Here is a 71316-nt window from a genome sequence, read left to right as displayed (position 1 = left end):
ATTACTTTTCTTTGCAGTTTCATCTTTGTGATAAATAATTGAAAAATGACCAACAATTCTCCTAAGGATAATGGATAATAACATGTTAACCGGACCCAACCTAAAAGATTGGCTAAGAAATCTTAGAATTGTTCTAGATTTTGAAAGAATTGCCTATGTCCTGGAAACACCTCTTCCACTTGATATTGGACTGGATGCTCCACAAGTTAGCTTTATCTCTTGAAAAGTGGAGAGAGGATAGCAAGAGGGCTAAAAATTACATGCTAGCCTCCATGAATAAGAAACTTCAAACTAAGCATGAAGAGGTTTCAAATGCTTATGATATCCTCATAGCTCTACAAGAGTTGTACAACGAAAATCCAAGAGTGGTTGAGTATGAATTGTGCATCCCTCTTTAGCATGAAGATGAGGGAAGGGGTACCTCGCATGATCATACTCTTAAAATGATCAATGGATTAGATGACTGGATGGATATGGGGTGGTCATGCCAGACTGCCTCAAAGTGAATTTGATTCTACAATCCCTGCCTCCAAGTTATAAACCATTTATAACTAACTACAATCTCAATAGGATTGAGAGAAACCTCTCTGAACTGCTAAATGAGCTTAAAGAATTTCACAGACAGATGTGAAAGGGAAAGGACATGAGGATGTCTTTGCCGCCTCCACTAGCAGGGCCAAAAAAAGCCCAAAATGCTACCAAAGAGAGGTCCAAAAGTTGGACCCAGGAATAAGAGCTTCAAGAAGCTTGCGACGAAGGCAGAGAAGGCCAATGTAAAGGGAAAATGTTTCCACGTGGAGAAGATGGACACTGGAAGAGGAACTATCCTCAATACCTGAACAGTTTGAAGAAGGCAAGGAAAAGCAGGTACGAACTAATGTCTTATGATTGAATATGAATTAAGTGTTAATTCAGATAGTCATTCCTGGAAATTAGATTCAGCAGCAACATCTCATGTTTGTATGTCTTTGCAGGTACTTCAGAATAGTTCTGAGGTGACAAAGGGCGAGATCATTTGAGGATGGCAAATGGGGCACGAGTTGCAGCCGAGGCCATGGGACTTGCCCACTAAGACTACCTCAGGACATGTTTTGAATTTGTTTAAAGTATTGTACTTTGAAAAAGCCATTAGAAACATCATTTCTATTTCTGCTTTGTGTAAAGCATGTTATTATGTACCGTTTAATGGAAATGAATGTTCAATACTTTTGGAAATGTTTTAGTTGGTAAGCTATGAATACAAATGGTTTGTATGTCTTAGAATGAATGACTATGCTTCAATCAATACCATTTCTAATAAAAGAACTCGATCTGAATCAAATCCTAAAATTATGGCATCATAGATTGGGTCATATAGGAGAGAGAAGATTAGTACAGCTTGGAGAAAGTGGGATCTTGAACTCATTGGTTCTGAACCCTATCCAACCTTGAATCATGTCTCCAAGGAAAGATGACCAAGTCTCCCTTTAAGAGTAAAGGAGAGCGAGCTAAAGAACTATTAGAACTCATACATACATATGTATGTGGACCATTCAGTACTTTAGCCAGAGGAGGATTTGAATACTTCATTACTTTTACAGATGATATGTCACGATATGGGTATTTGTATTTATGAAATACAAATCTAAATCCTTTAAAAAATTCAGAGAATTCAAGAATGAAGTAGAAATCAAACTGGAAAGAGTATTAAAATACTACCATCAAATCATGGGGGTAATACTTGAGTATAGAGTTTCAAGAGTTCTTAAAAGAAAATGGAATCACTCACAATTGATCCTCCTTATACCACCCTAGCTTATGGAGTGTCTAAAAGGAGAAATCGTACCTTATTGGATATGGTACGATCGATGGTGAGTTTTACAGACTTACCAATGTCTCTGTGGGGGTACGCTCTCCAGACCGCTGTGCACATCCTTAATAGGGTCCCGTCTAAAACTGTCCAGAAAACACCGTATGAGATATGGTATGGAAAACGTCCAAGTCTGAATTATATGAAGATTTGGGGCTGCCCAGCTTATGTTAAATTGGTTAAATCTGATAAGCTGGATGTTAAATCCGAGAAGGGTCGGTTCATTGGATATCCTAAAGATAGTTTAGGATATTGCTTTTACTTCCCAAGTGATCAAAGAGTTTGGATCAGTAGAAATGCGCGCTTCCTCGAGAACGAGTTCTTGGAGGAAGGCGGCGTTGGAAGAAATATTGAACTCAAGGAAGAGTTCGAAGAGCCAAGAACCGAGATTGCTGAAGATGGAACGTCCACTCAGCGAACCTCAGTATCAGATACTATGGTTCCAGTACGAAAGTCTTCTAGAATGTCGAAACCTCCAGAGAGATATGGGTTCCTACATGAGCAAGATTTTGAATCTTACTTAGTGGGAGTAGATGATCATGGTGATGATCCTAGAAGCTACGAAGAAGCAATACTGGATAGAGATTCAGGAAAATGGCTGGAAGCGATGGATTCTGAGATAGAATCAATGCATGCCAATCAAGTATGGTCGCTTGTGGATCCACCTGAGGGAATAGTTCCTATAGGTTGTAAATGGGTCTACAAGAGAAAAGTTGGCAAGGATGGGGAGGTAGAGACCTTCAAAGCTCGACTGGTGGCGAAAGGTTATACTCAGAAACAAGGATTGGATTATGAGGAAACCTTCTCGCCTGTAGCTATGATTAAATCCATCCGTATAATGCTAGCCATCGCAGCATACCATGATTATGAAATTTGGCAGATGGATGTCAAAACAGCTTTCCTCAATGGGTTTATTGAGGAAAACATCTATATGGAACAACCGATAGGTTTTGTATCCTCTGCTGAAAGACATAAGGTATGCAAATTGCATCGATCCATTTATGGATTGAAGCAAGCTTCAAGAAGCTGGAACATTCGATTTGACGACATAATCAAATCGTTTGGTTTTGTCAAGAATCCGGATGAGCCCTGTGTATACAAATGGGTTAAAGATCATGCCATCACGTTTCTCATATTATATGTAGATGACATACTTTTGATGGGAAATGATATAGGCATGATGACAGAGGTTAAGGTTTGGTTGTCCAAAACCTTCTCGATGAAAGACTTAGGAGAAGCGACATATGTCCTTGGCATTCGTGTCTATAGAGATAGAACGAAAAGGGTAATTGGATTATCCCAGAAATTGTACATAGAGAAAATGCTAAAAAGATTTAGCATGGAGAACTCTAAGAGAGGTCTCTTGCCCTTCACTCACGGTCTTTATCTTTCTAAGGAGATGGGTCCAAAGATCGATGAAGAGCAGCAGCGGATGCGTAATGTGCCTTATGCGTCTGCCGTAGGCAGCTTAATGTATGCAATGCTATGTACAAGACCTGATATAGCTTATGCTGTAAATGTTACAAGCAGATATCAGTCAAACCTCAGGGAGAAACATTGGTCGGTTGTAAAATCGATCCTTAAGTACTTGAGAAGAACTAAGGATCTAGTTCTGAGTTATGGATGTTCCAAGTTAAACATTCAAGGATACTCAGATTCTTATTTCTAATCAAATATTGATGATAGAAAGTCTACATCAGGGTACATTTTTATATGTAATGGAGGTGCTGTTAGTTGAAAAGTTCCAAACAGACAACCACAGCTGACTCCACTACAGAAGCTGAATACATTGCTGCTTCGGAAGCAGCGAAGGAGGCTGTTTGGATGCGAAAGTTCGTAATTGAACTTGGTATGGTTCCGAACATGGCTTACCCGATAAGCATGTTTTGTGACAATACTGAAGCTATTGCACAGGCAAAGGAACCAATGGCACACCAAAAATCCAAACACATTCAGCGTAAGTATCACATTTTGAGAGAATTCATTGGAGCTGGAGAGATTATGATTCTGAAGACTCATTCAGTAGAAAATGTAGCTGATCCACTGACTAAGGCGATGACGCTGAAGCAATTGGACCATCATCTTGAGAAGATGAGTATGAGATACAACATCGAATGGCTTTAGTGCAAGTGAAAGTTTGTTAGTGTATATTAGTGTATGCCCTAGAAACCATTCGTGTTGTCGGTTTCAGAGCATTTTGTCTTGTATCTATATATATCATAAATAATAGAAGAAAGAGTTCTTCAATTCATATATATAAATCGCTTCCTTTATTCAGTCATGCATTTAAAATAAAGTATGTATATGAATTGTCCAGATGATTCATTTAATCGGTAAATGAATTATCGAAAAGGGTTCCCTACGGAAGCAATATAATTTGGGCAACTATATTGCACAGTAGGCATATCGGATGCTTCCGAAAGATATCATGAGTTGATATAAGTACGGATGACAATGATAGTCATGTCACTGGGGCATTGGCATGGATTAACGGTTGGTGAACTGTTTTGCGAACGTGACCGAATAACGACAAATCACTTGGAAAAGCATGTAGTCAATAATTTATCGTTTGGTTATATCAGTGCACGATGTAGTCCTTTGACCTGAGACATTGTAGTCGGATCCGATATGGATGCGTATGGTTCATACGGTGTATAAGTACGAGACTAATCATGTTTCGTATAATAAAGCCTATTTGGTCATGCGTTGTTCATATGCGAAAACGAACGATGGTCAAGAGGGGATCCATTGACTCGGAAATATAGGATCGGGAGTACCGCTGACTCCATCCGGATTTGAGTTCCTAGATGAACGTCGATAAATGTCAGAAATCAGAATCTCTAGCCAGAGTCTATTGTTAGTCATACAAAAGCAAATTTGTAATGACAAGTTCCGGACATATTGATCGACGATTCGGTAGAAGATCGAGTTTAGGATTTTGACATTCCATGAATCCGTGCTCGATCAGGATATCTCAATGGAGGGACTTTACCTGCATGGTACGTATGATCTGAAATGAGTTCGATGAAATATTTCTTCATCGTAGTTTAGGGACTATGACATATTGCTAGATGTTTACCATAGTCGTTAGGCCTCCGAACAGGTTTTCGGATTCATCCAAAACCGGCTCACGGTTAATCCACGGTGGACCTACATGGTCACACCAATAGCCTTGAGAAGTTAGAGAAGGATGAAAGAGAGAAATGATTATCCGAATAGGGCTAGCACCTTCCGAGGGTAATAACAGGATTTCTATAGTAATAATTACATAGAAAATTATTTGTGACATTTTAAGGGTTAAAATGGTCAAGCAATAATTAATTATATTTAATTATTATATCTTAAAGTGTTAAGATTAATGAGATGAACAAAAATAACCTTTTGATAGTTAAAGGGTAAAAAGGGTAAATTTATGGGTTGTTAATGTAAACTAGTTTAGTTTACATGAGCCATTGAATAATATTGATTATTCAAAGGGTAGCATAATAAATTCGTGGGGTCCCTTTTTAAAATAAGATTTTATTGGGCTTGGAAGTGAAAAATAAATAATTACAAAATTGCCCAAGTATATATATAAATGCAAAAGGTTGCATTTTAGTTCATTCTTCACTTGTTCACTCAAAAACAAACTAAAACTCTCTCTCAAACCCATGACCACTCTCTAATCTCTCAAGGTGGTGTTAAGGTGTGGAGGTTTCATCCTTTTGAGGCTAATCTTCATCAATCCAAAGCAAATGAGTAGTATAATCTCTTTTCAAGCTTTGCATGAAAAGAGTTTTTTTTTTTAATCCATCCTTTTCATGCTTTCTTCTCCATTTCCACCACTCTTCATGCATGCATACTGGTCTTTCACCACCTTTGGGAACCCGTTGATAAAGTCAAGAAGGCTAACACCCAAGGCCTCTTCGGAATGGGCAGGGGTTGTAACAACCCTACTACCTTTCTTCTTTCTGTCTTGTCTAATTGACATACTAGGTAAGTCTTCACATAGGATTTGATATTGGCTTCCATTTTAGGCCAATAATAATCCCTTGTCAACAAAGCCAAAGTTCTCTCTCTACCAGGATGGCCTGCCCAAGGTGAATTGTTAACTTCTTTCAACGACAATTGTCTCAATCCACCCTTGTTTAGGACATACAACCTATCCCCTTTGGCATGCAACAACCCATCCTCTAACCAATAGCGCCATATAGTTTTATCATGAACTTGTGTCACCAATCCCTATACTCGACATTTTGTTTGGCAGCCACTTGCAACCTATCCAACATGTCAGATTCCACCCGGGTTATTGCATATAGAGCATCAATCACCTCTTTCTTGCTCAAAGCATCGACAACTTGATTATGCCTTCCCAGCTTGTGTTGCCATGCAAAATATACTTAGCCAAAAGTTCTTACCACTGGACCTGTTTTGGGGACAACTTCTTTTGTGTCTTGAAGAAAGTATTAGCCACATTGTCTGTTAGCACTACAAACTTCATGCCCAGCAAGTACACTCTCCATACCTACAAACAATGCACAACATCCATCATTTCTTTCTCATGTGTAGAATATTGCTGCTCTGCCCTATTTAACTTTTGACTCTCAAAATGTACGGGATGTCCCTCATGTACCAACACCCCACCAATGGCTTTCTCCGAAGCATCCGTATGCACCTCGAAAGGTAACTCAAAATTTGGCAGTCTCAACACTAGTTTTGAGGTAATGGCTTCCTTCAACCTTTCGAAAGCCTTAGCACATGATTCTGTCCATTCCCACCGTTGCCTTTTTTCCAGCAAGTTTGTCAACAGTGCTACCTTTTTTGAGTACCCCGTAATGAACTTGCGATAATAGTTTGTCAAACCCAAGAAAGATCTTAACTCGGGAACTTTTGTAGGAGTTGACCATTCAATAATTGCCTACACCTTCTTTGGATCCATCTTCACTTGACCCTTACTCACCAAGTGCCCCAAGAACATGATTCCTGTTTAGCAAACTCACATTTTTCCATCTTTACATACAATTGATGTTCTCTCAATCGCATTAGTGCCCTTCTCAAATGAACTAAATGTTCATCCAAACTTCGACTATAGACCACAATGTCATCCAAGTATACAACCACAAATTCATCCAAGAACTCATATAGTACATCATTCATCAAATTGCAAAATGTAGTTGGTGCATTCGTCAAGCCAAACGGCATGACTAAAAATTCATAAGAACCATACCTGGTCACACAAGTGATCTTAGGCTCATCTCCCACAACAATTCTGACTTGCTAATATCTCGACCGCAAGCCTAACTTAGTGAAAACCGAGGCCCCACTCAATCTGTCTGAGAGATCTTGAACAAGGGGAATATGATACTTGTTCTGAATTGTAACCTTGTTCAACACCCTATAATCCACACACATCTGAAGCGAACTATCTTGCTTTTTCTGAAGTAATACAAGAGCACCATAAGGAGCCTTTGAAAGTTTCACTGCACCTGTATCAAGTAATTCATCAAGTTGTTTTCGGAGTTCTTTCAACTCCATGGGAGACATACTATATAGTGGATGAGAATGTGAAAACGCCTCTGGTTCCAACTCGATCTTATGATCAATTGCTTGTCTTGGAGGAAGTTATTTGGGTAACTCCCGTGGCATTACGTTAGCAAAGTCTCGCAATAACTCTGCCACAACATCTAGGACCTCAACTCTCTTATCAGGCTTTACCTCTATCATTGTTGCCAGATAAGTTTCATGCCCTTTCTTTAAATCATGCTTCACTGTCGTGACTGAGATAGCGGTAAGCCTAGACTATCCCAGTTTGCTACTCACACCCGATGAATAGCAAGATACAAAACAAGGACCCGATTAATGATTTATTACCATGTTATTCAAGTAGGGTAACACTAACACCTTTGCTGCCTTAAAGAACTCTACCCCCAAAATAATATCAAAATCATCCAAAGGAATAATAGTCAAGTTGATCTTACTCGTCTAACAACCCACACATACATGCACATTGTAAGCTATTCCAGTCACCCTGCGTGCACTAGAGTTCACAACCTTTACCATTGTAGAACATTGTACAGGAGTATATTTCCATCATTCCGACGAGGACGAAGGGTTCTTCTGGGAGGGGTGGTTTGTGAGACCCTTAAAGATGCCAAGGGCATGGGCACGCGTGTGGCTTTCATCCTCAACCACAACCTTGCCAAGACAATACATGGGTGTATGCTAAACAAGGATGGGTGAAATCAGACATGGGGTGCTTGAGCGTTGGGATGCCAAGCACTCAACGATGAGATGGCTAGCGGGTGTGAACACTTGCAAGCTTGAACATGTGTGCGCAAGCATGTATTAACATGGGCGTGGGGCACCCATGGGCAAGTCAAGTAACACATGAGCTAGGACGTGTGCAAACAGGCAAGGTGAGCAACAGGTTGCTAAGTACACGCATAAGGCAGATAGCAATGTGCGTGGGGTGCATGTGGACATGAGTTAGTTTGATGGGATGCTCAAACAAGGCTGCATGGTTGCTGGATAAAGGCTGTGGGACGATTTTATTTGTCTAGATAGACTTGTATGTAAGCAAACTGCTTGGTAACTGCTAGATAAGGTTTTAACTGTTGTTGTAACCACTATGTAACTGTTATGCCAACATGTACATAAGGCAAGTAGGTTGTATAATTTGAGAGAGAGAAAGAGAGCAAGGGATCTGTGACTGTGAGTGTATTCCTTTGTCGTAACTTGGGTGTTTAATCTGTGATTGTGATCAGATTGTAATCAGTGGGAAACACTGTGAGAGTGCTTAAGTTCCTCGTATTCGGAATCTATAATATAATGTTGGGTTTTCCCGTATATTCTATGTATTACAATTTCATTAGTCTCTCTTGTGTATTGTGTTTGTAATCTGTAGCAGGGATACGCACACTTGAGGAAGGCTGACAAGTGCTTGGCGTGCTTGTGCTGAACAGGGCCTAAAAGGGAGTTTAGGCCCTGTGACATTGGTATCAAAGTCAGGTTGGACCAAGTTTGTTCTTAAATTTTCCTTATTGTTTTTTCATGTTAAAAAAGGCTGAGATGGACGTCTTTAAGGAAATAGTGACCCAGTTAGAGGAGATGCTGGGTGAAATTCAAGATGGCCAGGCTATGACCATCAATGAGAAACTTGATCAGACTGATCAGAGTTTCGAAATTCTCCATAAACAATTTATGAAAATGTTGGACATGACCAACAAGAGGCTTGAGACCCTAGAGAATGACATTGCCTTGCTAAAGCATGCTTTTCCTCGTAGTCTTGCTAGGGGAAGTATAGCCAAGGTTACAGTACCTAAACCTAAGGCTTTTTAGGGTGCTAGAAATGCCAAAGAGTTGAAAAATTTCTTGTGGGATATGGAGAAGTATTTTGAGGCTGCAAAAGTCATTGATGTCGAAAAGGTCTCAATAATTAGTATGTATTTGGCTAGTGATGCTAAATTGTAGTGGTGCACAAGATTGACAGATGATGTGAGTGCTGGTAGACCCAAGGTTGATACTTGGGAAAAACTCAAGAAGGAATTAAAGGATCAATTCTTGTTGGGAAATACATCATGGAATGCTAGGGACCGGATGAAAAAGCTCCAGCAAAAGGGTACTGCGAGGGAGTATGTAAAGGAGTTTAGTTCCTTGTTGTTAGACATTCAAAATATGTCTGAGGAGGACAAGTTGTTTAACTTTATGTCAGGTTTACAAGGCTGGGTGCAAATTGAATTGAAGGCAAAAAGTGCAGGATTTGCCTAGTGCTATTGCTGTGGCGGATGGGTTGGTAGACTTCAAAAGTAGCAAGGAGAGAGAGCCTGTTGTTGCAGCAAAAGCAATGAAGAAGGAACACCGGGAAATTAAAGGAAGCAAGAAGAAAGACTTCCGATTTTAGAAGAGAAATTCTACCAGCGAAAAGGGGAAGGCAATTGCTAGCAGCAATTTCTCTAAAGAGAACAAAGAGGGCAAAACGATGTCCAACTGTTTCATTTGTGGAGGACCACATAGGGCAAGGGATTGCCCAAAGAGAGAAAAGCTTAACGCTTTGATGGGTGAAGAGGAAGAGTCTTGTGGTGAGCAGATCACTATGAATCAGATGCAATTACTGAATGTTATGAAGGCAGAAACGAATCCAAAGAAGGAAAAAGGGTTATACTTACCTAGGAGTTGTGAGCAAGGGTGCCGTTTGAAATGCTCTACTGTTTGTTGATTTGAAAGTGAGGGATGGTGAAGTTAAAGCCTTGTTGGATAGAGGAGCAACTCATAATTTTGTGGCAAATAGGGTTGTTTCAAAGTTGGGGTTAGCTCTTTCCAAGAGTCCTACAATAATAAAGGCTGTGAACTTTAGTGCATGCGAGGTGACTAGAATAGCTTACAATATGCATATATGTGTGGGCTGTTGGACGGGTAAGATCAACTTGACTATTGTTCCCTTGGATGATTTTGATATTATTTTGGGGGTAGAATTCTTCAAGGAAGCAAAGGTGTCAGTGATACCTTACTTGAATGGCATGATGATAAATCATGAATCAGGTCCTTGTTTTGTATCTTGCTATTCATCGAGTGTGAGTAGCAAACCGGGACAGTTTAGGCTTACCACTATCTCAGCCACTGCAGTGAAGCGTGGGCAAAAAAAATGGCAGGAAACTTATCTAGAGCAATGATAGAGGTAAAGCCTGATAAGAAGGTTGAGGTGTTGGATGCTATGGCAGAGTTATTGTGAGACTTTGCCGATGTAATGCCACGGGAGTTGCTGAAAGAACTTTCTCCAAGATGGGCAATTTATCATAAGATCGAGTTAGAACCAGGGGCGTTTCCACCTGCTTGTCCACCATATAGGATGTCTCCCATGGAGTTGAAAGATCTCCAAAAACATCCTGAAGAATTACTTGATGCAGGTGCGGTGAGACCTTCAAAGGCTCCTTATGTGCTCCTGTATTGTTTCAGAAAAAGCAAGATGGTTCCCTTCGGATGTATGTGGACTATAGGGCGTTGAACAAGGTTACAATTTGAAACAAGTGTCCTGTTCCCTTTGTTCAAGATCTCTTGGACATATTGAGTGGGGCTTCGATTTTCAGCAAAAGGAAATTTCCCTTTGTTTGATGTCTAGCCTGTCCCTAGTCACCTTGTCAGCAGTAGGAAATTTCCCCTTTGTTGGCTGTGTAGCAATCTCTATTGGGGTCAAGGGTTATTGCCCCAACACCAACTCAAAAATTCATACCTGGTCACACAAGTGGTTAAGCCAAATGGCATGACTAAAAATTCATAAGAACCATACCTGGTCACACAAATGGTTTTAGGCTTATCTCCCGCAGCAATTCTGACTTGCCAATTGTAACGCCCACATGGAGGTACGTAATTTAATTTATGCTCTTATACTTATATATATTTTTCATGAGTTTTACTGATTATTTTACGAGTATTCTAGCTAGAAAGAAAGTATTACACCAATATCCCGACTGCAAGTCCAACTGAGTGAAAACCGAAGCCTCACTCAATCTGCCCAAGAGATCTTGAACAAGGGGAACAAGATACTTGTTTCGAATTGTAACCTTGTTCAACGCCTTATAGTCCACTCACATCCATCTTGCTTTTTCTGAAACAATATAGGAGCACCATAAGGAGCCTTTGAAGGTCTCACTGCACTTGCATGAAGTAATTTATCAAGCTGTTTTCGGAGTTCTTTGAACTCCATGGGAGACATCCTAAATGGTGGACAAGCAGGTGGAAACGCCCCTGGTTCCAACTCGATCTTATGATCAATTGCTCATCCTGGAGGAAGTTCTTTGGGCAACTCCCGTGACATTACATCAGCAAAGTCTCACAATAACTCTGCCACAGCATCCAGCACCTCAACCTTCTTATCAGGCTTTACCTCTATCATTACTCCAAATAAGTTTCTTGCCCTTTCTTTAGCCCACGCTTCATTGTCATGGCTGAGATAGTGGTAAGCCTAGACTGTCCCGGTTTGCTACTCACACCCGATGAACAACAAGATACAAAACAAGGACCTGCTTCATGATTTATCATCATGCCATTCAAGTAGGGTATCACTAACACTTTTGCTGCCTTGAAGAACTTTACCCCCAAAATAATATCAAAATCATCCAAGGGAACAATAGTCAAGCTGATCTTACCTGTCCAACAGCCCACACATACATGCACATTGTAAGCTATTCCAATCACCCCGCGTGCATTAGAGTTCACAGCCTTTACCATTGTAGGACTCTGTGAACTCTTGGAAAGTGCTAGCCCCAACTTTGAAACAATACTATCTGCTACAAAATTATGAGTTGCTCTCGTATCCAACAGGCTTTAATTTGACTATCCCTCACTTTCAAATCAACAAACAGTTGAGCATTTTGAGCGGCACCCTTGCTCACAACTCCTAGGTAAGTATCACCATTTTCCTTCTTTGAATCTGTTTCTGCCTTCATAGCATTCAGTAATTGCATCTTATTCATAGTGATCTGCTCACCACAAGACTCCCCCTCTTCACCCATCAAAGCGTTAAGCTTTTCTCTCTTTGGGCAATCCCTTGCCCTATTGTGTCCTTCACAAATGAAATAGTTAGACATCGTTTTGCCCTCTTTGTTCTCCTTAGAGAAATTGTTGCCATCAATTGCCTGCCCCTTTTCGCTGGTAGAATTTTGCTTCTGAAATTGGAAGTCTTTCTTCTTGCTTCCTTTAATTTCCCAGTGTTCCTTCTTCTTTGCTTTTGCTGCAACAACAGGCTCTCTCTCCTTGCTACTTTTGAAGTCTACCAACCCATCCGCTGCAGCAATAACCTTAGGCAAATCCTAGTGTTGTATATATATATATATATATAGAAAGAGAGAGAGAGTAAGGTTTAATTTTAACCATTTAATCCTATATTAATTTTAATAATTGAAAATCAATCAATGAAGCCATAAATTCTAACAGAACAAATTATAATTGTGTGAATATTTTATGAAACCATATACAAATAGGTGATAAATAAAACTATATTAAATATAATAAATCATTATAAATATTTGTAATTCATAATAAATATGTTATGTATGTATAATGTATCATTTTATATACATAGTATATATTATTTATGTATAATGTATCATTTGATATTTTGATTGATTATAATAAATCAATAAATCATTATAATTTTTTTTTTGTCCCTCATTGAATCATTATTTCAATTGCATTACCTAATTGCCCTTGTTATATTATGGTAGTTATTTATTTAGAATGTATTATAATATATTATATATTATACATTATATATAATATGCTATAAAACAAAAATTATATATTATACATAATATGCTATTATCCGTAATATAATATATTCATATATTAATACTTGTTACTCAATACAATAATACATAATATTATACCATTAATATATAATATACTTACATATATGTATAATGTATCATAATTATAATTATAATTTTGATTCATTATATTTTTTTTTAATCATTAAAAATTAAAAAAAAAAATTATAATTCAAAACCCCAAACGGGGATTTCGGGGACTCCTTGAATTCCTCGTTTGGGGATCGCGCCTAATTCGGGGATTCCCCGAATTCCCCATTCAGGCTACGGGCTAGGACCTAAGAATCCCCTTGGGCTTTCGGGCTGGGGCTGTAGAGAGGAGTCCCCAGCTCTGCTTCGGCCCATGCCCATCCCTACTAGGTACCCGATTTTTGAATCGAATTTCATTTCTTTTTTTTTTTTAAATAATGCTAGCCTTACTCCCATTTTTTACTCATTTCTCTTACTCCCTTATGTGGCAACCGACAAGATAGATGCCTAAACGGAAATAATGTACTAACAAAATATTTCCTACTTGAATGAATTTATAAGGAGCAAAACCCTGAACAAATATGCCTGAAACAACAATCAAATTCACAAGAGACACAAGCAATTTTACGTGGAAAAACCTCTTTAATGTGAAGAGATTAAAAAACCATAGGATTTAATGATCTACTTAAATCCACTATAATAAAAAAAGATGTTTATAACAGCCACAAATTACCAATAATATTCCACACAAAATTTAAAGCTTTATCACAACTCTAATAAAGTGAAATACACAAAAGAGTTACGAAGAAATAAGAGTAAAATCACCAGCAAAGCGCCTAAAATGTAGGCTATATAACTCCAAACTCAGCCATTAAAATCGAAAACCAACTGTCCAGATTGAAGAGCCAAACGTCCTCTATATTTTGACCAAAAATCAGGTTGATCAGACTAGAGATGATCTTCTGATCGTCAGGCTGAAGAAGGACAAACAGACTAAAAATTCTGCAACTCAACTATTTGATTTGGTTGTCTTTCTAGAGGCAAAACTCCAAAAAAAAGATGGCTATCACGAAACTGACCGTTGGGTGTAAAGATCTTGCCGTCAACAACACTCTAAAATTTAAGCAAAAATGGAGCAAAATTCACTGTTGGATCGTCGCCAGAATAACCTGGTGTGACTACCTCTCTCTCACTTCTGCAAATTATTAATTTGTGAACTTACCCACGTTTTTTTCACTATTCACCCACTCAAAAATCAACTAAAACAAGCTGCACTTTTTTTTTTTTTTTTTTTGCCTTTAAGATTTTGGGCCATCCTCCACATGAGGGAAACCCAAGCCCAACAAATCTCCCCATTTCCCGACTATGTGGGGAAATGGACTATACTCGCAATAGCTCAACAAACTTCAAGCTTCTCCCTTGCCAAAGACTTTGTCAACATATCTGAGCCATTGTCATCTATATGGATCTTCTCAAGTTCAAATAGGTCATCATGAAGAATATCCTTATCCAATGATACCTTATATCAATATGTTTAGATCTTGAATGAAATATAGAATTCTTCATAAGATGAATAGCACTTTGATTCACAAAACAAAACATACCGTTGTTGTTTTAAACCAAACTCTCTCATGAACTTCTTTATCCATAGCAACTCCTTGCAAACTTCTGCTATAGTAATAAATTTTACTTATGTTGTAGAAAGTGTAAAACACTTTTACAATTATGATTGCCAAAAAAAAGCTCCACAAGATGAATAGCACTTTGGTTATCACATCAGATTTTACCCTGCCATTTACCATCGAGACGGATGCCTTAGGTTTCGGTATAAGCGACGGTACTTACTAGAAAGGTCACCGATCGCTTATTTTAGCAAGAAGCTCTCATCTCGCATGCTAGCTCTTCCAACATATCACCGGGAGATGTTCACTATTACCTCAACCATTCAAAAATGGTGACAGTATGTCCTTGGCCAGAAATTCATCATTAATACGGATCAAGAAAGCCTTCGGAACCAAACTTCTCAGACTATTCACACTCCTGAACAGCAGCAATGGCTAGCCAAGCTAATTGGCTTTGACTTTGGTATCGTGTACCACCCTGGCAAAGAAAAAAAAGTCGCTGACACGCTGTCTTGGATGCCTGCACAATGTTTTTTGGCTTTCTCTAACCTTTCATTTGATTTTTTGTCAACTTTACAACAGGAGATTACTATTAATCCAAGCTTACAGGCCATTCAACAGCTAATTGCTTACTGCTCCAACCTCTATACCTGATTATACAGGGCGTGATGTGTTACTATTTTGGCGCAACCGATTGGTAATTCCTGAGGATTCCCTTCTCCGCTTTTAGTTGCTTACCGAGTTCCATGATAGTCCAGTGGGTGGTCATGCTAGGGCTTTATGAACCTTCAAGCGAATGGCCACTATTTTTTATTGGAAGAACATGCGCAAAGGCATCCAAAGTTATGTCTAAAGCTACCATGTTTGCTACCAAATGAAGTGCCCCAATGCTTCCCCAACGGGGTTATTACAGCCACTACCATGTTTGCATCTGAATTCTGAAATCAAAATTACAAAAGACAACTTTCTTCCTCTCTTTTCTTCTTCCTTTTTCTTTCTTTCTCTTCGTCTCTTTCCTCTCTCAATCGCACCAGGCCGCTTTCTCTCTTCTCTTTTCCCATCTACCATATCCACCCGTTAACACAACAAATGTCAACTCTTTCTAGATCTAAGACGAGGCACCCCACACCATCGTCATCGTCAACCACCCAAAACGGCGGTGGAGAGAAGCATAAGGAAGAGTGATGGATTAAATGATTATGCTAGTTGCTTCTCTGTAGTGAAGCACCATACACAGTTTTCAATATGTTGTTTTTTGAATTATCTAAACTTTGCCAGATTTTAATAAACTTAATAGAAGTTTCTTTGTAGAAACAATGATTGCATTGTGTTTTTCTTTTTCCTCTTAATCATAATGATTTCTTCATCGATCTCGTAAATTAATTTCTCAGCAACCATATTGTATAAATAAGCTGGGTGGATAGAATTTTTAGTGTAATTTGGTAGGGATTCCTTCCTCTAGGTGGTGATGATTACTGTAGAGATGACATTTAAGCCTTAGAAGGACAAATTTACTGTGAAGAAGAGATAATCTATTGAATTGCATTTACTTGGAAATCATTGAGAATCCTTGCAACTCGGATATTTACAATTCATATATTAAATATTTGGATTCTGTTGTCGTGGCTAAGAAAGGGGAGAGACAATGAGAAGCAAAACCATTGATGGGGTGGCTTTGGCGCTGCTGGTGGTGTAATTCCTCCTTTTTGCCGGCAATGGAAGAGGCTGAAGGGAAGAAAATGAGATAAAAGTATTTTTGTCTTTACAATGAAATATCATAAAATTTGGGTAGTTTCGGTGGCAAAGTGGTATTTTAAAAGTTCATGGGTGGGGAAGTATCATTAGACCATCATTTAGGTGGGAAAAAGTCATTTACTCTAAAAAAATACTAGTTAGTGACAAGTCTTCCTGATGGTGGAATGAAATTGGGTAGATTGGCCATAATGGTTAACTTGAATTTGAGTTCATTTAGGTTTAAATTGAGAATTTATAATAATTGCTTGAATTCGAATTACAAATTATTTGTTAAAGAAAAATTATCAAAGAATTGGGTATGTAAGTTGAAAATAAAGGTGGAAAATTAACCGACCTGGGTTAAGACAAATTGCGGGCCAGGCCTAACCTGACCCGCCTCTTTAGCCAGAAGTGTTAGCCCAACTCGACCCGCCAACTCTAACCCGATAGATTTTTGTGCAGGTTGGGTCCTCTTCGGCCTATTAAGTACACTATAGAAGTCGAAATCTTCATTTGTGTCTTCTATGCTATTTTCTCGAGTATTTCGCCTCTTCGCTGGTTCCCATACCTGTTTTCATATTACAAATATACATTTGCAAGACACTGTCTTATCCCTCCTAGTTGATTGACATATGCTTCATCTCGTAAATTTTCAGTTAACGTGTCTAAACCATTTTCTAAACCTGCTAATTTAATTCTAGGATCAAATATGGTAGCTAAACAAAAAAGAAAAGGAATGAGTTTTTAATATTTTTTAAATTTTAATTCCATTGCCTTTATTGATCCGCTAAAATTTCATTATTTTTGTTTTTTTTTTTAAATAAATCTGAAATTTTTATAATTGTATGTATTACCAATGGATTAGTAGGATAATACACACCATAGATGGATAATTTTTTTTTAAAAAAGAAATGAATTTTTTGAGCTATATGCCAATCACTGTCTACCAAATAATGAGGACCCCTATTATTTGCTACAAAATAACTAATTAAATTTGCATAAGGTAAACATGAATCAAACATTAAATAAGTACTATTCCATCTAATAGGCGTCTAATGTAAAAGTTCTAGGAGACATATTTGATTTTATATAAGCATCTTGAAATTCATTATTTTTTCTATTACTACTAGTAATCTAAGCTAGAGAATCTCTAATTCTATCAATATTATTTCTAATTTTTTTCATACCACTTTTCACAATTAAATTAATAATGTGACATTCACAACATTAGTGAAAAAACTTCAAATTGTCATAAAAAGGAAAATTTGTTTAAAAAAAATTATAGCTCTACTGTTAACACTTGCATTATCTAAAGTTAAACTTATCACTTTGTGAATAATATCATAATCTTCTAAAACTTCAACAATTTTATTATAAATTTGTTGACCACTATGATCTACATCCATTAATCTAAATCCCAATAAAGATTTATTTAATTTACATTCGTTATCAAAATAATGACTAGTCACACAAATATAATCGTGTCTAGCTCTACCACTCCAAATATCGGTGGTTAGAGTCACACTAACATGACAACTATGTATTTTATTTCTTAATTCTAATTTTATTTTCCCAAACAATTTTATTAAATCATTTCTAGTTGCAGTTTTAGAATAGCTTTTAAATCCTGGAAAAAATGAATTTTTAATAGATCTTTCAAAATAGTTATCTTCAGCCATATTAATAGGTTGATCAGTTGTAGCAATATATAAAGCTAATTGTTCCCTATATACTTCAGAATTATAACGCCAAATAGTACTCATATTAGTTATTTGAGTTTGATTGGTTTCTCTATTTCCAAGTTAATTCATATGTTTAGTAACATGCATTTTTAAAGTACTAGTATCATTACCTGCATCAGCTTTATAAATATTTCCACAGTACTTGCATCTTGCTTTCTTCACTTGAACTCCATTTTTTGTCTCGTAAAACTTTTCGAAATGCACCCAAACATCTAATGTGTGTGTATCATCGGTTTTGACTGCAGTTGAGGAACCCGCTTCTGCTTGAGATGGAGTTAGACGAGGACGACGATTACGAAGACGACTTTTAGAACCACCGGGAGCTGTAGTAGTATTAGGGGGGGGGGGGAGGCGCAATATTATGAGGTCGATCGAATTTTAAGAATGGGAAAACGAGACTGTTTGAATCTACTGTATTCACGTTAGTAAATTTAGGGGGACTAGGATAATTGACAACAAAGAGATTGAGAGATTTCAATAGAGAAAATGAGAGAATTTGGGATGTGAGGAAATATGAGAGTTTAGGCCTTATTTATAGAAAAAAATGGAAAAAAAATGACCAAAAAGACCCCTCCAACTACTATATTTGAAGGATGAGTTTTTGTAAAAAAAAATATTTAATTTTTTTTTTTTGTCCAACCCACCAGGTTGGCGGTTGCCAACCCGTGAGTCAACCTGCCGGGTTGGATGGGTTTGAAAAAAAAGAGAAAACAACCCACCAGGTCGTCGGGTTGGCCTATGAAGGCCCAACCTACTCAACGAGGTATACTTAGGCCGAGTTAGGGTTGACCCGCCTAACTCGGCCCATTTGTTCCACCTCTAGTTGAAAATTTTGAATTCAACTAAATTAATAATTGATAAACAAGAAGTATTTAATTTGGAATCAAATGGGTATTTATTATATTTAATAAACAAGGAAATATTAAATCCAAATTGTAGAGCTTAAAATTGAAAATTGGGTGGAAATTAATCTTGATGGTTGATGTGAAAATGATTATATAAACTACTTCTAGGTGGCCGAGTGATTTGATAGGGACTTTTAGATGTATTACTCACGAGGTATCAAGTTTGAGTCTCTTCTCGGTACTAATAGGGATAATCATTAAAGCTCTTACTTAGCCGATAATTCAAAAGTCTCATGGATTAGTTGAGGTGCGTGTAAGCTGACCTAAACATTCTTTGTCATTAAAAAGAAAATGATGATATAAGTCCAGAGTTGTTGGTTTGAACGTATTTGTAGAAATTTCTTGACTTTAATACTTGGGATGTAGATATATATAGTTTTCATTATCTATAATCTAATATTTCAATAATATAGAGATGTTAGAATTCATCTAAATTAATCAATCATTTATTTGATGGTACTTATACTATTTTATTTTTACTTTCATTTTAATTAATTTAAATAATATAAAGGTATTAAAATGATATAAATCACAAAACCATCCAAATATATAGCCCAATTCTATAGTTCAATATCAATATCAACAAAAATGATATAATAATGAAATTTATAATAATATAAAGCTCCATTTATTGTAAAATTCAACGATAGGATTTCTAAAGTTATTAATAGAAAATCGATTACGAAATATCAAAGAATTAAAAATGAATGCACGAAAAGAATTTAATTGCGAGAATAACTAAATATTATTATTATATAAATTTAAAATCCTTATGAACACTCTAATATTCTTACAGAATTTATAGTGACACACTTAAAGAATAAAGTTTTTATTTTTTATTTTTTTCATATCAACAAAAAAAAGCTATTGAAGGGATTTAAATACAAATTACAAGACGTATCAACGAAAAAGAAATTGCAAGTGTTATCTTCAAACCCTTAGAGCTAAAATTAATCTATCCAATTTTTTTTTTTTTATATATCTATATCAATTTATGTGTATCTTAACTAGTCTCCTATAACCTTGAAGTTAACGGTCCGGTGAATCTCCAGATTTCACTAATTTTAGTTACTAAAAATTCATAAAAATAAAAGTAAATAAAAAAAGTTGGGCCCATGGACCACCTGTAGGCCCATTAGATGCCGAAAATCTCTTCTTCATAATTCCTCAAATTATCTAAAACCCTTCAACCAAAAACCCTGTCCATCTCATCTCATCCAGTAACAATGGCTTCGCTTTCAATGGAAATAGCCACCACCTTCTTCTCCTTCACTTCTCGCCAACAAACCTCCACGCTTTCCAAACTTCCGACCACACTCCTTCCCGTTGTCTTTAAACCCCAAGCCCGGAACTTATCTTTCAAAACGACGCCGTCTTCTTTTCACTCCAAACTCATCGCCGTTAACTTCGCCAAACCCAGCCGTAGGTTCTCAGTCGCTGCGACGGCTACGACGGCAAGCGATGAATCTGATGTGGCGACGAAAATCCCGCCAGATAATAGAATTCCCGCCACGATTATTACCGGTTTTTTAGGTTCTGGAAAGGTAATAGTTATTATTTTTTTGGGAATAAATTTGAATAAAGCGTGAAAAAGGGTTAGAAAATGTGAATTATTGTGGAATTTTTTGGGAGCTGTTGAGAGTTTTAGTAAAATTAGCTTTAGTGTAAAGAAAGAACTAGAACAAATGTCGCTTGTGTGTTTTTGTCATTAGAAAATTTTATTGATGGGGCTAATAAATAGTTTACACATTCATTCACGTTATTAAATTTCTAGAAATGATTCATTCTTGTCAACTTTGAGCACAGTTTTTGGGTTTCAATGTATTTTTTATTCAATTAATGAGTAAAATTTTATCTATTGACCTTGTGAAATTATCTGTAAGTAAAAAATCTAGTTTTATAACGAGTTAGCTTAGAAAATGGGTATTGATAGTAGATGTGTGAGTGTGTGTTTTTTTTTTTTTTTGGGTGCAAATAGCTTCATTCAAATGATTACAGGCAAACGCTAAACCTCTTCCTAACGCTTTGAAAAGGAAATTAACTCTATCTCCACTTTTTGTTTATCATTTTACTTCCGAAAAATGCTTTTAAGAACCTTTGGAGAAAATGCGTGTTGATGGTAGGTGTTTTTTAGTATTCAAATTATTATTGCTATTATTCTTTGAAAAGCAGAAGTTTTGCTTTTGAAAGCACTAGTAGATTTTATAGGCTAATGAGATGGTGGTTGTGTTGGTTAATAACAGACGACACTGCTTAATCATATCTTGACGGCAGATCATGGGAAGCGCATAGCTGTTATTGAGAATGAGGTATGAAGTTGAGTTTTAGTTGGTGCATTTGTTATGCAATTAGAGTAGTTGAATTTGTTTGTAGGAACACATTTAAATGGGTTTTGGATTGATGAATAATTTCGTGTTGTTGTATTGAAATTGCAGTTTGGTGAAGTGGACATTGATGGTTCACTAGTTGCAGCCAAAACTACTGGGGCTGAGGATATAGTTATGCTTAACAATGGCTGTTTGTGTTGTACAGTAAGAGGTGATCTTGTGAGGATGATTGCAGAATTAGTCAGTAAAAAGAAAGGGAAATTTGACCATATTGTGATTGAAACTACAGGTATGAAAGTTCTTTACAACATAAGTGTGTGATTTAATTATATGTGTTAAGACTAATTATTCTTTTCATTAGTTTTAGCAGTTTGTCATATCCCAAATATGTAATTGATCAACTGGATTTGTTGAAAATTTTGATTTTTTATGTTATGTGTTTTTTAAATTTTGCTTTTCAGGATTAGCAAACCCAGCACCAATCATTCAGACATTTTATGCTGAGGATTCTATTTTTAACGAAGTAAAGTTGGATGGTGTTGTCACATTGGTTGATGCTAAACATGCGGGTTTTCATCTGGATGAGGTTAAGCCAAAAGGAGTTGTCAATGAGGCAATAGAGCAAATTGCTTATGCTGATCGTATCATAGTGAATAAGGTATTTACAATGATTATGTCCGTGTTTCGCACTTGTTGATTTTGGTGTGTTCAAAATGGAATATTAAAATTCTTGAATGACTGAACCTGTGAGTTTATCTATTTTTTTGTACTTAACTTTGCTATTTTTTCATGGGAATGTCCTACTTTGGCTGCAAGATGCCATGCTGTCATAGTTATATAAATTCCCCATGCTTCCGAGATCACTAATAAGTTTTCTTCTGGTGGGAGTCAATTTAACATCACAGCTATTTACACTCAGGCTTCAATAATTTTCAGAAGAGCTTCCTTTTTTGTCTTTGATGCACTTGCTTCATGCGGTCTCATTTCTGTATCTTCTGAAATATAGAATGGACCATAAAATTCTTTATCAGATGCCAAATTTGTTTCTCTAACACCCATAGTCATTTCTGTATCTTCTGGAAATAGAATGTAACATAAAATTCTATATCAGATACCGAATTTGTTTCTCTGACACCCAACTAATATATTTATTTATGGTGTTATCAGACTGATCTTGTTAGTGAGCCACAAATTGCTTCGTTGGTGGACCGGATAAAGGTTGGTATACTAGTGGCTTTTGTAACATGCTTTGTAATTTTTTTATTGTACTAATTCAGTTTGACAAGATAAACTTGACATTGTTCATGTGAATGCAGCACATAAATAGGATGGCTTATTTGAAACGAACTGAGTTTGGAAAAGTTGACTTGGAATATGTTCTTGGAATTGGAGGTTTTGATTTGGAGAGGTCAGATTTTCTCTGGATTCTGATTATGTTGTTTTTGGGTTCATATTGTTCCATTTCGTTGGGTACAAAAATCTCACATTTCTTATTTATACTTTAGGACATGACATTTTCATTTATTAATTTTTCTCCATTTTCTTATCCTTTGTAAGCTAAACTTTTATGTTATTATGCTTTAATTTTGTCTGTGTTATAAATGCTGTTACCACAGATGGTTGCAAAGAAAATTATTTTTGTTTAGTTAGAAACTTTTGCAACATACATTTAAGTAATTCAGAAAAGATATTTGACAAAGATTTTTATCTGTTATATCACTTGCAAGACCATGCATGTCGGTAGTTATTTCGAGGGCTGTATTCACTGCAAGGCTTGTCTTCCTTTGTATAAATAGAAAATCAGTCATTCTCATAGGGAGCCTTCTGTATAGATACTAACTACAGTCTTCACTTCTAGAAGAAAATTCTGATCTGCCAACATATATGGATTTTTGGATGAATCCTTTTATGCGTTTACTGATTTTTCATGTGTAGTAGGACTTGCTAGACTGGTTTGGAATAGTTATTGCCAGTCAAAATGGATGAGTGCATTTTTGTGTTTAATATGTGAGTGGCATTTACCAATTAAATTCTTGTAGAAGCATGCCACTTTCAAACTGTCTTTAATTGGATGGTCAAGGTTTCTACCTTTCTCTTAAAGATTCCGTGCTTCTTTTCGTTTTTATATGAAGTGTAATTATATTTAGGCAACATACAAGGAGGAGGAAGTGATAGAAATAAGACAACAATAAAAATGGTAAAGTATTGAATAAAAGTGGAAAGCACGATGCATAATGCAACCTGCTGAACTTAAGCTTACTTCTTTATATATTTATGCTTGTTAATCTAGGCAATGTGGCAGTCATTAAATAGACTTATTCTTAACCTGATGCTCTCCACTATTTTGTTTCGCCTGAAATGGATTTTTTTTAAAGGATTATTATTTATTTTTTTGTGAAGTGGATGCTTCCCTATTGCAACCTTTTTCCTGCAGTCTACCTTCTGCTAAATATTTAGTTATCTGAGGTTGTGGACTGACACTTGCTAATCCTTGCAGAATTGATAGTGCTGTAGATGCAAAGGAAGATCATGCTGGTCATGACCACCATGACCATGATCATCATGAACATGACCATGACCATCATGACCATGATGATGATCATCATCATCACGAGCATGGTAACTTCTTTCAATCTCAATTACAGAAGACAATCTAGCATTTTAAAGCTGTTTTCTATATATATGCAATGTGTTTCAGCGACAGTAGATTTCTTGTTTTTTTTTCCCTCCAGTGGTATGTGCAAGGTGTCTTAGTGATTTCTCATCATTTGGAAGATTTAATCTTTATAGTCCTAAACTAGTTTTTCCAATTTTTCAATTGCCCATCTCTTGGGATGTAATATTGTTCTTTGCTGCGTGAGTTATCTCCTTCTCAGATAAGTGATAGATTGCCATTCTGCAAAATATTTGTGTACACATACAAGAACATAGTGCCTGTCCTAGTAAAGATATTCTCAGCGTTCAGTTTATCGCACTGCCATACTGAAACAACCACTTCTTCTCCCTCTCAGCTGCACTTTATATTGTTGGGTCCTTTCATTTCCTGATAGCTAACCCTACTGCCTTTCATGGCTTCCCTCTTTTTTTTTTCAATAGTTTCACTGCCTTAGACTTTATAGAGGATGTAGGTGGAGAAAGTGTTTTATATCTCAATTTTGAGATGTCTTTGCCTGTTTTGTTTGGCATCTTGGTCTTTGGCTGGAATCATAATAGACTCTTGTGCCTGTAGTAAAATTAATATTTAATATTATGAACTTAATTGATTTTGTTGAGGCCTCATATGCAGAACATCATGATGGTCACCATTCACATGATCACACTCACGATCCCGGCGTCTCTTCTGTCAGCATAGTTTGTGAAGGGATCCTAGATCTTGAGAAGGTTGGTTACAACTATGGCGAATACATTAGTATTTAGCATATAGCTTTGAGTAGTTGGTTGCTTTGATAATATCATAAACTGACAGTACCATGATGCCATCTAATCATTTATTTTTTCAGGCGAACACGTGGCTGGGTACATTGTTGTTAGAACGTAGTGATGACATATATCGAATGAAAGGTCTCCTATCCGTCCAAGGAATGGATGAAAGATTTGTTTTTCAGGTAAACTACGCATTTTACAAATCATATTTCCTCCACTTAGTTACATATTCCTTGTAGTTAGTACGTTGAGTTTTTGTCATGAGCCTTTTTATTTGGTGATGAAAATTAACTTTGGTATATATTGTAACAGGGTGTTCATGACATATTCCAAGGTTCACCGGATCGGCCTTGGGGTCCAGATGAACCAAGAATAAATAAGATTGTGTTCATTGGGAAGAATTTGGATGCACAGGAAATTGAAAAGGGGTTTAAAGCCTGTTTACTATGATCTTTGAAACTAAAACTTACATTGTTCTGACTCTTTGACTGTGAAAGTGGATTTTTCAGGAACCTTTAATTGTTGTCAATATCTTAAAATATAAAGAAAATACATGAAAATTAATATTCAACAATTAGGAATTGGATTACAATAAACTTTTCTCCAAATAGTATGGAAGAAATTCATGTCATTACTCAAAACATTTTTCTTTTGGGGAAAGCTTAAACTCATTTATGTACCAGTTAGACAAATAATCTGACGCTATGGCAATTTAGGCCTGGATTATTATTGTTGAGATAACTGGGTTCCTTTCTGTAAAAGATTTCTTTGAGAAAAATATTAATAAATTATTATTATTATGAACGAAAGAATTTCAAACTTCTTCTCAAACTTGAAATATCCAATTATCCATTGAAAGCTGAATAAGGATCCAGGTTTAAAAAATCAAAAATAGAGAGAGAAAACAGCTAACAAGTGCGTAGATATTAGATTTTACTGCTGTCAAGGTTGAAGCACAAAGCTATATCAAGTACCATATAAACCGGTCTTTTAATAAACCACCTGGGGTTAAGCCCAGCAAAAACCGGTTTGAAGCCGGTCAAACAACTGGGTGTCAAAAATTTTAAATTTAGCAAATACTCTCTTAATATTCACGTTAAGTCCATATAAGTTTGAAATTTAGCAAACACACCTCAAATATAAATCAGCGATCGACTGGTTGGCGGCGATGACACACCAAATGTAATATCAATCATCCCTTGAGCCCATTCCCCAAAAAATCTATCCAAGATCTGGGCCAAATCTTACCGACGTCGACATCAATATGTCAGGCTAGATCTCACCATCGTCGGTGTCGACAATCTCCCATTTACCACGAAAATACTCTTCTTAGCCTCCTGACCAACACTCATCTCACCCCACCCTCGTTTGCCTCGCCAATCACCAGCAAAAGCCGCCTGTTGTCACAGTCAGATTTTTTCGATTTTCTGTTGATTCACTCACCAGATATCACCTTCATCACTACCATTGCACTCACTGACGCTTTCTCTTCAATAGCCCCAATACCATGATCTTCAATTGTTCGCTGATCATCATCTCAATTTCTAGGTTTTTCGATGAATAGGGAAATGACTAACCCAGCCTGGTGAAAGCCCTAGGTCCCAGTTGAACAACCAGTTCAACCAGTCAGACCAAGCCAAGTTTTAAAACACTAATATAAACAACTAATTCTATGTGGCCGAGTGGTTTGATCAAGATTCTTGATAGTATTACTTAAGAGGTTTTGAGTACAAGTCTCTCCTTGGTTATTAATAGGAGTAGCTATTGAAACTCTTACTCAGCGAGTAATTTTAGGGTCCTAGGCTAGCTCGGACACCTCCAATCATTAAAAAAAAAAGTACTATATAAACCTAAAAAATAATAATGCTATTAGAACTCTTACTCAGCTGATAATTTTAGGGTCCTGGGCTGGCTCGGATACCTCCAATCATAAAGAAAAAAAAAGTAATATATAAACCTAAAAAATAATAACGATTTTATTATTATTATTATTATTATTGATGTCTCTTTCAAGCAACCTCTTGCAATAGTTATTATTATTATTTTAGATTTATAGCGCTACAGCGTGCTCCAATATATTTTTTTCTTTGATTATTTTGTTTAATTTTACTTCTAAGGTTTGGATGAAATCATGAAAATATAGACAAGTCAGAAAGCTAGTATTTCTGTTTGGAAAAATATTACGGACACAGATGCTTTGCACTGAATTTTTACACCGAACGACGTGTTTACTGAATCAGACGAGTCACGTATCATATTAATAAATATTCTGCGAATGAACGACTATCTATCAAATATAGACGACCGTCCATTGTTATTGGACGACCGTTCATTTAAAATGAACTCCCGTCCATATTATATAGATGGTCATCCATCTAGAATGGATGTCCGTTCATAGTTTAAACTAAAAAAAATTGGCCTAAATTATTTATGGACGCTCGTCCTCTTATATGAGGATGGGCGTCCATCTTTTAATATTGAAAAATTTTAAATTTTAAATTTATTTAATGCATTAATTTATTTAATGAATCCTAATTGAGTTAGTGCATTATTCTTATGACACTTGTTCAATTACTTTGAATCTAGACAAAAATTTAATATCTTATTCTCATGACACCTGTACAATTGCTTTGAATATGGATAAAAATTAATGAAGATAGCGACCTTTACTTCTTAGATTGAGACTCAAATTTTGTAAAATTTTTTTAAATCAAATAATGGACAGGCGTCTAGCCATTGAATTAAATTTTTTTAAATCAAAATGGACGTCTGTCTATTGAATTAGAATTTTTTTATTTTAAATAATAGACGGGTGTCTATTTTAGGTGAATACTTATCCATAGTAAATGGACTCTCGTCCATATTATATGAACAAAAGTTTATTGTTTTTTTCTCATGGACGGACGTCCATTATAAGTGAACGGTTGTCCAATAATCAAAGACGCCAATTATTTTGGTTTTAAAATTTTTTGGCCTGTTCATAGTAAATAGACACCCGACAATATAAGATAGACGGACGTCCATTATTTTTCTTTTAAAATTTTTTGGACAGGCATCTATTTTATATGGACACTCGTCCATAGTAAATAGACATCCATCCATATAATATGAACGGGAGCCCATTAAATATATGTGGACGTCCATAAATGTTGACACAGTCGTTTATTCACAAAAGACTATAATGTGGTCGCGTCTAACTGATTATCATGTCCTTTGATACAAAATTTCGGTGTCTATAACATTACTTTTTCTGTTTGTGTATTTCATCAGGGTTTGTGTAACTCTTCATTCCATCAAGTGTACTCTTGAGCTGGATGCCACGTGTGAGTTGAGTGAAGCTGACTCGGATGACACCTCACCTGGTAGTTAAAGTCTGTTACTTTGTTAATCTTATTACAATTTCTTTTTCAACCTTATAAACTGTTTTCAGTTACGTTTAACATGTACATAGGCTGAAGATAATTGAACTGTAATCTAAATATCTAAATATTGCACTTATTTTAGTATTTCCCTTTTTCACAATTATATTATTACTTACTAAACACATATTCATCTCATAAATTCCATGTACCATTTAAATGAAAAATAATATTAATTATTTAAAAATTTTAATTAATTAATTATTTTCAGGTGAGCATTGAGTTTTTTTTTTTTAATTAATGATTGAAAGTATCCGATCAATTTACACGTACCTCAACCAATTCTCTGAAACCTTAAACTTATCAATCGGATACAAACTCTAATGTTAATGGCGACTCTTATTAGCAACAGTAAGGATTTAAACTTGAAAAATTATATTAAATCTTTCTTATATTCTTAATCTTTAAAAAAACTCGAACTTGAAACACCATATTAGATTCTTAAAAGTTCATGTTACATCTTGTTCTTTTAACTCCAATTTACGAAACCGTGTTAAATCTTCTTTTTCCAACAGTGGTTTAGCACTGAGCATTGAAGCCAATGCATAGGGTAAAGTACAAGGCCAATGCAGACAAAGAAGTCAAAGCCCTAAGTAAACTTCCTCTTCAATCTCCCTCTTATTACTCACTCACTAAACCCTCCAGTTATTACCCCAGCACAACTCTTTCTCTCTTTGTTTCTTTCACTTGTCTTCTTCAATCTTCTGCACCCACTTATGGAGATGGAGACTTTTCTGCTGCATAGTATTAGTAATAGTGTTGATCTGGAGAAGATTTTGTATTCTCTGGTGGTGGAGACCAATCTGCAGGCTCAAAAGTTTCTTCTTTGCCTTCTCTTGCTGGTACATTGTCGTTTCCATAAATGTAGTATCTTAAATTTGCGTCATTCAATTTTTTTTTTTCTCTTTTTTTTTCTGTTTATTTCCTATGTTGCAAATTTGACTTATGTTTGGTGCTTAGATTGGATTTTGAATATGTATATGTCGACGGGTAGGTTCTTGTAGACAAGGTTTTGTGTTTTATGGATGGTTTTGTTGAGGGCGTGATTCTCTTTGACCAAATATACCAGTAGATTGCCTTTGTGACCTGGCTGCGCGAAAAGAGATGACTTGGGTTCTTGATTATGGGGGGTGGTTTTCCAAGTGGGGACTCTTAAAAGACACGAGCTTTTGTGAGTTGAGATTGTTGCATTGAAGGTTAGTTATTTGTAATCAAGCTTGGTATGCTTGACAGAGCACAGAGAAAATTAGCAATGCTGCTCGGTGAAGAATACTTATGGTGATTGTTAGGCTGTTTACTTTTAAGAGTTTTCAGTTTAGCAGAGAGTGACTGCCAAGTTTTTATTTTCTCAAATCAAATCTGTATAAAACCCGACTTTTAGATTTCTATGATGTTTGAATTTTTCTTAATTTTCTTGCTAACCGAGATACAATTTACAGGGTTCTCATATTGAAGTAATTAGTGAGTTTCATGTACAATTCATGGATTTTTACTTTGGACATACACAGGGTTCAATCTATACTCAAGATTTTGAGTGCTAAAAGTTTGATTTTATTTTGATAATAAGATTGCGGCGACAAGAACAGTACTCTATAGATTTCAGTTCCATAATGATTATAAAATCTGCTGCTTTAGAGACACATCCACTGTTTCCCCAGGTTCCCCCTGTATTCTTAATCCAGATTCCTGACCCGAATTTTGTATATCTCATTTTCAGATCATCTACTTGTTATGATAGTTTTGTTATATTGCAATATCCAAGAAGCTTCTTTGTTTTTCGACTGTTATAAATTGGCAAAATTTGTCTTCGGAAAATTTAGGAATTGTTATTTGTCGCCTGATAATATGCTTATTTTAACATGTTGTGCAATTAACAGATTGGATCTCAGTGTGACGGTACAAATGAGTTTTCAAGCTTCCCAGGAATTGATCATAGGTACAAAAGAATATTTTTTATTTCTTTTACTTGAAATCTTCCTTATGTAATGATAATCTGAGGTGATAAATTGCATTGCAGATTTCCATTTGCCAAACTGACTAAAGTGCAAAAGCCTGAGTCAGAAGCCGAAGATGCCGGTGAAGCTGATGAAACTGAAAGTGATGACAATGACGATGGTGAGGAGGAGGAAGATGACTCTGGAGAAGAAGAAAGTGATGATGACGAGGATTCAGATGATGATGCTGAGGCAAATGATGATAGTGAAAGTGATGACGACGACGATGATGACGACGACGATGACGAAGAAGATGATGACAAGAACAATGAAGAGGATGACGACGATGAAGAGGAGGATGAAGAGCAAAAGGAGCCACCATCTAAAAAGAAGAAATGAGAAAAAAAATTTATGTTAATTTCTTTGAAGCCTAGTCTTCTGAAGCTTGCAGTCAGGTGGCATTTTATTTATTTTTGAATATTGTCATGCGGTGCAATTATTTAAGCTGGTTTATTCTATAGAGCTAGGAAAAGTTTAATTTCTTTTATTTATTGTTGAACCATCTTCATGTATAACTAGGTAGATTAAAATCTGATAACATTGGCTCTTATGTCCGTATATGAATGGACCATCCTTTTGGTTACAAATTTATAATGAGGATTTTGTTTTGCCAGGTCTCACAGTATGAGTTTCAACATGGTGTTATTGTAGAATGTTGATTCTTTGGAATGTGTGCTTGAATAGAGTGAATTACAGTACTAATGATAAGCAAATCACAAGTTGCATTAATGAACAAAATGGTTGGGTCTCGGGTTGACTGGTTTAATCGGTTTGACCGACGGGTCAAACCAGTGTCCAAAGGTTTGAAATCTAACAAAAATACCTCCGAAAATTCTATAAGTCCTTATAGGTTTGAAATCTTGCAAAAGTCGGCAAATAGGACATGTTTCTGGCAACGACAACATTCCCCATCACCACAAAAACACTCCCTCGGCCTATTGACTAAAACCCATCTCACCCCTCTCTCGTTCGCCTCCCTAATCACTAGCGACAACAGGCTTTTTTTAGCGATATTTTTTTGCAATTTTCGATCGATTCACCCACGGAAATCGACACCGTTGTCACCATTACACTCACCGGCCATTCCTCTTCGAAAATCTTAACATTCCAACCTTCAATTGTTCATGGATTGATATCCTAATTTTTAGGGTTTTCAATGAATAGGAAAACTTGTAACCCAATAGTGAAGGCTCCAGGTCCCAATTCAACTGGCCGGGCAGGCCGGGTTTTAAAACACTGTTACTGACCTTAATTAGAATCCCACATCCCCAAGGCTGCTTTGGAATTGTTGTAGACTATAGCTTTGAACTTCAGTTGGAGTGTGTTTGATAACTAATGCTTTTAAAACAGTTGTGATTTCTAGTATCTATAATTGTATGTATCGTAAATTAGACTTTTAAATTTGTATTTAATAAAACTTTCTTCAGCTTTGGACCTAGAGATATCTTAATATAGATGATTTGATGAATGGCTGGCCTATTCTTCCATTTGGAAGACTGGAGCTTCATCTTGACTGGTATTTTTCGGAGAAAGCTCAAATTTTTTTATTTTATTCATTTATTGATGCAATGATTTATGATTTTTCTTATATATGGAAATCTATGAATGTTCAGAAAAAATCCATAAACCCTTTCTCACTTCTTTTTTTCAGTCTCTAAAACGTACTTTCTTCTGTATACTTCTGATGGAGAAACTTATCCTTTGATACCTCTACGCATCGCAATTTCGATCAAACTGAGTAAATCCACAATAATAACAGTTGACAATGCAATAGCATGTTTTGATCTTCAATGTTTTCTCGCTACAAACAAAGGTTTCAAACATCTTCCATAAATTTTGACCAGGGTCGTAAATATATCCGTATACTTTGTCTACAATCCTAGACAACATGGTCGAACATTGTTAATGCCCAAGTCAAAGAAAGAATGAAGTTCATCTCGAAAATCTGGCTCAAACTTAAACCACTGTCAGCATCTCACCTAGAAAAATCTTCCCCTGACAATTTTGCGAGCACAATGATACGAAGTTTCCACAGGTCAACACGTCATTGATTCCAATTTTAAAATGCAAATATTCTTGACCGCCAAGTAATTAGTGAGTTTCATGTACAATTCATGGATTTTTACTTTGGACATACACAGGGTTCGATCTATACTCAAGATTTTGAGTGCTAAAAGTTTGATTTTATTTTGATAATAAGATTGCGGCGACAAGAACAGTACTCTATAGATTTCAGTTCCAGAATGATTATAAAATCTGCTGCTTTAGAGACACATCCACTGTTTCCTCAGGTTCCCCCTGTATTCTTAATCCAGATTCCTGACCCAAATTTTGTATATCTCATTTTCAGATCATCTACTTGTTATGATAGTTTTATTATATTGCAATATCCTAGAAGCTTCTTTGTTTTTCGACTGCTATAAATTGGCAAAATTTGTCTTCGGAAAATTTAGGAATTGGTATTTGTCGCCTGATAATATGCTTATTTTAACATGTTCTGCAATTAACAGATTGGATCTCAGTGTGATGGTACAAATGAGTTTTCAAGCTTCCCAGGAGTTGATCATAGGTACAAAAGAATATTTTTTATTTCTTTTACTTGAAATCTTCCTTTTGTAATGATAATCTGAGGTGATAAAGTAATTGTCTAACGGGTGTGTGATTGCATTGCAGATTTCCATTTGCCGAACTGACTAAAGTGCAAAAGCCTGAGTCAGAAGCTGAAGATGCCGGTGAAGCTGATGAAACTGAAAGTGATGACAATGATGATGGTGAGGAGGAGGAAGATGACTCTGGAGAAGAAGAAAGTGATGAGGAGGAGGATTCAGATGATGATGCTGAGGCAAATGATGATAGTGAAAGTGATGAAGACGATGATGATGACGACAACGACGACGAAGAAGATGATGACAAAAACAATGAAGAGGATGACAACGATGAAGAGGAGGATGAAGAGCAAAAGGAGCCACCATCTAAAAAGAAGAAATGAGAAAAAAAATTTATGTTAATTTCTTTGAAGCCTAGTCTTCTGAAGCCTGCAGTCAGGTGGCATTTTATTCATTTTTGAATATTGTCATGCGGTGCAATTATTTGAGCTGGTTTATTCTATAGAGCTAGGAAAAGTTTAATTTCTTTTATTTATTGTTGAACCATCTTCATGTATAACTAGGTAGATTAAAATCTGATAACATTGGCTCTTATGTCCGTATATGAATGGACCATCCTTTTGGTTACAAATTTATAATGAGGATTTTGTTTTGCCAGGTCTCACAGTATGAGTTTCAACGTGGTGTTATTGTAGAATGTTGATTCTTTGGAATGTGTGCTTGAATAGAGTGAATTACAGTACTAATGATAAGCAAATCACAAGTTGCATTAATGAACAAAATGGTTGGGTCTCGGGTTGACTGGTTTAATCGGTTTGACCGACGGGTCAAACCAGTGTCCAAAGGTTTGAAATCTAACAAAAATACCTCCGAAAATTCTATAAGTCCTTATAGGTTTGAAATCTTGCAAAAGTCGGCAAATAGGACATGTTTCTGGCAACGACAACATTCCCCATCACCACAAAAACACTCCCTCGGCCTATTGACTAAAACCCATCTCACCCCTCTCTCGTTCGCCTCCCTAATCACTAGCGACAACAGGCTTTTTTTAGCGATATTTTTTTGCAATTTTCGATCGATTCACCCACGGAAATCGACACCGTTGTCACCATTACACTCACCGGCCATTCCTCTTCGAAAATCTTAACATTCCAACCTTCAATTGTTCATGGATTGATATCCTAATTTTTAGGGTTTTCAATGAATAGGAAAACTTGTAACCCAATAGTGAAGGCTCCAGGTCCCAATTCAACTGGCCGGGCAGGCCGGGTTTTAAAACACTGTTACTGACCTTAATTAGAATCCCACATCCCCAAGGCTGCTTTGGAATTGTTGTAGACTATAGCTTTGAACTTCAGTTGGAGTGTGTTTGATAACTAATGCTTTTAAAACAGTTGTGATTTCTAGTATCTATAATTGTATGTATCGTAAATTAGACTTTTAAATTTGTATTTAATAAAACTTTCTTCAGCTTTGGACCTAGAGATATCTTAATATAGATGATTTGATGAATGGCTGGCCTATTCTTCCATTTGGAAGACTGGAGCTTCATCTTGACTGGTATTTTTCGGAGAAAGCTCAAATTTTTTTATTTTATTCATTTATTGATGCAATGATTTATGATTTTTCTTATATATGGAAATCTATGAATGTTCAGAAAAAATCCATAAACCCTTTCTCACTTCTTTTTTTCAGTCTCTAAAACGTACTTTCTTCTGTATACTTCTGATGGAGAAACTTATCCTTTGATACCTCTACGCATCGCAATTTCGATCAAACTGAGTAAATCCACAATAATAACAGTTGACAATGCAATAGCATGTTTTGATCTTCAATGTTTTCTCGCTACAAACAAAGGTTTCAAACATCTTCCATAAATTTTGACCAGGGTCGTAAATATATCCGTATACTTTGTCTACAATCCTAGACAACATGGTCGAACATTGTTAATGCCCAAGTCAAAGAAAGAATGAAGTTCATCTCGAAAATCTGGCTCAAACTTAAACCACTGTCAGCATCTCACCTAGAAAAATCTTCCCCTGACAATTTTGCGAGCACAATGATACGAAGTTTCCACAGGTCAACACGTCATTGATTCCAATTTTAAAATGCAAATATTCTTGACCGCCGATTTTACTCTAATAAAAGCCTCTGCATTAGAAAATACAACACAATGTACCAAAAAGATTAGGACCCCTAAATAATCTGCAACAGTATTGAGAAAAACAAGCATTTACAATGAGAATTCCAATGTATGTATATTTAACAAACAAGAGCATACAATATCTTTGAGTAGTGCTAGTGTTCTTAACCACTCAAGATTAGAATTCGTTTCCGGCAACTGCAGAAGAAGAAAGAAAAAACTAAGCTTCTTCATAATTGCATCTTATATCATGCTAGCATATGAGAAATTCTTATACCACAAACAGAGGAAGTTTCTGAGTTTACAGTATTTTATGCATCACTTCCTAAGGCCGTGCTTTCAACCTAACTAAGATGTTTTTGTAGGGCCTAACCAGGATCTAGATGGCTCAGGTCCTTCTGTCTTTTGGTCAAATAAGTAAAGCAGTAAACGGTTGTTAGTTTGTCCTCAAGGTTATAGAAACTAATCTTCAGCCACATAACAAAATAGCAAAATGTCAATTTAAGATAAAAAGGAGCAGAAAATCTTAACAACTTAGATATTACACACAAAAGCACAGCTTAATTAGACATTTTGAACTTACTTAGACATCAGTACAATGGTAAAAAAAGTAACAAAATGATCCTGCAAAAACTGGATGAAAAAATAGAAATTGAATCACAATTGTCAGCTCAATATTCTGGATTTTTCTCTAAAATAACTGAATTAACATTTTCTGGTGCAAAGTCTAGTCTAGTTAATGGAAACAATCATTTTCTTTTAAAGAAAAAAAATCACAATGAGGCTACTATGCTCAGCTGTCTACAAAAGGCGCATATTATGCAGTGCTATTACCATAATTATCAGCTGTAGAGTCACCACGCAGTTATTCAACATTCACTACCAGTGCTCAAAACATAATTCTAGATAACAGTGCTCACTTTAACAAAACAATAAAACATTATTCCACCCCTTTAAACAAAACCACAGAGTTACTACTGTTATTCACTCGCTTGGGCACCTTTTGGCCAGAGATTATGAGCCTTCAAACTCCAGATTATGAATAATTTCTCCACAACTAGATAACAATGCACACTTTAACAAAAAGCCTTAATTTTCTTTGAAAATTTCACTTCTCAATTTTGAAACAACTCCTAACAATTATTCTGACACACAATCGTTAAGAGGTGACCAAAGTGCACATAATTTGCAATCAAAATTCACTAACATTAACACAAACAACCAAGGTTCTCATTATATGTCATAACTTAAAGTAATTAACATTACAGTCAATACAAGAATTCAACAATAAAAACATAAACAACTTACAATTCTCAACTCAATCAGGCAACTTCCCAGATCGGAAAACCGCGAACTTTGACACCTGAGAGTACTCATACTCAATCCCATTCTCCTCCAAAAACCCCTCAATCAATTTCTTATCTCTCTCAGGATCCAAACTCTCACACTCGATCTCATAACATGTTCCAAACCCATAAATAGTTTCATCCAGTTCCAACTTCAACCCTTTCCATTCATACACACCCCTCACATTTTTAAACCTACCTAAACAAACAAACTCACTATTTTCACCAACCCCATATTCATTTTTAACCAAAGCCATGATCTTTGAATCAATTTTGGATAAAAGACTTGGTTTTGATACACATTCAGTGGCTGTGGCCACAGGCAGGGGCTCTTCAAGCTCCTGGATGCGGCTGATGCCATTTGAAATGCTGGGTTTGGCTTTGAGGGAGAGTACACAGTGGGAATTTAAGTTGTAGAAACGGAGACGAAGAACGGCTAAGTTTGAAGAGAGTTTTGAGTGTTTGTCATCAAAGAAAATGTTTTCCTGGAAAAGGGTTTTCTTGTGAAAAGGTGAGAGAAGGTTTGAGACCTGTTGGTGGGCTGTGGAGTTCTTCAATCGGAGCTTTACTTCCACTTCCATGGCTACAAAATTTTTGAGTTTATCAAGAAAAGGAATATGGGAAAAAAGCCTCATAATATCAATAGATTGGATAAGGAAAATTATTTTCCTTTAATTCTAAATAGATTTTGTTAGTATTTTCTTTTAGGGATTTTTTTTTTTTTTAATAAAGAGTGTTCGGATAGTTTACGTATCCTTCAACTAATCTCTAAGACTCGAAAGTTGATAGCCAGTTAAATCCAGACAATGGCTGCTCCTCTATTAATAATTCAAGTGAATCGATCTCAAATTTTTTTAATAATAAATCTAAAAGTTTTAGTCAATTGTTACACTATTAAAGGTGGTTATTTATGTTCTAAATTAATATTTGCAATATCTATAAATAAATAAAATCTGGTTGTCAAAAATATTCTCTTTTATTTGCCAAATTAATATTTGCAATATCTATAAATCAAAATAAATATTCATCTAATTATTTTTTTATTATTTATTTTAATATTAAATTGTTATTAACCAAATTACAATAAATTAAACTGAATATTAGAAATTAATTTACATAAAAATTAAAAATTAAATTTAAATATATTGAAAATCAAACCTCCGGAGTTAAAAAGCTATAAAGTTCATAAACCGACTCTGGACAAGAATGAAATAACACCGTCGCCCGCACATTTGAGGCCTAGGTTTCCGCCCATTTAGCGTTTCTTCTGATTTTTCCGGCTGACTCGTCAACTGTGGGTAATTTTATTCACATATCTTTCAATATCAACTAAGAATCAAGTAGTTCAATTTAATTTGAGTTTTATAAACCCTAACTTCTTCCGCAGTTTCATCTATTTGCTGGTTATTCATACTTGCAATTGTATTCTTGTTCTGGGTACTTAATTCTTTTGATTAAGCTTGGTTACTTAATTGTTTTGTGAGTTTGGCGTCAGTGATTGCTGACAAATTTTTATGGTTGTGGCAGGAAATAAAATGGAGGAAGAGGATGATTATGTTGAATATGTCCCAGTGGCGAAGCGTAGAGCGATGGAAGCTCAAAAAATACTTCAGCGTAAGGGGAAATCCTCGGAATTGGAGGAAGAGCTTGAGAAATCTAAACTTGCTGAAGTCAAGCCTAGCCTGCTTGTTAAAGCATCCCAGCTTAAGCGTGATCAACCCGAAATCAGTCCCACGGAGCAGGCTGTGCAACAAGAGAAGGAGATGATTGAGCACTTGTCTGATAGGAAAACGCTGATGTCAGTTCGGGAATTGGCCAAGGGAATAACATACACAGACCCTTTATTGACAGGATGGAAGCCGCCTTTGTTTATTCGAAGAATGTCAAAGAAGGCATGTGATTTAATTCGAAAACAGTGGCATATTATTGTTGATGGCGAACATATTCCTCCACCGATAAAGAATTTCAAGGACATGAGGTTTCCTGAGCCAATTTTGAAGAAGTTGAAAGCAAAGGGGATTGTGCAACCGACTCCAATTCAGGTGCAGGGTCTTCCAGTTGTCTTGTCTGGTAGGGACATGATTGGGATTGCTTTTACAGGTTCAGGCAAGACATTGGTATTTGTATTGCCAATGATCATGGTAGCACTGCAGGAGGAGATGATGATGCCAATTGTTCCAGGAGAAGGGCCGTTTTGTCTAATTGTATGCCCATCCAGAGAGCTCGCAAGGCAGACATATGAGGTGGTAGAACAGTTTTTGATGCCAATGCAGGAGGCCGGCTATCCAGAGTTGAGGGCATTGCTTTGTATTGGAGGAGTGGATATGCGGTCACAGCTGGAGATTGTTAAGAGGGGTGTACACATCGTTGTTGCAACTCCTGGGAGGTTGAAGGACATGTTGGCAAAGAAGAAAATGAATCTGGATAACTGTAGGTGAGCACACTTAATTCCGCAGTTCTAATTGCATCAAACATTAGAATAAGCTGCTAATTTATGAAGTCTTGAGTGGGCAGTTTCACTTTTGCACCCTCATGCACAAAACCTATTTCCTCTTTCATAATGGAACTTGTGTAGACAGTCTTTGTTGTCCGGCAGAATGTTTTATATATTATCCTATGTTATCTACTTAAAAGATTGTAAGAAAAATTCATGTCCTTTCTCAATTCCATCTTCGTCATCCTTTGAACTGTAAGTTTGGAATTGGCTGGTCAGCTGTTAGACATGTTGAGACATAACTATTTACTTCTATTAGTATTCATTTTCAGATGTTTCCATTTTGCATCTGCCTTGTTATCTGATTACTTATGTGTTTTTGTTCCTAGGATATATTTGGTTTGTTTTGATAATATGTTATGATATTTACACTGCTGCCTTTATTATGCAGATATTTAACATTGGACGAGGCAGATAGGCTGGTGGATCTGGGGTTTGAAGATGATATAAGGGAAGTGTTTGACCACTTTAAAGCTCAAAGGCAAACCCTTTTATTCTCCGCCACTATGCCTACAAAAATTCAGAACTTTGCCAAAAGTGCTCTGGTGAAGCCGGTTACTGTCAATGTGGGAAGAGCTGGAGCAGCAAATCTTGATGTGATTCAGGAAGTTGAGTATGTGAAACAAGAGGCAAAGATTGTATACCTACTTGAATGCCTACAGAAAACTCCACCTCCTGTTTTAATATTTTGTGAGAACAAGGCTGATGTGGACGACATTCATGAATATCTCCTGGTGAAGGGAGTTGAGGCAGTGGCCGTTCATGGAGGGAAAGATCAGGAAGACAGAGAGTATGCAATTACAGCTTTTAAATCAGGCAAGAAAGATGTCTTGGTTGCAACTGATGTTGCCTCAAAAGGGTTAGATTTTCCTGATATTCAACATGTCATTAATTATGACATGCCTGGAGAAATAGAGAACTACGTTCACAGAATTGGGCGAACTGGTAGATGTGGTAAGACCGGAATTGCAACAACATTTATAAACAAGAATCAAAGTGAGACAACACTTCTTGATCTTAAGCACCTATTGCAAGAAGCAAAACAGAGGATTCCTCCTGTATTAGCTGAGCTAAATGATCCGATGGAGGATGTAGAAGCAATTACAAATGCAAGTGGCGTTAAGGGCTGTGCATATTGCGGTGGGCTTGGTCATCGTATCCGCGATTGCCCCAAGTTAGAGCATCAGAAAAGCATGGCAATTGCCAGCTCTCGAAGAGATTATTTTGGTTCTGGAGGTTATCGAGGAGAAATCTGATATACACTTTCCCTTTTATCCATGTCTTTCTACTTTGTAGCAAATCTGTTATTTGAGTCTTCTTGTACGTTCTGGTTTAAGTAGTTGATAAAGAAGGAAGTTTTTTTTCATTTTCATGTTTGTTCATGGATTGTGAAATGTTTGGTTCATCATCCATTTTGTCAAATATAGGACAGTGTAATGTGTTATCATACCAAATTAATTAATTAGAAATATTTTCAGTGTACTTTGCCAAAATATTGAGTTGTAGAGGAAAAGGTATTGATTTTCAGTAAAATATCAATGCTAGTTGGTTACAGTCCTAGTAATCTCACAAGAAAAACAAAAGTCCCGTCTGGGAATGGATGCTGCTGCTGCTAGCTGAAATGCATATTTGTTTTGTAGTCTCTGGTGACAATACATGGATTTGAGTCTTCTTGTAGAATTTGTGACAGACCAATCCCCATTATAGCCTTCTGTATAAACATTAAACAAAGTAGTCTTAGATTTCATTTATATGAAAACAGTAATTGCAATATTTGCTACAATACCCAGGAAAAAGAAATGAAAAAGAAACGAATTAAACTAAAATTATCTCCTTGCTGAAGGCCATAATGAGAATTAGATTTCATGATTTTTGCAAGACAAAATCGACTAAAGATGAAATCTTAATCTAGACTATGAGAACTAGAATTTACCATACGAACAAATAGAACCATAATATATTGGAGGCAAAATTCATTACCTTGTCAAAAGGATTGACAATCAAAGATCCATCCCAAGATTTCAATCCTGTCACTTGGTTTCCAAGGCACCGGCAACAGTGTATTGTCAGAAACTCCTGATGTATTTCACTCACCAACCTTGTCCTCTCTTCCATGGTGTCAATGAATGTTTGCTTCATAGCTTCAGTTTCTTCTTCAAGAATCTTCAAACGCTCCATCAGTTGTTCAACATCACTTGCTTGTGAATATCCTTTGCCCTTGAGAGAAATATTGGAAACTTTACCTCTGGAGCATTTCAACACAAATTTCTCCCTGGCCTCATTTGATCTTGAAGCTCTTGAATCTTGCATAAATTTATTAGATAACTGTTTGTTCTGTTTACTCACTAATCTAGAACCATCATAAGGTGTACATTTACTGAATCTCGATTGCTTATTCCTTGAGGAATTAACTTCTAGTTCTTGTGAAGTGCTTTCCATTTCCTTCCTAAAGCAAATCTTTTCAGGAATCTGAAAGATAATAAGAATGTTCAGTGCCAAAGTCTTTTGAATGATAGATCTCCCATTTGATCTATCAGTTGTATAAATAGGCAAACATATTATTCCGAATCGATATTGGGAAGCAACCAAGAATACCAAAAGACTGGTACAATTAATAATAGGAATATGAAAATACAGGTTATTGGAACTCTGTTCTGATAATTTGATGAATCACAAGCATATTCTGCTCCAAGAAATCAATGGTATTAAAGGACGTTCAAACTTCGAACAAGACATGCTTGCAAAACAAAAGAAAAAATGACATGAAAAAGTTGGTTGGTGAAGATGATGGTGATAGGGAATGATGATTGCTTACCAGACAGAGTTGCAGTCTCCATAGAGGACATTATTCAAGAGATTTCCTCTTCTTTGCTAATCTTCTAAGAGATGGAGAAGAAATTTTGTAGTGTTAAGAGGAAGATAAATTTTCCTTCAGATTTTCTTTCTCTCAATTTTTTGGCTTGTTTTTATTGTCATGAGAAATTACTAAGCACTTGCAAAGAGAATGTCTTCACTCTAAATTCAGTCTCCATTGTTATTGGCAGACCATTTCGGCTTAATTTAACTTTTAGTTATATTAGAGTTGGTTTTGAGAAATTTGGCTCTTTATGATTTATGACATACAGGAGGCAAAATTTTGGCTCTATTAAAGAGTCCTAATAGATTCTTGGCTCCTGCATCATGACAAAATAGAAGGGATATGAAACCTTTCATACAAAAACTTTATCTCCATCAAATTGGAGCATCAATTCATCATTTCTTCATTGAATAATTATGTATGTCTCACAGAAGTGGTTTCCACAGATGCATGCATGGAGTAAAACTGATTAGCTCCATGGACTTGGATGCGACTTTGCAAAATATGGTTGATTTAAATACAGGGAACCTGAAAGCTTAGTGTATTTCTATTATTATTCATCCAGGTCAAGGAACAGAAAAGGATAATACAGGAGGGTGTGTTTCTATTTGATTTCAACTGTTCTACATAGGTATGGTTTGGTTTCTCTTTTGCATGTTGGTCTAACTGAAGTCCGGAAAGAGACAGATTGTGAATTAAGATCAAGAGAGTGCAGGATTTACTTTAGTCAACTGGAACTTCAACGTCCATATTAAGGCCAGAACTTCCGAAAACCTGAAACAGATAGAAAGCAATGAAAATTGTAATATTTTATACAATTTGAACTAACAATAAAGCAAATTAAGATGAGGTACACAATGATACGAATAAAAGTAGTTCTTCAAACAGGGATGACCCAGCTTGCTAACTGGTAAAAGTTATATATAAGTGCTTTCATTTTGTGAATAAAAACAGCCAAATTGTTTGCTTATAGCATACCCAAACTTCTAATAAATTCGATCCCCTTGACCTTACAAAACTTTGCAACCTAGAGCAGTAGAATTTCTCATCCAAAGAATATTCTGAAAAGAATAAAGGCGCCTGTAACATAGCTTTGCAATCCTTGGCAGATAAAGAGAGAAATATCCGGTAAAGCCGTTTCGTTTACTTCATCATCCCAAATTATCTTGTCCTTTGTGTCACTATCGGCTAAAAGAAAAGTGAAATAAAAACTGTACATTTCAAGTGTACTCCTCTACGAAAGTTCGTTACTGTTGTTTTTTCCAGACCAATGGAAATAAATATCATTTAGCTCATTATAACAGCAAGGATGTATAAAGTAAATGAGATGTAACAACATATAAAGCACCTTAATGAAGTCAGCCAACGTTAAATAAGAGTCCCTTGTGTAACCTGCTTCCTTGAACACTTGAGTCAAGACTTGCTGCAAAACAGAGAAGGTGCAGGAATTTGTCATGACACACTCCTGAAAAGAAACTCATCTTTTCTTTGTTTTCGAAGTAAAAGAAGCCAAAAAATTATTAATCCAAACTATACTTCAAACAGTAATTGTGCTGATGCATATTAAACAAGGTGCAAAGATGGGAAAAATGTTGAACATGCCACTAATTTTAGAAACTAAATACCTTACAAGCAGAATTTTTTTTATCTTATTCACATCATCACGAGCCAAGATTTTCAATAGAAAAAATGAAATAAAATGAGAACTGACTTGTTTAATGAATCCATAATTGATCATGTAATATAAGCAACAAGAAAAATCAAAGGGTGTATCAGAAATTGGAAGACATCACAACCACAAAAATTTTTCCAGGAAAATTATTGGTCACTAAATTAGTGTAGAACACAATTATTGAGTTCAAATTATCAATGAGCTATAAAGTTATCAATCACTACTAACATGAATCAACTGACATATGAAAACCAATGATAATTTTCTGTATTAGCAAGGAAATTTTCTTTGAAAGTCAAGCATATTTAACTAAACAGTACAATACTTCTCCAGTCTCCAGAATTATTAGTTTCTCAAGTGATATAGTTCAGAAAAACATCATAATTAAATGCTTTTGATAAGAGTCTATAAAACTACACCACTTTATTACTTGCTGATAAGTTTCTCCAACTATGTGGTATTTTTCGCAAAATGGACCATGACTTCACTTCTAAATAACAAGGATTCTCTGTAAAGGACAAACATATTTCTTTTTTTAAGTCTCATTCAACATTAAATCTTGTTTTGGATGATAGGATGAAATAAAGATGGTGAGACTGCGGATCCTCAGTAATACCTCTCTTTGCTCATTGGACATAAACGAACCAGACAAATCCCGCAGAACTTCCATTATGTCATTGAAAGACACCTTTCCATTACAGTCTGAGTCATACACTTTAAAAATAACTGAGACAGAGAAACAATAAGCAATGTTGATATCACATCAGGGAGATCAAAGCATTTAGTTTCCTCAAACATATAGTAGATGAGTAACAGCCTAGGTAGTCGAGATAGTACTTCTGTGGTCACGCTGAGCATGATAACCAAAAAATTAAGACTATGAATGAAACATAAAATATCTACTAAGCTTGTATGATGACTAAAACTTACCAGTCAAAGCCTTGTTTATTGATTGCTTATTCTTCTTTACATAGATGATTAGATGGTTATTTTACATATATAACCTGATTCTTATATTTATCTAATACTATCCACTAAATGAGTTTTTGCACAAAGAAATGAAACTTACTTCAAAATTGGGGCCTGTTATTATTCATTATACATTACCACATATTTCACTTAGGATTCTGCATCAGAACCCAGACTATTCATTTGTGCCACAATACAACTTCCAAAACTATGTAATTTAACCCCACATGTGCATTAAAGTCATTAAATGCTGAACAAAGCAAGGTTATTAACACTCACGCTCAATTTTCTGCTGCATACTGGCTTTAGAACTAAATGCAGACAAGAAGGCCACAAAATCCTTAAAATTCAACCCATCCACCATCTTAAGCAACCTCTGCAAAAACCCCCCAAAAAGCCAAAAGGTCTCAAATTAATAAACTAAAAACAATCACTGAAACTCCATCAACTAAACAGCAACTTTCAAAAGGGTACCTGAGAAAGTGGGTTCATGGCAAATTCAGGCACAGATAAGAACTCATCAGCTGAGATAAACCCTTTAGCGTTTCTATCCAGCTGGCAGAATCTATGATACAATGAAACTATTTCTTGCTGGGAAACTGTGTGAGTTTCACACCAAAAACACATTAAAAATTTCAGCAAAAATATATAATAAAAAATAAAAGAAACACAAAACATAAACAAGTATAAAACAAACATACATAGATTATGGCAGTGCTGTTGAACCTCTTCAATATCATATTGAGTTAGCATAGATGAGGCACTCCCCATCGATTCTCACTTCAAAACTACAGACTGTGGACAATACAAAACATACCCATCAATTTTTTACCCACAATAAGCAAAACCATCAGCCAAAAAATTAAAAAAAAGAAAAAGATGCAAATTTCCCATTTTGGTAACTTAAAAAAACTTCAAACTTTAACAAAAAAAATAAGCCCTTCTCTTTCTTTAATGAGTCTCCCATCAACCAAACAAAGAATATTTTGAGATTTTGAAACTGGATTCGAACTGTGTAACTGTCATAAGTAGAGTATATTTAAACACATACATTCGTTTTGCCTTTATTTTCTGACCTGGATTCTCTCGAAAGTCGGAACCAAGCAGAGCAATAATGTTTGGAGAGAGAGGTAATGGTTTAGAAGCGAGGATAGGAATGAAGAAATAGAGATAAATAGAGTGACTTTGTCATCATCGAACCACCGGAACAATCCAAAACGACGTTTTTTATTTTGATGTTTGAAAGGTGACGACGAATTTCACGTTGTATTACTGATAGTTGATTTTCCTATGCATGTTTACCAACCACTCTCATCCTATCGTATATCAATCACCTAAAAGACTGATAAATTATTTTCACGTTTGAGAAAACCAAAATTTAAAAGTTATTTTTACTTTCTATGGAAATTGCATAAACTTGATAATCTAATTTCTAAATATACTTGATTATTAGTGTTTCATAAATTTAGATATATTTAGTTTTAAATTTATTTTGGGTTTTGTAAAAATAATGAAGAAAAATAACCCTAATTCATCTTCAAATTCCGAAAAACGGAAACCCTAACAATAATTCAACTAAGCAATAATTAATAAAAAGTTTATGTTAAGAGTAATGAATATATATATATATATATTTCTGAAAACTATTGTATATATCTCACTTAGCTTAAAAAGTTTCAATTCATTTGTAATGTATTTTCCTATTAAAGAAAGTATTAATATAATATATTTGTATAGGGTAGAATCCATCAATTTTAGATCTAAGATAAATTGAGTACAAATTGAACTTTAATAATGTGGGTGTACTTGGGACTTGGGAGCATATTTAATAATGCATTTAACTCCACACTTTTCTTCGTAAAATGATTTGATGTCAACATTCTACCCACCAAAGCCCTATATGTACTTTAACTAGGCCAGGGCCAGCCATGCTTCCATGAATCCTTTAGAACCTACTCGACTATGAGTGATGTTACACATTTTTTAATCCAATTTAATCTTTAAAGAAAGATTACTTTTATATCAATATCATGTTAATCATGTTCTATTTATTAAATTATTCTCTAATTTTATAGACTTATTTTAGTGATATTTTTATTATGAGTTATATGGACTTGAACTCGAATTCAATAGGTCATATAAATTTATATCATTTTTTACTCTTTTATCATCAAGCTATCTAATAGTAATTTACTATTTAAATACTCTTGTTGACTATTATTTAACTCACATTATTAACATGTAAATGTATATGAGTAGCTATTTGATGAACCAAAACATATAGTTTGGAGGGCATGAAGATTATCAACAAACTAAAATTAGTCATTAACTGATAGGAAAATGTTACACTCACAACCTCTTCTCAGATACTTCCTATAGTCATAATTCAACGTCGGGGTTGTGAGATTGTGGGTATAGTATTACTCTGACTAATATTCCCTTTTTACTTGTATGAACCTCAAGTTTGGGTTTAGGTGTAGATGGTAATTATATAAAATAATTACTTAAAACTACATCACAACAAGTAACAATAATTCACTAATAATCAATTTATATTTTATTATTTTACAAGTTTATAATGTTATGAAGAAGTAAAAGAAGAATTTTCCACGTATTTTAAATCCTATTTATAGAACCTTATTAAAAAAATAATAATAATAAATAACCACCTTTAGGTGGTCGAGTGGTTGGATAAAGACTTTTAGGTGTATTACTCAAAAGGTCCTAAATTCAAGTCATCTCGATTCGTAATAGAAATTACTACTGGAGAGTATACCTAATCGTTAACTTCAATACTTGAAATGATTAATCAGAGTGCATTTAAGCTGACTCAAATACTCTTGATTATAAAAAAATATTAACGTGATATTAAGTTATATAACCTCTAATATCACGTGATATGTCATATAAGTTTGTTCAAATAGCTTTACCCAATATTAAAAATGTGTCACCAGCGTTATCTAAACATTTGTTATTTGGCATTTAGTCCAAGTAAGGCACTCCTTGCTGACTAACACATAGAGGAACCCAAGAAGCTAATAATAGAATGCTGACTGACCAAACTGAAAATGAAGGAAGGCAAGGAATTAAATCTCTTTCACATTCACTTCATTTTCCTTTGATTCACACCAATTTTAACCTCTTTTAAATTCGAATCTTAGGTGGGACCTTATACACGTGATCTACTGTACATAATAACACGTGTATAACAAAACACGTAACTGCTCAAATTTTAAATGTTATAAGCTCAATAAAATATATATATATAATATATATATATATATATATATATATATATAATATGATTATATAGATCCTGAGACATACACTATATAATTTCCATTTTGAGGAGGTAGAATTCCTTCATTTTGCCATGTAGGCAAATTGTCTGACACTTGGTGCATTTTATTAGTGTTGATTTAGATTCTTGACATTTGGCTAGATATTATTGGTCATGATGTGACTCAGATTAATGAGTTGAATTTGATAGTATACGTGGCTTCATATAATTGGTATTTGATATTGTTTGTTGTTAATGACAAATATTAATAACCTTATTGATTATTGTTTGTTATATATATTGTCATTTATATAGAGATAAGTTTATGTGAATCTAAGGGGTCTTATATGTTGTATGTCATTTAAAATACATTTATGTGAATTTGAAGGGTTTGTGTTTGTGAATACGAATGGTTTTATAAGTTTTTATTTTGTTACATTGCATGTGTTTTGTGTTGTTGTTTAATATAAACGGCTAAAGATATTTATGAGAATGTAATTGGGATATTCAAAAGGTCTAATTATATAATCCTGACTATATAATGGTTATTTTGAAGCTGTAGAATTCCTTCGTTTTGACAGGTAGGAAGATTGTTCGATATGTGGCTGCATTTGATTGGTGATGATGTAACTTTTTTACATTTGGGTGGATGTTATTGGTTATGATGAGGAATACTTGGGTGATTAGGATTTTTTGTTATACATGGCTTAATATAATTAGTGTTTGATATGTTTTAGTATTTATGAAACATATTAATAAATTAGCATTTACACTTTTTGGATCTTGCAAACATTTGGTTGGAATTTCTTTTATTAGTTTTCTGGGTGATTTTGTTGTTCATCAGTTTTGTAACAAAGATTTTTGGAAATTGAATTTCTTGGAAATCAGTTAGGGGAAGTGAACCAGAAGAATGCATTAGGAGATGGAAGGAGCAGGAGGGTTCTTCAAGATATTGGAAATTTAGTAACCGAACGAGCCCCACAAGGAAAGGTAAAGTCTCTCTGTATTTGGTCTGGAACCTCCAATTTGATAGCTATACCAGGTGCTTTGATTTTGGATGCATACATGGGCAGGTTCGGCACCCTCCTCTTTTCGTTTGGCTTTATCTAGATTGTTACATTGTTCGAACAAACATGGTATCAAAGTCACTTTCATTAATAACCTGCGTAACTTGATATAACCAATTTCATAAGCAGCCCGCACAACGCAATAATAGCTTAGCATAGACAATCAACATTAACCTTAGCAATTCAATTCAATATTGATATAAAAGAATACCAAATAATGGAGATTAGTATTTTTGAATTGGGATATTTCTCTTAATATACCGAGTTATAATCCAGTTCAAGCTTTCAAGGGCAAGGCAACCAAGGCAATTGCCTTAGGCGTCCCCTTAAGTTAAGGCCTGTAAAATTTAATTCAATCTTCTTCTTGAGTTAAGGCAAATATATCCATATTGTATCTTTAAAATTAGACAAAATTAATATTACTCACTAAATATCAACGATCTTGATAGGCTATTTAACTTAATGTGTTGTACGAGGATCAATATTTGTTCCCAAATTTTTGTGCACAATGTTTATGTTGCTGAAACATACTGACTAATGTAATAAGAAGAAATGTTCATGATAAATCACACAAGACAAACATTATAGTCGTATTTGAACGAATCTGCAACAATACCAAAAGACAAAATAAACGAGAATAAAAACTAGTATAGGAATTTCAAATAAATGATAAAAGGGAAATGAAGAAAACCATAAATAAATAGTAACCCAATTTTCAAGCAAAGGGGCTGAAAAAAAAAATTAATTACAATTTAATATTAGTTATTTTGATTAAATGGGTATATATTGACATGTAATATTTATATGAATATTAAATGGGTATACAATTTAATATTAGTTATTTTCAACCATAAATAACTGTTGAGACGGTGAGAACTGAGAAGGAAGGAAGAAGATTTTTTTTTTGGGGGGGGGGCGGGGGGGGTGGTGGTGGAAGATAAAAAGAAGGAGAAAGGGGGAAAAGAGATACGAAAAAAAGTAGGGGAAAGAGGAGAAAATATCTGTAGGGTTTCTTAAAACATTTAAAATATCAAACTATCCTCCCTATAAAGTGAAAATATCAAGTTTACATAGCCAACAGTTAACTTTAACGGAAAAAGCAACTACCTATATAATAACTAAACTAATGGATGTTCAAAGATTAAGCCAAAACTATGGGGGTTTACTAAGATAAGCCTAAAATTTTTGTTATTTTATGGTACTTGAAGTGAATTAATGTCATTACCTAATCCGCGTTTGGTTGGGGATAATATGGGATTACTATGGTTATGTCATCTTATATTACTTGATTATTACGTTTGGTTATCAAGTAATATAAAATTATGGTAATATTTAAATACCAATAGTAAATATAAGAGTATCATAGTAATTTTTTTTATTATAATTCTATCCCTTATTAATAAAATTTTAGGACAATAATACCTTTATTTTTAAATTAATTTACATGAATATGACTTTTACTGTTTCACCCCAATTAATTAACCTTTTAGACAAAATTACCCTTGAATTCAAAAGAAATTGCAATTCACCCAAGCCAACACCCCCGCCCACCTGCCACCGTCGCCGCCAAAACGATGCACAGAAGGCCGAAAATGACCGCCATGCGCTGATATGGCCATTTCTAGTAAAAGATCTGGCCGAAAATGGCCAGATCTATCACGATTTGGCCATATGGTGCATGAAGGCCATTTCCTGCCTTCCGTGCGTCGTTAGGTTGCTGGCAGTGGATAGGTTAGTGGGGGTGCATTGTTGATTTTCTAAACTTTTATTATGGGGTTGTTTTTGCTAAGTTTTTAAATGTAGGGGGGTTATAAGTAATCAAAATAATAATATTTAATTAGAGGACAATTCAGTAATTTAAATAACATACCCACCAATTTATTAATCTCAATCAAACATATTAATAAAATATACCCATCAATTTATTCCAACAAATTAAACACATTTTCCCAAATATTATTAGCAATCTTCAAGGTAATTTAATTTTTCAGTAATCCAACATTCTCATTAATCTAACATTCTTTAAACCAAATGCATCCTAAATATAAATACAAAGCTAAGAAAGGTGGTAATGGTTACTGTAGTTACATTTGTGAGTGAACTTTTTTTTTTTTTTTTTTTAAAATCATCAGAGGTATTCAGATTAGCTTGCATATATCTCAACAAATTTTTAGAGACCATAAAACTATTGATCAAATAAGAGCCTTAATTGTCACTCTTATTATTGTTTGAGAGATTGGAATTGAGAAACTCATAGGACATATTTTGCACTTGTGGTCGAGGGAACTTTTGTTGGTTTGTCTTTGGTATAAAAGTGGATGATAATGCCCTTGTCAATATCACTTATCTTCTATCAATCAATTAATCAACTCCAAGGTGGCAGCAAACTAGATATATATCATCCCAATTATTGATAATATTATAGGGTACGTCTGGTTTATTATTTTGGATATGATTTTGAGGATAGTATTGGATAATTGAATATGGGAGTATTACGAGGTAAAATTTAAAAATTTATAAAAAAACCCCTTAAGTTTGCTAATTTAATAAATACCCCAATAATAAAATGACAAAAATACCTCCACCACCTACAATGCCAGATTCCGGCAACCACCGCCGGAATCTGGTCGGAAAATTGCGTTATGACACAGACCAGTCGGATCTGTGTCGTAACGCATCGTTATGGCCTTTTTCGACCGGATCCACCACGAATCTGACCGGAAAAGGCCAGATCTAATGCCTGCCGTGGCCGTTGACGGCCGAAAAAGGCCAAAACGATGGCCATCTTTGGCCGTCGTTTTCGATCAACGATGGCCAAGATTTAGCCATCGTTCATGGCCAGATCCGTGGTAGATCTGGCCGAAAAAGGCCAGATCGATGAACTTCCGGCCATTTATGATCGTCAAGTAGGCTGTTGTACAGATTTCGGCTACCATCGACGGTAGTTGCCAGAATCTAGCAAGTATGGGTCTGGGGGTGTTTTTGATAATTTTTAAACTTTTTTCAGGGTGTATTTGATAAAATTAATAACCTTATGGGGTCTAAAAGTAATTAAAAAATAGGGTAATATTTCTGGAATAATGTGCCAAACATTATTTGGAGAATAAGATTGGGAATAGGGATAAAAATAATAAGCCAAACATGGCCATAAAGACTTGTGTGGTTTATATTATATGGCACACCCTCTTAATATATGACAATTTTATAAGAATTTGTCTATGTTTGCTATCTTGAAATGCACGATAATACATTTAAAATTATACCATATGTTTTTTTTTTTTTTTTTTTTTTTCTGGGATATTCTATTAATAATAATTTTAAAAAATAACAATAATAAAAAAGAGATTTAACTTATCCATCAAACGAAATAATTATAAGCCAATGAGTTAAGCAAGTTTATGCTTGATGAGCAATTAAGATTACATAAAACCAAAAATTTCCTAAATTAGAAGTCAATTTGAAAATGTCTCCATCCCTAATGATTTTCTGGTGTTAAAATTTATGAAATTGGACTGTTTGAATGGATCGAAAGTTAAGACGAAAAGAGAATTCTCCTCAAGATGAACTCTTTAATTTATAATTTCTTCTACTTTCGAGAGAAAAAAAGAAAAATACTAACTCATTCACACCAAAAATGCATTAAATAAATAATTTTTATCTTATTTCGATATGTATTAAATAAATAATTTTTATCTTATTTCTAAGTTTACTCGACCAAACATTAATTTAACCCAAACCCATCAAATTCAAACCAAGAGTGTTTGGGCCAATTTATGCACATCTTAATTAATATTTTGGGACTTTAGAACTATCGATCGGGTAAAAACTTCAGTGGTTAGCCTTATTAGCACTCAAAGAGAGACTCAAACTTAGGATTTGTTGAGTAATACATTCAAGAATCTCTATCAAACCACTCGTCTACCCAAAAGTAGTTAAGCCTAAATCTATTAAGCCCAAACTCATGTTCCTATACTATTGTTTTTTTTCTTTTTTTTTTTCTTTTAATAATCTTACTATTCTTCAAAGCAAAGTAACCTCCCGACAGAAATCCTGATTCCGTAGCTAGATTCTAGAGATCATCATTCTGGTGTAGAATTAATTAATTTACTCAGCCTGGCTAAGTTGAGCTGCAATTGGACTTCTGTTTAGGCTTTGGGCTGCATACATTGATGGGTGCAAAACTCAGACACAATCCAACAGTGTAACGACAACATCAACCTCCAAAACCCATTAATAATGTGAGTGCTGAAATGTCAGCATCGGAAAGGTGACATTAATAGACCACACAAATATCTATAATTGCAATAATGCAGCCATCTTTTTCCTTGTACTAGTCATCTGATAGTGTTATCAAATTTCATCACCACGTTCTCAGAACTCAAAACTCTTGTGATTCTGCTAACATCATGGCTGAAGCTTCAATTCTCCCCGCTGAGGTTTTGCTATCTAAGCGTGTCAGGAAATGGTCTTGAAAGGCGAAGAACCACCGCCAAAATATGATGGTGATGCAGTTCATGAGGTTGCTGCTCCGTTTTTCTATGATTCCCATAATTGACCTTAGTCTTTGCGCATCATCGACGCCTGGTATGGGACAACAGGAAGAACTGCAGAAGCTGAAATCAGCACTTTGTTCATGGGGTTGCTTTCAGGTTCAAACTTCTTAACTTAATGAAGAAGTAAACTAGTTTTTCCTGGGTTTTAAGGCTAAGTCTAATTACATATTATGCTTGTCCTATAATACAATAATCTATAAGTTCTTGTAATTTTTTTATGCATTTTCAGGCAGTAGGTCATGGGATTTCTAGTACATTTCTAGATAAATTTCGCGAAGTTTCAAGGGAATACTTCAAACAGCCCATGGAAGAGAAGAAGAAGCAAGCGAAAGGAGTTGAAGATTTCGAAGGCTATGGAGCTGACCCTGTACCTTGAAGGTCAATTCTTGGATTGGTCTGATAGGCTCTTCCTCGAAGTATACCCAGAAGATAAAAGAAATCCTAAATTATGGCCAGAAAAACCAGAATCTTTCAGGTGCTTTCATGCTTCCCATGTCCCAGGTTGCTAAATACAAATATCAAGATGACATTAGAAAATTTCTGAAATTTTTGCTCATCCAAATTCTTGATTGTTTTGCTATTTTTGTCATGTATGAACCATTACAAATTACAAATGCGCAGAGGTATATTAGAAGAATACTCTACAAAGATGAAAAAGGTAACACAGCTTACTTCCAAAGCCATGGCTAAGTCATTAAACATAGAAGAAAATTGCTTTTTGACACAGTTTGGCGAACTAGCACAGTACCAAGCAAGGTTTAACTACTACTCGCGTTGCCAAAGACCTGATCTTGTTCTAGGCTTAAAACCACATTCAGATGGATCTGGCTACACCATTATACTGATGGATGCAGAAGGTCTTCAAGTACTCAAAGATGAGTAGTGGTTTACAGTACCTAAAATCTCTGAAGCTCTCCTAGTCCTTATGGGCGATCAAATGGAGGTATATATTTCTGTTAACTTGTTTCATAATCTAAAGTTGCAGTTTCATAAATTACCAAGCCAATGACTTGCAGATAATGACTAACGGGATATTCAAGAGCCCAGTGCATAGGGTGGTGACTAGCAAAGAAAAGGAGAGGATTTCCGTCACTGTTTTCTATTCACCTGAAGTAAACAAAGAGATTGGACCAGAAGACGGATTAATCAACGAAGAAACACCAAGATTATTCAAGAAGGTGAAAGGGTACCCTGATATACACTGGGGATACTACCAGAAAGGACAGAGAGCACTTCATGTTGCCAAAGTGTGATATTATGCTGTACTGTTCTGCGTGTTTTGTGCAAATTGATAGCTGCATAGTGAAAGAAATACAGCGTATTTGATATCAAAGAAAACAAACAATCACACACAAATAACCAACAGTAAAGAGAACGAACACGCGTAATTTATCCTAGTTTATCCAAAACTGGACTACGTCCAACAGAGTTGATATTTACAATGAATGTATCCTAAACCTCTCTCGTTACAATGAATGTATTTGCTAATAAATTGTTCTCGCACACTCATACAAGAGAATAACGTCTTTATATACTAGGTTTATTAAAAGAAACTTAATACTACCAGGATTCTTATTCCTAAATCAAACCCTATATGAGTTTTATTCCTTAGAAAAATCCTACGGCAGCTATTCATGGTATAAACCCAAACCGTTTATGGGTCGGAGGCACTGCCCCCTGCCAACTCACAGGGGAGCAGAGCCCCTGCCCGCAGCGGGACCTGTATGCGTCTGCATCGTCCCTTATTGTTGAAGTGGTCGCCAACTCCAACACATAGGAAGATGCTTAATTTAGATGTCACAACACTTATCTTAGTGAAATTTCTCCTTTGCATCCTTTTAAAGGATGATCCTTCACTGGTATAATTATGTATTGCTCTAAAAATTAACACTCAAACTTTCTCTCAAAAGATCAAACTTTGTTATACGTTTTCTAAGTGCATCTAGTACACTGCAATAAATTCTATGATTCTGTATTAACTATGAAGGCCAAATTAAAGGCACAGTCTTGTTCCTCGTCTCTGCAACTTATTTTAACCAAAACGCCCATTGTTCGCTAATCTCAATTAGCTCATTGCCTAACCACAACTTCCAACAAATGATTAACAGTATCCTTTGTTTTTCTTCCCACACATCCTCCTCAGTAACCTCCATTTTTCATATCACTCATTTTTCAGCATGCAAGACAATTTGCACAAAGGTAGTGATTTCCTTGCCCCTTGTTCTACATCACTAACTTTACACCAAAGTCCTGAAATTGGAAATGCAATAAAACAAGAATCTTATCATAGCAGCCATCATACTCAAGTATTCCCCAATCGCCCCAATAGATCTGCCACTCAGCAAAAATAAACTGGGTTTCTCAGAGGATAGCAATGTAAAATTAGCCTATCAGTATTAGTTTTTAACTGATAGATGCTCCACTTTCCTCGAGCATGATACAAATAAAGGCTCCCTAAACCTCAAATAAAGATCACTCCACACCACAGACATGTCCTCTATCCTCGGAAGTTCGACAATTGCTTAGATGACTTTGACAACAAATTCATGAGAATTGTGTAAGCTGAATCCTAGAGGAAAAAAATAAAATCCAAGAAAAGGATTTACCTTTCATTCTTTCAAGATGAAGTTTATCATTCTATGACAATACTTAACATACTTGGCTATTCTTGAAAATTAAGCTACAAGCCATTACGAGGAACATTCTCAAAAGACTTCCAGGATAGCTAAAGTGAGGGAAACTGATTTGAAGGTAAAATTGCGGCAAAGCAAAGCAATGAATTCTTGCTGATCTGAAAAGAAAGCATTGAATGGCTTCTGATATTAGTATGTGTAGAATAGGCAAACCAACAGGAAGATGATTCTAGTTCCTTTCCCTTTACATTAAATTCTATCAGCCAAGAAGACATTGACAATGAACGACTTTGACATAGGTGAGAGAGTTAATTAATTCTAGACATCATCATTCTGGTGTAGAATTAATTAATTTACTCAGCCTGGCAAAGTTGAGCCGCAATTGGACTTCTGTTTAGGCTTTGGCCTGCATATATTGATGGGTACAAAACTCAGACACAATCCAACAGTGTAACAACAACATCAACCACCAAAACCCATTACTGAATAATGTGAGTGCTGCAATGTCAGCTTCTGAAAGGTGACATGAATAGACCACACAAATATCTATAATTGGATGTGAAAGATTCCTTACGCTGTCGGCTCAGTTTTGTCCTAATGTAAAGAGTGCAATAATGCAGCCATCTTTTTCCTTGTACTAGTCATCTGATAGTGTTATCAAATTTCGTCACCAAGTTCTCAGAACTCAAAACTCTTGTGATTCTGCTAACATCATGGCTGAAGCTTCAATTCTCCCCGCTGAGGTTTTGCTATCTAAGCGTGTCCAGGAAATGGTCTTGAAAGGCGAAGAACCACCGCCAAAATATGTTTGTAGAGATGGTGATGCAGTCATGATAATTTACATAAGCATTTCAAATGTTTTCTTTTAAAATACAACTCACCAACTGTACATAAAATTGCATAAGTCACAAGAACCAATCAATTATGGAAACATCTTCTTGCAAGTGTAATACAAGAGTGACTGTAAAAAACCTTTAAGTGTTTTCTCATCCGATACCTTTAGAAGGTGAGCAACTTTGCAGAATCCTGCATGATATCTACACAGACATTCTTCATTTATTATTGGTTTCATCCCACTCCTACAACGTTTTGGCCTTGTAAGAGTCCATTGCCCATATGTCCAACGAATGCATGAAATTTAGCTCTCGAAAACAATCAATGGTGGTCCAAGCTTCAGGAGTTTAGAAAGAATAACTACGCAGAAAACAGCAATAAGTCAGTCAATTATCAGGAACAAATAACTCTGGAGCAGATATTTTTCAGTGTAAATTATGCAGAATGTAAAGTTTCCAATTGTAGTCGGCAGAAATTTGTCCAAAAGGCAGTAACCTGATGATGCAGGATGTAAAGGAAGGATGCAAATGGGTATTTAGTCCTTATCTTCTACATTTTAGGATCGAGTATTTGAGTCCTTGGTATCCCTTTCTTGATTTCTCCTCTTAACCTATTAATTTCTCTCTATCACCCTATATAGAATCTTATATTATCTATCTATGATATTCTTCAACCCCTCCATCACCTAAGGAGAAAAAATATTATCTACTAGACATTATAACTACCGGAGTTTTGTTCAACAATTCACAACATCAAGAATCTACTAGAAAATGGTTAAACGGTACATCCACCAAAAAAAATAAATGAACTGACAAAACAGATGATGAAATGAAATCTATACAGATTTGAGATAGATTTAGATCTACAAAACACAAACTCATACCTTAGTTAACAGCCTATTAACTAAGCTATAATATAACAGCTTTAAATAAACATAGGGGTTCTTACACGAGTGCATTTTCAGACCATGCTGCTTCATAGATTTCAATGGCAATTTGAAATCCCATATCGACCAAATCTCCACGATCATCGTACAGCAACTGCACATTTAACACCAGACCATATTTTTCTCAACTGCAATGTTGTCATTTTAACTGTTCCAACAGGTAGATCCCATTGACCGGCCCCTATTGTGCATCCATATTCTTTAAGATATTCTAGGGAAAAATTTTCTAATGCTCTTTTTGCTTTGTCTTCATCAACTATCGCTGAAGAAGCACATGCTCGTGCATAACTACATTAGAGACACACCTAGTAAGTTCTAGTCTTATCAGATCTGAACTAAAAAAGAATATATATTGAGAAACAGAAACATGTGAAACAAAATAAATAAATCAAGATATATAAAGCATAGATAATTGAGAATATCAATGAATGAAGTTAATCAGTTGCAACATACCATTGTCCAGTAAACTGATTAGCTAATAGATGAACTTGAGCGGCTACCATTATTGTCATAGTTGAAGTAAGAAACATTCCACAATTCCTCATATACAACTTTTGCTTACTGAAATTTACACCAAAAATAATCCTCAAACCCTTAAGATCTACTACATGTGCAAATCCAAAAGCAACCAGCAATGCTGCCACCTCCAATATACGTACTTACAACAGGGACAGATCACGTATCGTATGTCTGATCAGGAAAGCTATCATTCTCAATAATCCCCATCACCATCCCTATAAAATTCGAACAGATAAAAGTGTTTACTGAGCCTTCTGCTTACCGTAACCAATATAGAGCGTTTGGGCAGCTAGGTGAACTTTTGCAGGATTCTACTCCAAAAAAAAGTTTAATACTCGCTAAAGTTTTATCACGTAAACTTCAATTTCGCTTTTGGACCGGAAATTGAGGAAGCTCGTTCAAACATTCACTATAATTTTCGACCCTCATTAGTAACTGCATGACTAAGGACATTGTACATTCAGTCGGCTTCACATTTCTCTCCACCATCTTATGAAGGATTTCAACAACTTTTGGTATCTCATTATTCTTGAGGAAACCAAACATAAGAGTAGTAAATGTGACTACATTTGGAGCACAACCTTTTTCCTCCATATATGACAAGAACTCATGTGCCATTTCTAGTTGTCCATTTTTACACAGCCCATTGATCAAAATGTTATATGTTACAACATATGGCACCAGGTTTCCACGAAGACAAAACTTCTGAAATAGGTCCCAAGCAGTTTCAAATCTCCCTGTTTTACATAGTCCGTCTATGAGGGAACTCAAACCTTCAATGCTAACTGCAAACTTATTAATTACTAGAGTTTTAAACATTTCCAATGCTTCCAAAACACATCCATTCTTGCAAAGTCCATCAATGAAAATGTTATATGTCCAGGATTCAAGGAAAACATCGTTAAGTCGCATCTCACCAACTAAATTCCGTGCATCTTTCACCTTAGCTATAAGAAAAAAGCCAGTTAACAAGGTGTTATATGTAATCACATCAGGCCTAATTCCTTCTGAAATCATCTCTCGATAAAGACTAAGAGCTTCATTGACTTCTTTATTCTTGCAATACCAATTGATTAAAGTAGAGTAGCAAACAACATCAGGCCTATACCCCTTTCTAGTTATAGAATCAAACAACTCCCTTGCATCACCAATTCTATCTGCCAAGCAATAACCGTTTATCAAAATGGTGAAAGTATAAATGTTAGGAACCACACCTCTCTGAATCATATGTTCCAACAATAGTTGTCTAGCCTTCTCAACCAATCCAGCCTTACAAAGACCATCAATTATAATACTATAGGTAACAACATCTGGCCTACAAATAACACCAGATTCTTTATTCCCATTAACCATCTCTTCAAGCAACTTAATGGCAACACTTATTTTCTCTGTTTTACACAATCCACCAATCAAAGTGTTGCAAGTGATCACATTAGCCCTACAACCAACAGCAATCATTTGCTTAAACAATTCCATTGATTCCATAATCTTTCTCTCTACACACAGACCTTTAATCAAACAATTAAAAGTCACGGCATTTGGGCTAAAACCCAACTTCAAAATCGCCCCAAAAACCGCATAACCATCAGAAACCCTTTCAATATTACAGAAGCAATTCATCAAAATATTCAAAGACATAAAATCTGGAGACAACCCAGTTGAATTCAACAGCTTATATAGCGAAATCACTTCATAATAATGCTTCTTCTTAGCTAGTGCAGTAAACAAAGTAGTGAATGATGAAATTGGAGAAAGGGGTTTCGAATTAATCATGTAATAAAAAAAGTACAATGCTTCATTCAGAGTAAAGCTACCTGATCGACAATTTTCTTCGAGGAATTTAGCAAGTGAGGATCGTTCAAGGGGTTTTTTGAAAGAATACGAAACTTCATTTTTGGAGCTTGAAGATGTGAGGTTGTGTAAGTGAGCTAACAAAAATAAAACATTAACTTTCGAAGATGGGTTTTGAGAGATTGAAGACGAACGAAATGGGGATCTGAATCTCAATGCAATGTATGAATTGAAGAGTGTTTTTGTGGGTCGCTTTTCCGAAGTAAGGTCATTGCAAAGGGCAAATGCATTAAAGAGAAATGTTTTGACAAATTTCACAAACAACCTTTAAGGTTTTCAAAATTACAAACTTATGTCAAGTATCCATCTTTCCTACTCAAACCACCTTTATGATTTCGAAAATGGAAGGTTAAAAATGTAAATCCACATTCAGGTGTTTTTTTGGTTTCAGGTGGTTTTCCATTAAATATACCAAAATCGATATTTCACATAATCGAATGTGATATATTAAAAATTCAAGGGATATTATTTTTTACTTTTTAGAAATTCCATGAATAATGTTTCGTTATCATGTTAACAAGATTATTATGCTAATTATATTGTTAAAATATCTATATTACTAAAATAATAGTACGTATAGTTTAATATAATTACTAGTTTTGTATTATATAATAGAGTTATATTAGGAGCCTTGAAAGGTTTAATATAATAAAAATAATCAAATTTATAAAATAATAAAAATCTCTACTGTTAAATTATAAAGGTTAAAATAACATAATCAATGCAATTTCATAAATATTTATTAATTTTATAGATATATATTATAGCGGACTAATAGTTTATTAATAACGAGAGAAATTTTATTATTTTAAAAATCTTAAATGAATTTCTGTAATTATAGTGAAGGTCAAAGGAGTTGACTTGATGTCCTTAACACTTTATGATACTATTGTAATGTTCTACATTACCTGATCCACAACGTGCATTAGACATTAACATATATGATCAGCACATATCAAGTAATTAGACAATCGCACATACACATATCTCAGTAAAGAGCTTCTGTTATGAATGTGCTTCTTATAACATTGTAATCTCTGTTACCCCAATTGCTTGCAAAATTTGGAAACAATGGTATCCATCAAAACTAAATTCTAAAAACAGTTTCAAATCAGCACTTTGCTCATGGGGTCGCTTTCAGGTTCAAAATTCTTAACTTAATGAAGAAGTAAACTAGTTTTTCCTAGGTTATAAGGCAAAGTCTAACTACATATTATGCTTTTTCTATGATACATTATTTTTTTTATGCATTTTCAGGCTGTAGGTCATGGGATTTCTAGTACATTCCTAGATAAATTTCGCGAAGTTTCAAGGGAATACTTCGAACAGCCCATGGAAGAGAAGAAGAAGCAAGCGAAAGGAGTTGAAGATTTCGAAGGCTATGGAGCTGACCCTGTACCTGAAGAAGGTCAATTCGTGGATTGGTCTGATAGGCTCTTCCTCGAAGTATACCCAGAAGATCAAAGAAATCCTAAATTATGGCCAGAAAACCCAGAATCTTTCAGTTGCTTTCATGCTCCCCATGTCTCAGGTTGCTAAATACAAATATCAAGATGACATTAGAAAATTTCTGAAATTTTTGCTCATCCAAATTCTTGATTGTTTTGCTATTTTTGTCACGTATGAACCATTACAAATTACAAATGCGCGGAGGTAATGTTGGAAATAAAATAGAATAACATATATCCTAATATAATCCCAAGATCATAGTCGCCATTGCAATCACATTTGTATATAAATGAACTACAATGAATTAACACAGCATAAATACCTCCTTTCCTTATCTCTGAAGCAACAAAAGTAATCTGGAAGAAAAACCACGAATTGTATTTCTGTTTTCCAAATTCTAGAGAGAGAGAGCGTATTTTCTTTTTGCGTTTTTGAGAGTGACAGTGTAAGTTTAAAAGAAAGAACTTTTTCTTTTATATGTAACGGTTAGAGAGAAACTGCATTTGGCAGTTTCATTTCACACACGTCGCTTGGGGTAACCCATCATGGGTGTACCCTTATCCAATATCTCCCACTCACACATGATGGGACTATCTCTCTCTATGCTTCTTTAAGGTTCATACCTTAGTAAATATGCTGTGTGACCATGCATACTTCGAGAGCACGTTAGTCATATACTGTTAGGAATATATAACTTCTTGAATTGTGAAACTCAGGTTGTATGTTGTATGCAATACCCTAGATTACTTATCACATTTTTCTAACAATCTCATTTACAAAAAAATATCCGTTGTATTCATAATTATGTTCTATCTTTACATAAAAGTAAAATATAATTGGTCCACCAATGAATACACGTGATTATAATGTGATAATTCAAAATCGTAATCTTCCTCTTTTCTCGATTCTTGCAACTTTTATTTTAACTTGCTTTTTATAAATGTCCAGTAGATTGAATTATCTTAATCCTTTGGTAACACTCTAAGATAGCAATCATTAAATGAAGTTTTCAAGAAACGAATAGAGTACTAAGGGTATTCTTGAGATTTTATTCATAAAAAAACTCAGGGTCTCACACAATGTTAAAGTTGAGATTTTGACTTTCATTACCCTTTGGTCAATGTTTTGACACTGCGGTATGAATCCATGCTATAGCATTTCCTCCTTTCCCATGGAGTGCAGTCTCTTTTCTTGTAAATGCTGTACAGATTTTGTTTGACATACCTAATGTCTAACTTGAGTTCACTTTACATACTTTTAATTCATCAGAACTCTAATCTGGCAATTAGACAGATAAAGTGATCATGTATCACTTGTGGTCACATTTCATTATGACATTATTTAATTCTATTTTCTAGGTGACGTAAAAATTTTAAGTTGGCTCCTATTATCACCTAGATATAAGCTAAAATCGTCTCATCTCCATTCCTACGAAGTAATGGAGGCGATTGCCTGTGTGAGAAGGCCAATCTTTTAGCTGTCGACATGCTTTTCAAAATACACACACATATAATATATAATATGTACATAACTAATATGTATATACATATATGCTTCTTCATGTACGTTTCATATAATCTAATTGAGCATTGACAATATTGTTATTTAATATTAATAAGACAAATGTGAACAAATTTGAGAAATTCAAAGCATAAGTACATTCAACACCTACGTAAGCCTAGAGATCACATGTCTATTGAAGTATCTCTTGGTATAGGCTTTGTGAATGGATCCGCAACCATGTCGTGCGTAGATATGTACTTCATGTTCACCTTCTTTGTGCCACCAAGTCTCGCACAAAATTATATTTGATATCTATGTGTTTCGTTTTACCATGATATTTGGGATTTAGTGTATGTATGCTGCTTGACTATCATAGTTTATTCTTACTGGTTCAATAGCAACATTAATTATTCCCAGATGATTCATGAACCGTCTTAACCAAACGGCTTCTGTACTGCAGCTGAAAATGCTACAAACTCAGCCTCCATTGTAGATAAGATGCATGATTGTTTTACTGCTCCAAGATATGGCCCCCCCCATTTAGTAAGAAAACATATCCAGAGTAGATTTCCTTTCATCTAAACTCCCTCCCCAATCAGCATCGGTGTAGCCTCTCAAGTGTAAATCATTTCCTTGATACATAATGAGTAATAGCTGTCCCTTTTAGATATCTTAAGATTCTCTTCACTGCTTTCCAATGTGCTGTCCTGGGTCGGACTGGTATCTACTTACTAACCCAACGGCATAATAGATGCGACTCTAGTGACATCATGGCGTACATGAGACTTCCAACAGCACTTGTATAAGGAACATTCTTCATTGTTCCTTTTCTTGTGGAGTCTTCGGACACATTTTACGACTTAAAGTCTCGCCTTTCGCGATAGGGTGTCTATGGGTTTACAATCTTGCATATGAAATCGGCAAGAATTTTCTTAATGTTGGTTCTTGTGAAAGAGATACTAATTTTCTTGAGCGATCTCTTGAAATCTTGACTCCAGAATATATGCAGCTTCACCCATATCTTTCATCTCAAAATGAGATGATAACCATCCTTTGATTTCATTGACAATCTCTTATCATTTCCGTATAAGTATATCATCAACATATAATGATAATATAACAAATTTGTTATTGGATCTCTTTGTATATACACAAGATCTTCATTTATCATTTGAATCATACGACATTATCGCATTATGAAATCGAATATACCACGCTGAGGACTACTTGAGGCCATAAATTGACTTTAAAAGTTACACACTTTGTGTTCTTGACCTTCTCTAATAAAATCTATTGGTTGACAATAGATTTTTCTTGTAATTCTATGAGAAAAGCAGTCTTTACATCCATTTGATGCAATTCAAGTCCATGCTAGCAACTATAGCTAGATAAGTCGAATTGAGGTAAACCGTAAAACAGGTGAAAAAGTTTCTTCATAATCTATTCTCTTGTTGTGTATACCCCTTTGCGACTAAGCGAGCTTTGTATCTTTCAATACGCCATCAGCTTTACGCTTGATTTTGAGAACCCACTTGTTCCCAATGGCTTTACGTCCTTTCGGTAAATCAACCAACCAACTTGGTTTGATTTCATAGACTCCAATTCTTCTTCCATTGCTTTCATCCATTTTTCCTTAGAAGGGCAATTGAAAGCCTCATTTACATTCCTTGGCTCTTCGTCATCTTGTGGAGTAACTAGAAAAATTTCCCCCTCAATCTCAATCATCGAGTGAAACTTGTTTCCTGTTTGATCGACGTATTGGAGATTGATTGGTGTTACTCCACTTGGATCAGCTATCAGAGTTGGATCGTCAGTAGGGAATGATGGAGGATCTGAAACTGATTCATCAAGTTCCATATTGCTCCCACTGGGATGAAGTATAAACAACTGATTGTCGGCAACAAAATTGCCTTGGTCTTGTGTTTCATATAGAAACAAGTCTTTACCTATTTCGCCCTTCTTAGGAAAATCGGTTTCTAAGAATGGACATCTCGTGATTCAAACTCAGTGATGCTACCACTTTCTTGTTCTCTATGAAGACGTATCCCTTTGAATGTTCTGAATATCTTATAAAGATACATTTCTTCCCCCTTGGACCTAATTTTCCATATTTATGGGAGGATCATGAACATAGGCAGCACATCCCCATGGCTTTAGGAGACTCAAATCGGGTTTCCGATTTGTCCATAACTCATATGGTGTAGTGTAATATTTGGATGGTACTGATTGAGGTATATGTGGCAGTCAATAAGGCATCACCCAAAAGGTGATGGGCAAGTTTGCTTGTGCCATCATAGACCTCACCATCTCAAGTAGGTTATGTTTCTTCGTTCTACAACACCGTTTTGTTGCGGAGTTCTGGGAATAGTTATTGACGTTCTATCCATTTCATCACAAAAATTTTGAACTGATCAGATAAATATTCACGTCCTCGATCGGTTCGTAGAACTTTTATCTTTTATCTAATTGATTCTCAACTAAGTTTTTAAACTTTTGAAAGCATTCTAAAGCTTCGATTTTTGAGAAATCAAGAAAACATAACCATATCGAGTGAAATCATCTATAAATGTGATGAATAAACAGCCCCAGTGCTAGCCTCACATTCATTGGCACACATATGTCAGAATGAATTAGTTGCAATGGAACTTCAGCTCTTATCGCTTTTCCAAATGGTTTTCTTGCTGTTTTTCCAGCTAGGCAATGTCACAAGTAGTCAAGTTACTTTTGTAAGGATCCTAACAAGCCTTCTCTTGCTAGTATATTCATTCGTTGTTGGCAATATGGCCAAGCCTTGATGCCATACATTCACATCATCATTATTAGAAGATGTAATAAAGGAAAAACAAACATTACATTATTATAAGAACATCAAGTACTATAAAACCATCGGAAAATAACCACAACCATAGTATGTTGTGTCCAAAAATAAATGGCACCAGTACTGGAAAAATTTAAATTAAAACCAAGTTTAACAAGTTCCACACATGAAATCAAATTTGATGAATATCGGGTGCATATAACACGTCATGTAGGTATAGGACGACCTCCACGCATGATCAATTTGCATGTGCCGATCCCTTTAACTTCTACTTTTGAATTGACCTACATATATCCATTTTGTTTCCGTGGTATTCGTCGAAAAATCCACGAAAGCACTCCGTCTTTCGCTATGTGGTCTGTTGCTGCTGAATCTACGTCCACAAAGGATGAGACTCAGTTAGAAAACAGAACTGGAAACATTTATATAACTTACTTGTGCAAACAAGTAATTTATCTTTTCGGCTTGCTACAATTGCGAGCAAAATGTCCCTTGTTACCACAATTATAGCATTTACCTTGCCATATTCCCTCCTGGCAGGATGCTTTCCTTTTCCGTGTTGAAGAACTTTCTCTTCTTCCCTTGAGCCTTTTCAGTATTGCCTTTTCTTGGGATCCACCTTGGAATTGCTAAATCCTTCCCACCATGTGAACTGGAACCAGCCATATAAACATCAGTATTTGCCTTACTCGCATTAAGGCGATCTCTTCTAGTTCCAAATGGCGTATGGCATCTTCTATATTTCTGATGCCCTCATTAAGGTAAGGTATTTTCATATGTTCCCAATTTTGAGGCAATGACCTTATGACAGCTTGAACCTGTTGTTCATCAGTTAAGACATGACCTGCATCTTCAACTCACTTATCATGTTTGACAAATGCGTAAATGTACTCTCATAGTATGTCAGGCTTCTTTTATATGTGTCAGACTTGATAGTGAGTGACCAGAGTTTGGTAATAGACGTACCGCCAAAATTTGTAGCAAGTGCGGACCACATGGCCTTTGCTAATTCGTAATCCGGTACTTTCATGAGATCATTGTCCATGCTGCTCAACAAAGTAATGCGAGCAGTGGATTCTTCTTCTTCCATATGTCATAAGATGCACGGTCTCGTCTATGTTGAGCCGTGACTCCCTCTTCAGGCTCTTCCATGGTTGTAGTAAGAGCTTCAAGAACCTCTTGTTCTTCCAAAACATATTGGATTTTCATGTCCATATCTCAAATTGTCGCCGTTAAATTTTTCTCCTTTGTTAAGTTCGGCGACAATGTTTTAGATGCAGATGCCATTTCTAAACAAAATTACACGTTGGTAATGCATGTTATTCAATGCTCGGAAACTACATGTTCATTTAATTAATTTACCAATATAATTGTTATTAGATTTGGAATCAAGTCAACAATGTCAACAATCATCATCCAAAATTTCCAATTCCAATTATCATAGATATAATTAATTGCAATTCTAAAAATATATTTAGACACAATTATAAAATAAATAACATCAATTCAACATAAATTTTAAATTTTAATACAACAATTAATTTATTATGAAATAGAATTCAACTTGTAATAAATTAAAACAAACAAATTCCAAAACAACAACAAAAAAAAAAATTAAGTGTACAACCACATTCCTAAAATGGAAAGGCTCTGATATCCTTATCCAAAGTCTTTATCTAACTGTAATTAACCCTAGGCAGGGGAACTCCCAGTTTCTTGTGATGTCCTTTACGAGTGGAGACTCCTATAGAGCACCAGCTGTCTTTTTTGCACCCCAATTATGTACTCTTGATATAGTTGTTGACCAAAGTCTATAATTGTTATTGTCATCTTAAAGTTATGAACTTTCAGCTTGGTCCAAACCATATCAAGGAGACAACGAGATTAGGGTAACCAAGCCTCTCTTAGAACTTGATATTTCGACTCATCTTCCTTTAACCCCTATCCAGACAATTTCCTGAATCTTTTCATTCACATGAATGAAATGTTTACGAGTTGACCAACTCATCCTCTGTGTCTCTAAAATCAATGTGTGAGTTTGGAGAGTTCATCATGTTCATAACCCTTTTTCTTTGAGCGGGTGTTCTAGCAACCATTGCACGTCTATAACGTAACATTTTTCTGTAATAAATACAAAAAAACTATTTATTTATCAAATAAAGGTGACTATATTTGATAAATAATACACGTGTTTATGGTTCAATAACAAAATTAGACTCATAACATATACCAAGTATGCATTTTTATTCTTTACAGCAAAAGAAAAAAAATTTACAAACTTCACATGCCCCCACGCGTGGTAGGAGCACATGCGCCCCACAGCCGCGAGGAGCCCATGCGCCCACAGTGCCGACAGGAGCTTCCACGCGCGCGGCACGTGCTCACACACACATACGGGTCGGGTCAACCCGTTCACTAAAATGGGTCTATCTTGACGAGTTGCCCCATTGACTTTTCGCAAGTGTTGATCGGGTTTGACTGACCCGTTGACTTTTCAGGTCGGGTGTTGACCGGGTTGACTGACCTGTTTGCCTTTACAAGTCGAGTTTGAGTCATTACCGGGTTTAACTAACCCGTTCGGTCATATGGGTCGGGTCCACGGGTCAACTTGACCCATTTTTTTATTTGGAATGGGTTGGGCCAGATAGGAATATAATGGGTTTGTGAAGATGGGTAACACCAAAACAAAATTAGCAGTGGTTAGGGTATTGGGCTTCAACCATGGAGACTTGGGTTCAAGTTCACCACCCACGCCTATTGAATTTTTTCAAAAAGAAATAACAGGATAAAAAACGACGTGTCATTCATAAGGGTGGATAAAAACGACGTGTCGGTTGTGTCGTCTTCAACCTCTGTCCGGTTTGCAACTGGGTACCTGACCCGAAAATCAACCCATTCGAAACCCGAAACTTCAAAGAGGCATATCTAAGTATTTAACTCCATTTTTTATAATTCAAAAACCATTTCTTCATAATTTCATAAGGAATTTAATGGTCTAATAATCATTACCAAAAAGAAACTTTTTACGTACAAAATTTGAAAAAATCAGAACTACATTGACAAAACAATAACATGCTTCAACATTACAGTATGAATTTCAAACAATATGAGCCACGGCTCTGATACCAATGTTGGAAATAAAATAGAATAACATAATCCTAACATAATCCCAAGATCATAGTCGCCATTGCAATCACATTTGTATATAAATGAACTACAATGAATTAACACAGCATAAATACCTCATTTCCTTATCTCTGAAGCAACAAAGTAATCTGGAAGAAAAACCACGAATTGTATTTCTGTTTTCCAAATTTTTGAGAGAGAGAGCGTATTTTCTTTTTGCGTTTTTGAGAGTGACAGTGTAAGTTTAAAAGAAAGAACTTTTTCTTTTATATGTAGTGGTTAGAGAGAAACTGCATTTGGCAGTTTCATTTCACACACGTCGCTTGGGGTAACCCATCATGGGTGTATCCTTATCCAATAGGTATATTAGAAAAATACTCTACAAAGATGAAAAAGGTAACAGAGCTTACTTCAAAGCCATGGCTAAGTCATTAAACATAGAAGAAAATGCTTCTTGACACAGTTTGGCGAACTAGCCAGTACCAAGCAAGGTTTAACTACTACTCGCGTTGCCAAAGACCTGATCTGTGCTAGGCTTAAACACATTCAGAGGATCTGGCTACACCATTATACTGATGGATGCAGAAGGTCTTCAAGTACTCAAAGATGAGTAGTGGTTTACAGTACCTAAAATCTCTGAAGCTCTCCTGTCTTATGGGCGATCAAATGGAGGTATATATTCTGTTAACTTGTTTCATAATCTAAAGTTGCAGTTTCATAAATTACCAAGCCAATGACTTCAGATAATGACTAACGGGATATTCAAGAGCCAGTGCATAGGGTGGTGACTAGCAAAGAAAAGGAGAGGATTTCCGTCACTGTTTTCTCTTCACTGAAGTAAACAAAGAGATTGGACCAGAAGACGGATTAATCAACGAAGAAACACCAAGATTATTCAAGAAGGTGAAAGGGTACCCTGATATACACTGGGGATACTACCAGAAAGGACAGAGAGCACTTCATGTTGCCAAAGTGTGATATTATACTGTACTTGTTATGCCTAAAGAATGCAGGGCTGACATAAGGTCCAGTCATTGTGTAAAAAGTCAGAGCATGGGTGCACCCGCAGCTGAGTCGCGTGGGGAAAGGATCAGCATGCTTTTGTCAAAATAGTGGGTGCGTGCTAGACCAGCCAGAAGTTGTGGTGCTCTCAAGTGTCTAATCTCTGCTCCAAATCTCGTAAATCACTCTAGAAGATGGGCAATGTGAAATAAAGTGGAATTTGCACGAATAATCCCACCAACTCACAGATTCAGTAATGATAACCTTAATCCATCCCACTATAAATTGAAAGCACCTCTCTCATTTAGGGAATTAGCTATTCTCTCTCAAGAATATATAGCATTCTCTCTCTTTTACTATCATTTGTAAGTCAGTTTGCTAACACGACCTGACCTCTATCATTAATACAAACATCAGTGGATGTAGGATTTGTGTCCTTAGCATCCGAACCACTTTAAAAGCTGTTCCCATTGCATTTGTTCTCATTTTTCTTGCATTCACGTGTGTCTTCTGGGCCAGCTCAGCACTGCACACGTGTGTTTAGTTGGTGTAAAAATCACGCATCAACAGTTTGGCGCTAGAAGGAGGGCCTGATTTAGTGTTCATCATTCATCAGGAGAATCTCTAACTTACTGGTCCTACAACAGCAAATGGCCTGCCAACTTGAACCTGAGTGAACCAACCAGGGTGCTGAGGGGATACCCCAAGTCCAGGAGGACACCTCTTCTAAAATACCTTCGATTCCACAAAATTCCGCAGAGAATATCCCATCAAGTTCACAACTTGACCCTGCCATTAGAAGCTACCTGGAGAGGTTCGACAATACTTTCCAAACGGTCAACTGAAGGTTGAACCGTTTAGACTAAGGCATGCCAACCAAATCAGCTGGGGCGATGCAACCGCCAAAAAGAACTGCAGGTCACGCGAAAGTGGGCAAAGGGAGATAGCCTGTGCCACAAGCACTGCAGCGCGTCGACGAAAGGGTGAGCAAGTGGCAAAAAATGGCCTATGGGCTCCAAAGGGCCAACAAACACCGGCCACATCCCGAGCAGAATACCAGTAGCCTTAAGACTCGGTGAAAAAACGCAGCCCGAGCTGTCCCATGCCACGTTGCGGGTACAACCCCATAAAAATGCTAGGCGGGGCGGTTCTTATCATCATTTGTAAAACGATCCTGATCATCATTGTACGGGAGGTTCCCACACTTCGTGGGGCGGTCCATACCACCACGAAGGTCGTAAAAATACCCCGCATCATCCATTGCCATCACACCCCTCTAGCTAGTGTGTGTCAAGAACGGCCGGGGTCACTGAGGCGAAGAGGAATCCGACCTTCAGACTTTCCTCAACCATAATCGCAAGGT

At 35.6% G+C, this 71316-nt stretch overlaps 6 protein-coding genes and 2 pseudogenes across 12 annotated transcripts; 5 read left to right on the top strand and 3 right to left on the bottom strand.

The window, feature by feature from the left end:
* Nucleotides 1-20318: 20318 nt before the first annotated feature.
* Nucleotides 20319-25438, top strand: LOC116142631 (P-loop guanosine triphosphatase YjiA-like). Its single transcript, XM_031428057.1, has 10 exons — nucleotides 20319-20666; nucleotides 21366-21431; nucleotides 21558-21738; nucleotides 21911-22107; nucleotides 22617-22667; nucleotides 22766-22857; nucleotides 23947-24068; nucleotides 24736-24830; nucleotides 24950-25054; nucleotides 25185-25438. The coding sequence occupies exons 1-10, from the start codon at nucleotides 20349-20351 to the stop codon at nucleotides 25320-25322; spliced, it is 1365 nt and encodes a 454-aa protein (XP_031283917.1). The 5' UTR covers nucleotides 20319-20348; the 3' UTR covers nucleotides 25323-25438.
* A 3409-nt stretch (nucleotides 25439-28847) lies between these two features.
* Nucleotides 28848-33274, top strand: LOC116142658 (clumping factor B-like). The gene is made up of 5 exons (XM_031428079.1): nucleotides 28848-29133; nucleotides 30169-30227; nucleotides 30309-30621; nucleotides 32796-32854; nucleotides 32959-33274. The coding sequence occupies exons 1-5, from the start codon at nucleotides 29008-29010 to the stop codon at nucleotides 33272-33274; spliced, it is 873 nt and encodes a 290-aa protein (XP_031283939.1). The 5' UTR covers nucleotides 28848-29007.
* Nucleotides 33275-34656: 1382 nt separating this feature from the next.
* Nucleotides 34657-37039, bottom strand: LOC116142601 (triphosphate tunnel metalloenzyme 3-like). Its single transcript, XM_031428026.1, has 2 exons — nucleotides 36343-37039; nucleotides 34657-35042 (listed from the first exon to the last, which is right to left on the bottom strand). The coding sequence occupies exon 1, from the start codon at nucleotides 37013-37015 to the stop codon at nucleotides 36353-36355; it is 663 nt and encodes a 220-aa protein (XP_031283886.1). The 5' UTR covers nucleotides 37016-37039; the 3' UTR covers nucleotides 34657-35042; nucleotides 36343-36352.
* Nucleotides 37040-37540: 501 nt separating this feature from the next.
* On the top strand, nucleotides 37541-40246 carry LOC116142604 (DEAD-box ATP-dependent RNA helicase 35). Of its 4 annotated transcripts, none has more exons than XM_031428029.1 (3): nucleotides 37541-37678; nucleotides 37908-38814; nucleotides 39266-40246. In XM_031428029.1, the coding sequence occupies exons 2-3, from the start codon at nucleotides 37916-37918 to the stop codon at nucleotides 40128-40130; spliced, it is 1764 nt and encodes a 587-aa protein (XP_031283889.1). In that variant the 5' UTR covers nucleotides 37541-37678; nucleotides 37908-37915; the 3' UTR covers nucleotides 40131-40246. The 4 variants fall into 4 exon arrangements, with proteins under 4 accessions (XP_031283889.1, XP_031283891.1, XP_031283890.1 ...); XM_031428031.1 differs by having other exon boundaries at nucleotides 37550-37674; XM_031428030.1 differs by having other exon boundaries at nucleotides 37565-37678; nucleotides 37905-38814.
* A 45-nt stretch (nucleotides 40247-40291) lies between these two features.
* LOC116142606 (calcineurin subunit B) lies at nucleotides 40292-45587 on the bottom strand. 4 transcript variants are annotated; one of them, XR_004130016.1, is made up of 9 exons: nucleotides 45449-45580; nucleotides 45074-45167; nucleotides 44847-44971; nucleotides 44652-44748; nucleotides 44020-44129; nucleotides 43080-43154; nucleotides 42454-42505; nucleotides 40855-41343; nucleotides 40295-40585 (listed from the first exon to the last, which is right to left on the bottom strand). XR_004130016.1 is itself a non-coding variant. In XM_031428035.1 (7 exons), exons 2-7 carry the CDS (start codon nucleotides 45141-45143, stop codon nucleotides 42455-42457), a joined length of 528 nt encoding a protein of 175 aa, XP_031283895.1. In that variant the 5' UTR covers nucleotides 45144-45167; nucleotides 45424-45587; the 3' UTR covers nucleotides 42226-42454. The 4 variants fall into 4 exon arrangements, 3 of the variants coding, with proteins under 3 accessions (XP_031283893.1, XP_031283895.1, XP_031283894.1); XM_031428035.1 differs by lacking the exons at nucleotides 40295-40585; nucleotides 40855-41343 and having other exon boundaries at nucleotides 42226-42505; nucleotides 45424-45587; XM_031428034.1 differs by lacking the exons at nucleotides 40295-40585; nucleotides 40855-41343 and having other exon boundaries at nucleotides 42226-42505; nucleotides 45449-45578.
* Nucleotides 45588-53030: 7443 nt separating this feature from the next.
* Nucleotides 53031-54776, top strand: LOC116142628 (annotated as a pseudogene).
* A 2019-nt stretch (nucleotides 54777-56795) lies between these two features.
* LOC116142627 (pentatricopeptide repeat-containing protein At3g22470, mitochondrial-like) lies at nucleotides 56796-59939 on the bottom strand. The gene is made up of 3 exons (XM_031428055.1): nucleotides 58139-59939; nucleotides 57688-57973; nucleotides 56796-57099 (listed from the first exon to the last, which is right to left on the bottom strand). The coding sequence occupies exon 1, from the start codon at nucleotides 59840-59842 to the stop codon at nucleotides 58565-58567; it is 1278 nt and encodes a 425-aa protein (XP_031283915.1). The 5' UTR covers nucleotides 59843-59939; the 3' UTR covers nucleotides 56796-57099; nucleotides 57688-57973; nucleotides 58139-58564.
* A 457-nt stretch (nucleotides 59940-60396) lies between these two features.
* Nucleotides 60397-69936, top strand: LOC116142657 (annotated as a pseudogene).
* The last annotated feature ends 1380 nt before the right edge of the window (nucleotides 69937-71316 follow it).

Source organism: Pistacia vera, unplaced genomic scaffold, assembly GCF_008641045.1.
Source record: "Pistacia vera cultivar Batoury unplaced genomic scaffold, PisVer_v2 Contig413, whole genome shotgun sequence".
In the NCBI taxonomy this organism is placed as follows: domain Eukaryota; kingdom Viridiplantae; phylum Streptophyta; class Magnoliopsida; order Sapindales; family Anacardiaceae; genus Pistacia; species Pistacia vera.
Note: the sequence above shows the minus strand (reverse complement) of the source record. Positions and strands in the feature narration are given on the sequence as shown.

What these genes read in the sequence shown, in the direction of transcription:
- LOC116142631 (XM_031428057.1), top strand. Translation starts at nt 20,349, where the DNA reads ATGGCTTCGCTTTCAATGGAAATAGCCACCACCTTCTTCTCCTTCACT. An exon ending in GTTTTTTAGGTTCTGGAAAG is followed by an intron (nt 20,667 to 21,365) that starts GTAATAGTTATT and finishes GGTTAATAACAG; the next exon opens with ACGACACTGCTTAATCATAT. An exon ending in ATGAAAGATTTGTTTTTCAG is followed by an intron (nt 25,055 to 25,184) that starts GTAAACTACGCA and finishes ATATTGTAACAG; the next exon opens with GGTGTTCATGACATATTCCA.
- LOC116142658 (XM_031428079.1), top strand. Translation starts at nt 29,008, where the DNA reads ATGGAGATGGAGACTTTTCTGCTGCATAGTATTAGTAATAGTGTTGAT. An exon ending in TTCCCAGGAATTGATCATAG is followed by an intron (nt 30,228 to 30,308) that starts GTACAAAAGAAT and finishes ATTGCATTGCAG; the next exon opens with ATTTCCATTTGCCAAACTGA. An exon ending in CACCATCTAAAAAGAAGAAA is followed by an intron (nt 30,622 to 32,795) that starts TGAGAAAAAAAA and finishes TGCAATTAACAG; the next exon opens with ATTGGATCTCAGTGTGATGG.
- LOC116142601 (XM_031428026.1), bottom strand. Translation starts at nt 37,015, where the DNA reads ATGAGGCTTTTTTCCCATATTCCTTTTCTTGATAAACTCAAAAATTTT.
- LOC116142604 (XM_031428029.1), top strand. Translation starts at nt 37,916, where the DNA reads ATGGAGGAAGAGGATGATTATGTTGAATATGTCCCAGTGGCGAAGCGT. An exon ending in ATGAATCTGGATAACTGTAG is followed by an intron (nt 38,815 to 39,265) that starts GTGAGCACACTT and finishes TTTATTATGCAG; the next exon opens with ATATTTAACATTGGACGAGG.
- LOC116142606 (XM_031428033.1), bottom strand. Translation starts at nt 41,313, where the DNA reads ATGGAAAGCACTTCACAAGAACTAGAAGTTAATTCCTCAAGGAATAAG. An exon ending in TTGTCAATCCTTTTGACAAG is followed by an intron (nt 40,586 to 40,854) that starts GTAATGAATTTT and finishes ATGTTTATACAG; the next exon opens with AAGGCTATAATGGGGATTGG.
- LOC116142627 (XM_031428055.1), bottom strand. Translation starts at nt 59,842, where the DNA reads ATGTCTTTGAATATTTTGATGAATTGCTTCTGTAATATTGAAAGGGTT.